Raw genomic sequence first — 71,807 nt, 5'->3', positions numbered from 1 at the left:
CCCATTTCATTTCCCAGTTCACCTTCTTTAACAAAGTATTTTTTCCCCATAAAGGTGTGAAAAGCTGTGTCTATTATTAGATATTACCAGTAAATTACAAGCAAGTGCAAAATCTGGCAACAGACCAGACAGCATCATCTTGTTCCACCTTCCCTTATTCTCGCCCTGTTGTCACCAGCATTTTAGGTCTCTCCAGCTCTTTCCAGAAAGCCCCTCCACAGTAACACCCCAAAAGAGCCCTGCAGCCCCTGGAACCCTTCTCTGACACAGGGCACCCGGGGAGATGAAACATGAAATGCTCAGAACAGACCAAAGGAAGCATTTCTAATGTGAGTAATTATCCTGTGGCGCTTCCTGCCATGCGATACAAGAGAAGCAAATAATGCAGAATAATTCCTCAAAGACCCAGTTACTGAGTTGAATAACAGCATCAGCTGCAGTTTCGCTGCCTAGGTCTCATATTATGAAGGCTCCTAGTCCCTGTGCTTCAAACTAATCCCCTGCTGGGATTAGAAAAGCAAACAATATCTCTGTTTCAGTGACAGTCACAACTTCAGGTAATAAGGAGGGCTCAGGCATGCGCTGGGGAAGGAGATAAAGCATTAGTTTTGCACTCACTTCTCCAATGGACCACTTTAGTTATCCCAGACTATTTTCTGTCGTGGAAGAAGCCTGTCTCTAATGGGGATGCCTCACCTTTCCTTAAAGCCAACTGCAGAAAAATCTAAAGCACCTTAGAAGTGTAAGGAGCTTGCATTTTCCTGAGCAAGCCACCTCCTCTGGCTGCAGGGAGAGGCCCGTTCCCACTTATCATCTGCCGGCGGCTCCTAGGCGTGGCCAGGTGGCTTCACATCACCCCTTTATGGATGCTGAGCTCCTCTGTCCCTGCCCGTGCTCAGAGCAGGACTTTGAGCCCCGCTGATGAGGAGGATGCCATGGCTGTGCCCTGCCCGAGCTCAGAGGAGCCCAGGGGGCACATCCCTCCTCCCGGGGCAGGTGCCGGGGCTGCTGCTCTGGCTGTCATTAAGGAGCAGCTATTCCATGTCCTCTCAGAGTAACCTCGGTGCTGCTACATGAGTAAATGGGGAAGTTACACATTAGGTCGTAACATTTCAGGCCCTATTAGGAACAAAAGTGCCTTTGTGAACGTGCGGGTTACTGAATAACCTCCTCCATCCCCATAAAAAGCTGTGAGTGGGATTGAGCTTTCTTCTTCTTTAAAAAAAAAAAATCTGGTTTATATGCAAGTCAGGATCTTGAGGCTCCTTTTTGTGACTCCACAGCTTGCTTGCCTTGCTCTCAGCCTATCAGCTATCCTCAGAGCAGGGTTTTGGTAGGACTGAGCTCCAGAACCGCTTTTGGGTCCCAAGACAAAGGGGGCTGAGATGGTGCTGTACAGGGCGGGAGTAAAAGTGCCCCTGAAACACCCAAGCCCACCCATCTTTCGGTGTGTTAAACCTGCTCTGTGCTGCCTGGATAATGGGAAAACAAGTCAGGGTTGGTTTGGGGTTTTCTCCAAACAAAAGTAGAACCGCCCTGAAGAGAGAGAAGAGGAGAGGGAAGAAGAAAATAACAACACATGTATACATGCAGTCATGCTGCTGTCTGTCACGAGATATCCCAGCTAACAGCCCTGAGGTCAGAGCTTCTCCCAGCCCACGGTGGTTGGATGGGTTTGATGATGCAGGTGGCAGTGAGGCACTGTGCAGCTGCTGACTGGCCAGCAGCAGGGTGGGAAGGTGTACATAACCTCCCAAGCCATCCCTGCCCTCTGCCATCCCCCAAGCACAGCCCTGATTAGGGACCTGATGTGCCTGTTTATCACAGGAACATTTCTCAATCACTGTGAACCCACAGAGAGGACCCTGAACTGCTGTGGCAGCAGAGTCTGGCCCCTGCCCAGCAGCCCCTCACGGGGCACGTCTGCACCCTGGCAGGCTGCTCCTCCTCCTCCCGCTGCTTTCCCCTCTGCTGTCTCCTCCAGGCCCTCCTGCCCAGCGTTCTTCCTCTCTGTAGTAACCATGGTTTTATGGATTAGCTGTGGCAGAGACTGCGATGTGCTACAAGTGCTGGTGCCCTCCACCCCTCAGCTGACTGCTGCTCATTCTCTGCGGCACTTCCTCACATAGACCCAGCCAGTGCCTTAAAGCTGACTGAGATGGGGAGCCCTGGCACTGGCAGAAGTGACCTAAGCTTGAATTCTGTCTCCCTGAAAGAGTTGGTCAGGGGACCAAAAGGACACAGCTCCTGCTCTTGTGCTGAACTGAACTGTTATCAGGTTCTCCAAACAACTCTTGTTTTCACACAGAGCCAGATGGGTCCTCTCTCCCTTCTGCCAAGCTCCTGGAAACCTCCCCTGCACAGAGCCCTGTGCTTTTTGACCCTTGTTTCCTCTTCTGAGCTGAAGAGAGGGCTTCTCTCACAAGCAGACTTCTCAGGCCTTTCCCTTGAAGGAACACGGACGTTTCTGTAACTCTAATTATGTTACTGGCATTTCCCACTGTCTGCACTGGGACTGTGCTGGGTCATGCTAAGCTGCTCAGGCTGTGAGACTCAGGAAGGACCCACAGGCATATCTGTCATCCAACAGCCACCCAAAATCACAGCAGAGGCAGGAGCAAAGTCAGCCCAAGGGCTCCCATCTCACGATTCCCAAAGCAGCACCCTCACCACTGGATAATGTGCTCGAAAGCACATCTATAAATAAACTTGGGCCTTGTGTAAACCCAATTAGAATACGCTGGCAAGTTATTCAAGGAGGCTGGCAGACACATTCTTTACCTCAGGTGTCAGCCGCAGGAGAGTGTTACAGGGCTTGCATTACAGGGAACACTTTGTGACTTTGAGTTATATTGCACTCAGCCTGTAAGTGAAACAATAACAGCTTGGTCTGTGGAGATAACACCCCAGATCAACTCCCTCCAATAAATTAGTGAAACATTCCACTCCCCAGCCCTGCAGTCTCACACCTCTAAATATCAACACAAACTTCAAGGGTTTGATGGAAAAAATGGTGTTAAGTCTCATGGTGTTTGAGGAATTTCCCAATATGCACTAAATTAACTTTCTGGCTGCACTAACCATAGCAGTTGAAACCAGCCCCATCTGAGACAGATGCAGGGCAAGAGATACAAGCAGCTGTTTTGCACATGAAATCAGATTGAGATTAACACTTAGCCTTGGAGTTCTCACTCTGGGGGTAAAATACAGCTTCAGGGACCCCTCTGTTTAAAAATACCTCTAGTTTCTTCAGTGGACTAGAATGGACAGACTGTGAAAAGTAAAAAATAAAAATCTCCCTTCAAAAGAAAACCATTGGTCTTCTTTGATTCCTGTCTCTTGGCATTTTAAAGATTAGGCCTAAAGCATGGAAATCTACTTCCTCAGATTCAACTGGAGAAAACCACTCACTGCTGCACTCCACTGCTGCAGGAGGACCAAGGCAGCACAAAACATGACAGAAGGATAAGGCTAAAACAAGGATAAAGGTGAAGTTTTGTACAAGGAAGTCTTTTAGTGAGGAAAAGAAATGGGAGAAAGGGAAGGTTTTCATGGCTAGAAGCTGGTGTAGGTTTGTGCACAGGGGACAAACCTACACCCATTTATTGGTATGTTTTCCCATTTATTGGTATTTACATAAATGCAAAATTCTGGAGGAGAGAAGAAACAGTTCAGGTGCTGACCAGAGTGGATAAAATGGATCAGAATTCCCATCAGAATGGATGTGGGTCTCTTTTGCCCCTTCCCTGGTTAAAGGAGAGCCCTGGCCTGGCAGCACTTCCCAGAGGAATCGGCTCATTTAGGCCGCTGGGCAGATAACACCAGTTTGTTTTCTGAAAGGCAAAGCAATCTGTCCATAAGGATTTCTCACGCTTCACGTGCCAGCCCTGGCCAGGGAAATACAACATTAACTACATCAAAAGATATTGTTGAATGAATAAATTATAAAAGCATTCAGGGTACCTATCTGGGGTATTATTTCACACGCTGGTGCCGAGTAGGTTAAAGGAGCATGTTTTGCTGTTATTGCACTTCCAGCTCTGTTTGCAAGGGCTCAGCATTGATGTGAAAGTGAGACTATGGACACAAGCTCTGTGCCAGCACAGCAGGACCAGACACAGAATTTGCCAGGGTCACCTCTCCTCTGAGCATTTCCCTCCCTCCAGAGAAAGACGGTACACGCTGCTCCTGGGCAGGACAAGAGGCAGAAGAGCCCTCCAGACAAAGCTAGACACGAGTCCACTGAAACAAGTCCTCAGACTGCAATTTCACAGCCCCATGCTGCCAGAGAAGCCCTGGCCTCCTCCTCCCTGCGGCCAGCTCAGGATGAACACGTGGCTTAGCCACATCCACGTCCCAGAGGCAGCTCTGGCACAGGCTCGCTGGTACAGGAGCACCCGTGGACCAGGCCACCCCCAAGGATTTGTAAAATTTGTAGACATTATACAGTCAAACCTCAGAACCCCTGTGTGGATGGGCTGAGCGTTATCCATCACGCTTTCTAAGCTGTGGAAAGAGAGGGAGACAGTCCTTAAGTGCTCTACCTAATATCTCACAGAAATCCTACAAGAGAATTAGGATTATCACCCAGACCTTTGGATTACCAGCTTTTTATATGCAATTTATTCTTGATCAAAACCCTACAGTCCACCTCAGGGTTTTGCTCACAGGAAGATTTCTAACCAAGCAGAGTTTACACAGTTGCATTTTTTCTAAAAAGTAAGAAAAAGGAAAAGGAAAAAAAAAAGAAAAAAAAAGAAAGACTAAAGGAGCTAAAACTACCATTTCAACTGGCAATAAAACACAAAGTTTGTGTTTGTGCTAGAACAGTTGTTGAGAAACTTACAAATCAAAGCTTCCTAAATAGTACAGGGAGGAGCACCCAAAAGTCAGAATGAGCCCCTTTGCTGATTGCCAGTTTCATTCATGCAGCAGTAGGGTGAACACGCGAGCCCATAAAGCTACAGGACCACAGCCATTCCCAGCAGTGGGACCAGGGTCTCACTTGAGGTTGCTTAGTGGGTGAATGTTGCCTTTGGCGTGATAAACCTCCCTGGGCCACTGTAAATTATTATAAAACTGTATTAATTTTGGCCTTTTACCCAGAGAAATAAAACCTTTTTTGGGACTAAAGCCTACCCACATGTAGAAAGGCTCCAAAATTCAGTGGTGGTGGGGGAAAAGGCAGCTCAGAGTCAGAGGCAAAAATGGGGATCTGCTGCTGCTGCCTGGCAGCAAATTCAGAGTCCTCATGACAAAAGATTTTCATTTGGCCCCTGCTGTACAAGCACAGCCCCTGTTAGGCCCATCTCCCCAGGCAAGGCAGTAAATTACATGTGCCCACATCTGGCCTCTGGTCCCCTGTCCATATGTCAGCCCCCAGTGTTGGTCACCAGGGCCTGGGCAGCCCCAGCCCTGAATGTCCCCAGCTCCCCCTTGCCAGCTGAGGGTGATTTCAAGGTATATCATCCCAGCTGCCTCCCAGAGGTGTTATTTGCCATCTGGAGCTGGGCAAGCATTCCCAATGAATGTATTATCCATCAAAAAGCACACTTTTCTGCAAACTCAAATTGTTTATATTTGAAGTACATCTTGCTTGGGAAAAAAAAAAATCCATAAAATAAAATTATTGGTGTTTGCAAAGCAAAATACTTCCGTTTTCTTTTGAAAAGGTGCCCTTGTTTTTGAAGTGGGAACAATCTTTATTTATAGAAAGAATTTGAAAGAATGGAAAACTTAAACCAAACAGAATAGTTACGGGGTTACTCAGAATCAGAGGGTCAAATAAAAAAAAAATCAAACTCATTGCAATAATTTCCCTCTTTCCATGCCCAAAAAAGCTCCCACCAACCCAATTCAGCTTCAGCAAGTCCCACTAAAACCAAAACTCAGATTATGAGGCACAGATGGTGGAGCAATAGGAGAGACATAATTGTCCCTGTTCCTTCTCCCTGGAACTTCGTGTCCACAACACATTTGACCCTGAGCTTTTGGGGGCCCAGGATTTCGCTCTGAGCTAATTTGCACAAAGACTGCACGAGGGGGTGACATTCATTCTACAAGCCTTTCTGGCCCATAAATGCTGATGTTGGTCTCCCTCTCCCTGCTTTTCCACCTCCCAAAACCAAAAATGTAAGGACCTGCAGAGGTGCCAGCTGCTGGGCTTCCCTGAGAGCCACAGTGGGTCCTGCCAAAGCCCAGCCTGCTGAACCAGCACCCCGGGCCAGCCTCTCCCAGTGCCCAGGGGTCACTGCCCAGAGGGTGCTCGAGGATGGGCAGTGAAAGCACCATAGCACAGTCTAAGGCTTTCTTCTTCTTTAAATGTGTCTACAAAATGAAATCATTTTGACTCCAGGCTGTTTAAGCTGTCACATCTGAAATGGATTTTGCCACTTCGGTGTCAGAAGGCTGGGTCTGCAAAAAGAGACATAACATGCAAACCTTCATGATAAGGAGCCAAATCATTTGTAAATTGAGCCATAGTGTCTCTGGTGGTGTGACATTAATTTAATTCTCTTGCTGCCATGCTTAGACAGAAACACTCCCTACCTAGCTTGTGATCACAGGAAAAAGGGTAATAACCACATAACAAGGATCCCCAGCAAAAAAAAGCTGGGCTTTCAAAGGGACTGTGCTTCTGAGTATTTACATTTCAATGGATGGAAAATAGTTTCTCAAGTATGCCTTGCCAAAATTCTCTGAAACACCCTTTTCTTTCTGTTTGATTAATCATTTCATGCTTAGAGTCTTTTAAAATACTGCTACTTCTAGAGAGCAGATAAATGTGCATCTCCTCAGATAAATGACAAACCTTAAGGTTCTGCTTCACTCTTTTCCTCTTTTAGCTACTTCAGCTCCTGAATCAGTGAATACACAGCACAGATTTTCTGTCTGTGTAAGGAGAGCTGGTGGATTTGAAAGACTAAAGCAATGTTGCAGGTTTCCCTGCTTCAAGTAGGACTGAGAAATTACAAAAGCCAATCTAATAAAAAGGCATTTCTTTCCAAGTGTTCAACATGATTAAAACCCAGCCAATTAAAGCTGTGATTCAATATAAAACCTGAATGTTTCCAAATGTATAAAACACTTGACACCAGCCTGACATCTGCCCTTTCCCTCCAGCTTTCCATATGGAAAAGAGATCTACTTGCCATCTCTGGGCTGCTCTGTAGCAAAGGAGTTTGGACTAAGGAGCTAAACTAGGTTTGCCAGCAAAGTCTTTGCCTTTAGCAGAGGTCCTAAACACAGATTTGTTTCACCCCTGCACAATTCCTAAGGCTGCTTTATATCACATAAAAATGCTCTACTGGCTCAAACTCCCTTGCCCTGGACAATCATTGGTCTGACAGTGGCAGCAGGAGATGCTGTTCAGAGGAAGCCCACAAGCCTGACCACTCCTGCATTACTTCTAAAAATTCTCCTTTGAATCTGCTGATTTGCCACCTTCATCACCTTGCAAACATCCCATGCTGTATTTCAGCATTCTCATCTCCAATCTGAAGTCACAGCCACAGGAAGCAAGTTTTCCATCCCCATTTTACTACAGCACCTTCTCCAGGTACACCATGGTCTTCATAGGATTAGTTTTACTTCACTGTGGAACTAGTTTTAAAAGATGAGTGGTCAAAGTGCAGTTTGGCCACATGTCCTGCCAAAGGGGACCACAAGGACTGTGCTGGCACATCCTCAGAGCTGAGGGAGGAGCTCAAGGGGACAACTGCAAACACAACTCCATTGCAGCCCAGTATTCTTTTCATAAGGCTGTTTTGTTGTATTTTTCTTCCAGGTAAGCTCTAAAGGACTGCTTCTCACAGAGCAGCTCCATCCTCCTCTCAGGGAAACCTCCTCTGTTCAGCATCTGCACTGCAGGTTAATAAATACCACAGTGTCATTTCCTCTGCTTGCTGGTTTTAGCAAATGTCAAAGGGCAACAACATTGTAGCAGAAACCGAGTGTTGAAAAGGGAAACAGCAGGGACTAATAACATCTGAAATGGTTCTATATCCCTCATCCAAATTCTTCTAGGTTTACTTCATATTCATGGTTATTTTGAAGAAAAGCTCTGATTTAGTATCACTGCCCAATCCCTTGAAGTACTGAATGCCAGCAAGTGGCTGGTGGAAACACTTCCAAAGAGAATTTTAAAAAATCTACTTTTTTGACACCCCAGACTATCTGACAGCCTCCCCCTTGTCTTGAGTTATACAAAAAAATGGAGCACAGAAGTGGATTTGTTTTAAAGTTTCTTAGAAAGAGTCACAGGTCCATCTGGCATTTCCTTTTAAAAACCAAAACAAGTACAAAACCCCTACTAGCAATGACAAAATCCCCCTAAACTAATACTTCAGTAGCATTTTAAAAAGACAGAGTCAAGCTCTTTGTTAACCATAATTCTTAGGTCACCATGAGATTTGTATTGGAAATACCTGAACAATCCTTCCTCCTCTGTCCTGCACCTCAGTGAAAATGTTGTTTAATTATTATTAATTATAATACATAACAGGCTTTAATGTGTCCAAGAAATTCACTGTTTTTACCAGAAACATGAATTTTACCAAATAAGTGCACACTTATGTACTTTTTTGCTACTTTTTTGGCTACTTTTTTGGCAGTGAAAAGGTGATTGAGCAGAGATGTCATCAAAATTATGATGACATAATTTTTCCCTGAGATATTTTAGGATTAATGTATTTGAGTGGAAATCACTGCCCCAAACCAGGCCAATCCTCACACTGCAGGAGCGAGCAGGCACATCCTCAGCACCCAGTTCTCCCCCATAGCTGACCCCACACAAGCCTCCACCCTTTTGTAGGAGGATTCCAGATTTTTGGAAGTGCTGTTACATAGGAACGGCTCTTTTACTCACAGTTTGGAAGCAAAAATGCAAACAGGCAATTTGAGTCACTCAGCTCCACGCCCAAGATGAAGCCCTGGACTGGAGCAACCCCTGTGAAGGACCAAAACCTACCAGCATCAGCTGAAAGCTTTTACTGAGGATTTCAGCAGGAGAGGAGCAGGGGGTGGATGGCAACTGATTTATCATCAGAGAAGGAAGGCTCCACAGTGACCTGCTGGCCCTGAGGCAGAAGGAATCATTGAATGGCTTTGGAAGGGACCTTGAGCAGCATCTTGTTCTCCCCTCTGCCGTGGGCAGGGACACCTCCCACTGTCCCAGCCTGCCCCAAGCCCCATCCAGCCTGGCCTTGGGCACTGCCAGGGATCCAGGGACAGCCCCAGCTGCTCTGGGCAGCCTGTGCCAGGGCCTGCCCACCCAGCCAGGGAAGAATTTTTCATTATATCCAACCTAAACCTACTCTCAGTGGGTGTTTCTCCATTCCCCCTCACCCTGTCACTACATGGCCTTGTGAAAGCCAGGACAGCCCCTGAGTTTGGTCCATCCCAGCTATGGGAAAGCAAAGACGTGGGTGGAACATGAACTTCCTCAAGGAATAATTTTCCACCCATTTGCCATCTCATGACTGCTGTCACAGGCTGTGGATGGCCACATTCTGAGGAGAGCCCAGGGATGGATGCTGCCCTGACCTAAGAGGAGCAAGGCCTCCAGGCAGGTTCCAATTAGCCAAAATTTGTCAGCTGTGGCCAGGGTTTGTCTTCCTTTAAGCACCAAATAGTGTGAAAGCAATAGCCCTTTTCTCCACCTTGCCCTTTGTGGCCTTACCCCCTTCCCCAGGGAGCCTCCTCCAGTTTTGTTTCTCCCCTTCCTGAGCCATGCCAATTATTAAAGTCTCTGAGCAGCCCCATTATCATCCTGGGCAATTCTTAACTCATTAGGCTTTAAAGTTGTTGGACTGCAGAAAAAATACCCAAACCAAGCAAATGCTTGAGCACGATAAAAGGATGTTAATGTTTTACTCCACCGACAATGACTGAGTCTGTCAGACAATTATTACGGATATTTCCATGGGTTTAGTGTTACTTTTTTTCCTGACTTGTGGTCCTTTGCGTGGCATCTAATTAAAAATAGAGGAGTTTAATCTGCAGCCAACCTCAGAGGTTGATTTGAATTCTCCCACTGTGAACTTTCAAACAGGGAAGCATGCCTGTTTGCACCGATGGGATCCAATATCCTGCCTTTGCAATGGACTTTTTACATTTTGGCAGGCTGCACGCCCAGGATTGTGCCAGACTGCAGCATTAATAATTCACTACCTGATCTGATCTTTCAGCAGGAAACACAAGTAAAGATGACGTTAAGTGCTGCTTGGCTTCCCCTCCTCTGCCATTCTCCTGTTGTGTCTTCAGATTGTGCTTAATCTGATGGGAATTTAGTATTAAATTAACACAAAAAGTCACATTTTTGGAGGTCAAAACCTACAGCTGAAGAGAGAAACTGGGTTTCCTGCTGAGTTTACTTTTAACACCAACATTTTAATTTTTGTTTGGATCGCTGTTTCAGAAAGAGATGAAATGTGTTTAGATTAGGATGCAGGAGAGGATGGCAGAAATTTTTGATTCCTAATAAGCAGTGTATTAACACTTTTCTCCTGGTTGCATGAAGAAACAGGTTGTCTGAGGAGACGAGAGGACATTTTCCTTCTCAAGGGGAAGAACTCAATTTTCTAGCAAGATTTGGAAGTTTTTTCTCTGCATTGCAGCAGAAGCAAAACCTCCTGTATGAGTAAACTCCAAAACATGTTTATATGATTGAAAAATGGTGTGAGCCATTTCTTCAGTGCCAGGAAACAGCCAACCACACTCACACTGCACCTGCTCAGCAAAAGGGTTGTGGACTACATGCTCCCAAAAGCTTTCTTGAGTGACAAAGATGCTGTCTCAGAGTCTGCAATACCCAAAGTGACCTAAAAGCTTTAGCAAGCTACAAGTGTTCCCCTTCTCAGAGGGTGTATTTTGCTTTAAACAAAACAAAAGAAAACAAAAGAAAAGAAAAGAAAATAAACCAAACAACCCCCCCTAGAAAACTGAAGAAGATAACATCAATTTTGACAAAACTGTTTCATTCAGAGTGTTTTGTAGAACGTGCAGTTTTTCATGTAGCCCTATGTACCTTCTATTTGATGTCCTAATTATTGCATCTCAAAAGCTATTAGAAGGAAGGGAAAATACTTTGCTTTCTTTTCCAAAACAGACTGTGCTACTATTTAGCATTCATCCACTGTTCTGGTACTGTTATCACATTAACACTTAGAGATCCCAAGCAAGGTCAATGCCTTTGTCTGTCAGCCTTTGTACAGTCAAGAAACAGTCCTTGCCCCAAAGACCTTAAAATATAAATAGATAAGACAGACAAAGGGAGAAAGAAAGGGAACATTTCTATCATTGTCACAGATAGGAAACGGGGAGATAAAATGGTTTGCTGGAGGTCAGTGACACAGAGCTGGGGAAAAAACACTCTCAAGTCTCTGTCAAGTGTCTTTAACCATGAAGCTGTCCAAAAAAAGCCTGTATTTCCTCCAGCATTTCATTTAGGTTCCTGCAGAGATGCCCAGAAAAGGAGGCTGTAAGGAATCAGTGCAGACATTCAGAGAGGCTTAGTTTCCAAGAGGAACTTCTGAAAGGGACATGGCAGAAACAGCAGAAGTTTCACCAAAGCTGAGTCCCAAGGCAAAGACTGAAACTGGCAAGTCTGGACTCCACTACTAAAAACACACAAGTTGAGAAAAGCAGCCCCAGAGCTGCTCCCCAGTGTCCATATTAACAGGAAAAAATGGGAAGTGGTGGTCAAGATGTCACTCTCCAAAAAAGAGCAAGAAAAATTTAGGGCAGGATGAGATGATGCAAGAGTTTAAATTGATCTGCCTTCAGTGTGCCAATGACAGACAAGGAGATGCCTAGTTTAGTTCCACATTCCCAATAAAGACTGATACATTAAAAAGACAGTGGGACCTATTTTGGGCAGAATTGAAAGAAGTGAAGGATTAAGTTTATGGCTACTCTTTACACTGCTATGCAAAGTCAGAGAAGAAAAAACAAAGGGGAAAAAAACTCCACCAGACTTTATCGCATAAGACATTCTGTAGAAGGATTTGCACTTCAGCTGCATTCAGTGACTGGTGTCTGCCTTGTCATGTGAGATTTCCCATCCTTTATTCATTTTTCTCCTGTGCCATGATGTCAGATAAAGAGCTCCCCCCTTTCTCCCTCACAAGCTTTATGTCCCTGTGCATCTGAGGGCAGCTGGCTCTGTGATTAGCTGTGCACAGGGTGGTGGCTCTTATCCCTGTCTGTGACATGCCATGCAGGTAATGTTAGAAGCCTTATGTTGAAATAGAGTTTAAGAGTCTGTTTAGTTAACCTAGGTTAAGTTCTGCAGTTTCTCTCTGCTTTCTCTGCTTTCCTCCAAACATAACCGGTGAAGGGAATTTGCATTTTTGGGGTTTTTTTGAAGGCTTTGTCTTCACAGCATTGTTGGTGTTAGACCACAGCAGGGACATCTGTAGTGACACATAAACTGAGCAGCAGCGCAGGAAAAAACAAGTCACATCTCTTCACCAAAATCTTTCAGTGTAGGGTTTGTGCTCAGCCTTGTTGCAAGACTCTGTGCTGGCACTGGTAGTGGAGATTCATTTTGGCATCAGAGTGCAAGAGAGCGTCCTGGTCCACACAGCTGCAAGAAGAGCTGGTCCCAGCTCGGCTCTGGATTTTTCCCTGGCTACAACAAGAAGAGCTGGGTTTTGTCTCAGCCTGGATGAGTGAAGGGGCAAAGCCACGTCTGCATCAGGCTGTACCTGTTGGACCACGGTTGCTCCATGGATGTAACTCTGCCAGGTGTTCAGCCCCAGTGAGCTTGTGCTTGGCTTCCCAGGGACACTGCAGAGCCACGGGCACTCTCTGCTTTCCAGACCCTTCCCAACAAGCACAGGACCTCACACAACCAAGTCTGAGAAATCAGCAGGTTTAGAGAAATAAGCACAGCACCAAAATGAGAAACTGCCTGCCTCACACTGCACACTATCAGTTTGTCCATTTCAAATGCAGCTCTTGGAATATTTTCTTGTCTTTTTCCCTCCTTCCTCACATCTATTGGTCTCCCCTCCACACTTCCCCCAAACAGTAATGTCTTTGAACCCCTCCTCTAATTTTTCTTCACAAACACATGGAACCTGCTGATCAGGACAGGGAGCAGAGACCCTTCCTAACTGGAATGGTCAGGAAGATAGTTCATCTTGCAAGAGCAGCATCGGTGCCCTGTCCTGCCTGCAGACCCACACCTGTCCTTTGTCACAGCTGGGCTGCCCAGATCTGGAATCTAATCCCAGGAGGACTGGGAGGGAGGTTATGTTATCTGTTTTCTCTTCAGAGAAAGGCAAACAGGATGGGTATTCATCGATCCTGAGAAAGAAACATTAGCCAAGTCAAAACACACGGTGAGCTCTGAAGAAAGAGGATGTCCAGGATGTTATGCCTGGATTCACCTTGGTACCTCCTCTTAAAATAAGAACAGACTTGGACAAGAAACAGAGAGATGTAAGCACAGCATGAAGAAAATCTTCAAGAAGCATTGGCCATGTCTGTTCTATTTCAGTGCAGGCTCCCCACAAGAGAAAGGGAGTTGGGACTTACTGCTGGCAACCATCACCATCAGCCCCAGGAACTTACCACCACCCGTCCTGATGTCCACTCAGCCTGGGTCCACCTTCACCAGTAGTGCCTGGACCAACTCAGCCGTTCACCAGAACACCCTTGCAGGGCCCTCTGCAAAAAGGTTTTCCTCTTATTTACTCTGTGGTAATGCTCCTGGGAAGATGGAGCCGTGACTGCAGGAAGAGCCCACACACCTCCAGGTGCAGCCAGACACGGATCAGAGGTAGCCAAGACAAAGACACCTGGGCAGGAGATAGGAGCAGTGGTGCAGTGACTTGTCCCCACATCACACACGATTTTGTGGCGGGGAGATGTAAGGACTTGGCACAGGTTCCCCAGAGGAGCTGTGGCTGTCCCAGTCCTGGAAGTGTTCTTGGCCAGGCTGGACGGGGCTTGGAGAACACGGGGTAATGGAAGGTGTCCCTGCCATGGCGGGGGTGGAATGAGATGTGCTTTAAGGTCCTTTCTAAGCCAGGCCTTTCTATGGTTCTGTGAAAAGGTGGCTGCCAAGAGACAAGCAAAGAGCTCCAATGAGCACGGTCAAAGGCAAGGCTCTGGATTCAAGGTCATTACAGCCCTCTGGCAGGAGATGTGGCATTTTGAAGTTTCTGTTGTTTCCCAGGTCTAACAGGCACAGATGGTCCCACAAGTAGCTGTGGTCCTTCCCCTTCAGCGAGGTTCTCCTGCCAGAGAACTGTGAAGAACAGAAGTATAATTAAAAAGCATTGGGGAGGACTTCATGGAAATGGGTGATGGCTCTGTTTGAGCTGAAAGTCAAAGTTTTGTTTGATCTCATTTACCAGTAAATTAACCAGTTCAGAGAACTAACTACTGGCATGGACCTCAAAAGTTTATTTCCTTGCCAGTATTCTGGGTTTGTATTACCTTCTGTAACAACAACACTGTAAAATTAGACATGGACTAATGCTGAATTACAGCGATTTCACAAAAGAGAGCAAACAGACCTAATCTGACCATCCAGGTGCTGATTAAAATGAACACCCCTGAGATCAGTGTAATAAGATTTGACACTTGCAGGCTTGCCATGAGACACCTGCATTTGTGTCCCAACTTTCTTCATTAAGCCCAGCACTGCAGACCTCCACCCCCAGTCAGACCCTTCCAGACACTCCAGCAAGTGGGAAGCAGCACACATCCCATGGAGATTTCCCTTGATCCAATCCACCTCCTGTTTCTGCTTAAGATCTTTTAGCAACTGCTTTTAATGCCAAAACACAAGGTTTTTCAGCTGATCGGAGATGTGCACATTTCTCGTGGGAAATGAGAATTTGTTTTAGAGTGCTTTTGCTGGAAGAACACATTCAGCAAGTGGGGGGTCTTCCCATTTCCCACTTTTCCTGAAGAAGCAGTTCATATTTCCTTTGGAAGTTTTCATTCTCCCAGTAAAATACAGTTTGTTTTTAAGCTGGAAGCTGTAGTTGTTTTGGCTGAAGTGGCACGTTGTAACCTCTGGGGTTTTAATGGTGCAATTTTACTGTTTTGAAAAAACATTTGAGAGAAACTTACTTAAATGGGAGCTTTTATCACAAAAGGCCATTAAAAGTTTTGGAAGACTCTTGCCTAAGTAAAAATTGCTCTTAAATAACGCTATAGTCCTGCTCAGATTTAACTTCTCCCTGTTTATTTTATTTTGTTTCTGCAGCATGGTTGCTGGCAGGAAATTGGAGGCAATCCCAACCTCAGATTTATTAACACACCTTTCTTGAACATGCTACTAGAGATTTATGATTGTCAGCTTTGACTTAGCAAACATTTGAATGACAAACCTTTCAAATGAAAGCGTTTTCAAAAATCTCTGTCCAGGATCAGCACCTTGTAAATTTGCCTGTCACAACTAATTCTGTTTGTACTGTTCAAATTTATTCCGATATTCAAGTTTGTACTGAAAATGGAAACTGTATCTAAGCTGTTATTGAGAAATATTATTTTAAAATAATGGTGAAAAATAAAGCAGGTTCATGGGGGCATTTCTAATTTTTAAATTTAAATAAAACAAAGCAAATTTGGAGGTTTACCAAGGATAAAAAATTTACACATGAGATTCTCACCACAGATCACCTCACAGTGATTTTCTGTTTCCAACCAGCTCTAGAAGTCATTCAAACGTAGCAGTAAAAAGAAAAGCTGTTTTAACTGAGCACCCTCGCCCCCTTTTGCATCCCTGAGCATCTGGAGACCATTGATTCCCAGGCAGAGTGAGCAAGCACAGGAGTCTGTGCTACAAGACATACTCTAGAGGTGGGGCAGGGCAGGAGGCAGGAATGGTGCTTTCATCCCAGGATGCTGTGGAAGAGGCTGGAGAGGTTCTGGGATACCCGTGGAACACTGGCCCTCAAGTGCTGCCAGTGCTGTAATCCAGGGGTATTTGAAATTTCAATTATTTATGTGTTCATGCTGTGGGTTAATGCTGACTGACACTAAAACACTGCCTAGATTTAGCTTCATAAAATTTTTATCCCCACTATGAACTGCAAGTCTTTCTCCAATTTCATTTAAAGGAAACAGAGTATTGAAAAGCCTACTGAGGAATTCATGAGCAACTAACTACAACCTCACTTTTCCTCCTAGCCAAATCCTGGGACTTCATTACCATGGCAACATGTCATAATTTTAATTCCCTTCCTGATTGCCACTGCAGAGAATCCAATACGTGTGCTTGCTTTCCTTGCAGCCTGCCATGCACTTTGTAGTGAGTGTAAAGGTGCACGGCATGTGCTTCCCCGGGCTCGTGATCCAGAAAAGGATGCTGTGTCCTTTTTTTGGGTTAAACACCCAGAAAAAAATCGATAAAATTCAGCAAACCTGACTCGGGCAACTCAGGCAATGCCTGTGGTGTTCTGACCTCTGGGCATCTCGAACAGTCAGGTACAGCCCAGGGCAGTGAAGCCCCTGGAAAGAACAAACTTCCTATATGCTGTGGGGTTTTAGGTATTACACAAGAAGGAAGAGCAGCTCCCACCAGAGAGAACTGAAAAAGGGATGAGAGGTCTTCATGAGGACACAGGGTCTCCAGCAATCATCAGTCCCTGGTTTTAGGTTTCACTTATTTTGGAAATCATCACACTCCAAAGCACTTACAGGATTATAATCTCTCTGCTGGATTCTGAAAGGAGGCCTGGAACACCAATAGACTGATTGTTATCTTAATTATTTATCTAGTTCACATAAAATCACTTGTTTGAGGCTAAAAGCTTCATTCGGACTCAGGGCCCAACAGGGAACTTTGGCAGGGGGTCACAGATATTTGGTGCTGCCCCACATGTAGAACATTGGTCAGTGAGCCCTGCAAGAATTCAGACAAGATGAGCCAGGGGTGGACACAGCTGCTCCATCGCTTGGCCTGATCCACTGATGCTCCATCAACCCTCAGAGCTGATTTGCTGCAGCTCCCCATCCCCTGCTCAGTCCCCTTCTCCTGGGCTGAGCTCCAGCGTTTCCCTCTCTGCACCCCAGCAAGGATGGACACAGTGGGTGTCTCTGCAACAGGCATTCCTGTGGGAATTACACTTCCCACTGGCAGGGAATTCTGGGGTTTATTTCCACAAGCCCCCTGGAAATTCCCAGCAGCAGCTCTGCGCACCAGTAATTCACCCAGGATGGAGCAACCAGAAGGACAGAACCATGGGTTTTTCTAGAGCCCATCACACAGAGGAGAAGGTACAAAGGATATTCTGGAGCTTGGACCTGCCCTCCAAACTCACTTGAACTGCATTATACGTGTGTATTTATCATGTGTGTGCACATATCTAATATTTATTATCTATATATGTATTTATAATGCCCAATTTTGTTGAAGACATCTGTAGAGTCACAACTCATTTAAGCAGAGAAAAAGCATGGGAGACTCACCTTTCTTTAAGGGCAGGAATAAAGAAAAGACCAGGTTGAAATAGTGGGATATATGTAGCTACAAGCCAGCCTTTTCCCTCACCTCTAAAAATCCAGCCTTCCTTCTTGCCGAAGGGTTAAAATTTCTGAACAGAAACCACAGTGTTTTCCTTCTTTTTTTCTGAGTTTTTTTATTTAGTTACTCTTTCATTATTGTTTTTCTTAATCTAAAAAGTGATCTAAGTAATTATAATCATAAAATGGATGTGAGCAAAATGGGTACTGCGGGGTTTATAAAACACAAATTTCCCTTTTCTGGGAAATTTGGTCTCTCCCGCACTTAAGCCTTTCAGACTCTGCCCAAACTCCTAAGGTGGCACGAACCCCGCAAGGCCTGTAAGGGCTGAAGAGGAAATCACTCCAATATCCAGCTCTCCTCAGCAGATGCAGGATTGCTAACACAGCACCAAGCACTGCTGGGGGATGCTGCCCTCACTGCGGTGGGGAAGGATCCTCACTGAGCAGAAATGAATAAACGTCTAATAAATGAGTCTGGCAACACTGGACATGCACAGAAAAAGCTTTGGTGGGGGCAAATCATGCAGCTGAGCTGGACTTGCCCAAACCTCACCGATGACCACCAGGCTGAGTATCCAACCCGCCTTAGGTAACACACACCCTGCAGGAATCAGCTCCTCAGCCAGCGAAGGACCACATTTGGTTTAGGCTTTTTAATTTTTTGTAAATTGTTTTCTGAAAATAACCCAAGAAAAACCTTCCTTGATGTTCACTAAGCTGTTACTGGCAAAATATCACTGATGTGAAAACAAGGAATCTTTCTTAAAGGCTGAATGTATCCAAAGGGCTCCAGCCTTTTCTTTTTTGCTATTCCTTTATTCATATTTAAACTGATAACTACTCTCTGTATTTTAATTTATGCAGAAAGGGGGAATTCCACTGTGATTTAGGAATGGAAAACACCAGCTCTCTGCCGGAGAGATCATGTAACCTCCATTAAAGACTAACTTTTATGTCCAAATTACTAGAAAATCCTCAGAGTGTGTCAGGTCTGAGGGCTGTGTCCCCTGGCTCCAGAGAAGCTTCTCACCCCACTGTGCAGTGGCAGGTAAGAAGCTCAAGCCTGGCTTTATGTCAAAATATGGCATTACTTCTTCTACAGTGCGTTTGTCACCTCAGCACTGTGTACAGACTTCGTGGGAGATGGCAGTGGTGGCAAATTAGGTATCCCAGGTCCTCTAGTGTCTGAAATGAGCTGCAGTACATCCCAAATAATTCCCTTATGGGCTATAGACCAAAATCTTCGCTACAGAGCCTTCCAGAGCTGTTATTCTGCCCAGAAAACCAATGAAGATTTTTTGGAGAAGATCTTGCTTCATAGCTGCTTCCTGTCCACAGAGGGTTGGAGCAGCTCTGCTGGGAGGAATGGGATTGTTCACCTGGAGAAGCTTCGGGGTGACCTCAGTGTGGCCTTCCAGCACCTGAAGGGAACCAACAGGAAAGATGGAGAGAGACTGTTTGTAAGGGTCTGGAGCGTCAGGACAAGGGAGAAACGTTTCATGCTGACAGAGAGTAGGATTAGATGGGATATTGGGAAGACATTTTTCCCTGTGAGGGTGGGCAGGCCCTGGCACAGGGTGCCCGGAGCAGCTGTGGCTGCCCCTGAATCCCTGGAAGTGTCCAAGGCCAGGCTGGACACTGGGGCTTGGAGCACCAGTGGGAGGTGTCCCTGCCATGGCAGGGGTGGCACTGGGTGGGCTTTAAGGTACCTTTCAACCCAAACCCTTCTGGGATTCTGTGATTCACTGGTGCTCAGGACATGAAGATACAACCCTGAGCTGTCATGCAGTCTCCCTGCAATCAGAGCAGAAATAGCCAGTGCCAGAGGATGGTGCAGTTCACACTAAAGTAGAGGCCTGAGGTGGAGAAGTTTTCCTCCTCCTAATATACAGAAAACAGTGATTTAGAATGTACATCTACACAAAACTCCCACCTGCAGCAGCAGGCGAGACAAGTCCGACCTTGACCTCATTCTGTTCAAGTTCATCTGCTGGGAAAACCCTGCAGGGTCTCCAGTATGAGTTTGGCTCTGTCCTGGCCGTAGGGGTGAAGATCAGCATAGTCAGATGCAGGAGAAGAACCTCATCACAGGTGACAGCAGGACCCTCTCAGGAAAGTGTGGAGCCCTGTGGAGTTCTAGGAAGAACACAAGACACAGAGAAGTGTCTGAGCTAACGACAGCATGCCTGATCTCCACAGCAGGTTGAGTTATCTTTGCTAAAGGCATCAATGATCTGATGTTCTCAGGTTTTCTTCCCAAATCCGTGCAGAGTATACAGTCATTTAGACCTTGGTGAAACTCTGGGAAGGCAGAGGTAGTACCAACAGCTCTGTGAAACAACGTGCATTTTTTCACTAAGTACAAATTTTTTGATGTGCTGATTTTTTGGCAACATGTGAAGCAGCAAAGTCAGTCAGACCTTTCATTTCTCTAACCAGCTTTAAGGGATTTGTAACATTATACTCAGTTATTGGAGAACAGGAGGAAATTGTTTGTCTGATTACAAACCTGTTATTTATTGTGCATTAAGAGCACAGTCACCTAATGCAGGATATTTTATCCTAGTTTTAGGGAGGTGGGAGTGGAAATCAACAGTCCTGTCCCACCGAATGACATAAACCCACTCTGATCTCAGAAGCCACCTCTCGAATACTAAAGAGCTGGAACATAAAGGCTTTTAAAGAATATAGTTTCCAATTAGGTCATTGGTTTCAAACAGAGGGTGTACTAAATTAGTAACATTTGGTGGCAAATTTCTTTGAAGTTCTCATTAATCTTGGTCTTGGATTTGAACTTTTCTTGGCAATATTCCTTATAGAATTTGGATCCCAGTTATGTCAAAACAACTGATTAGCCCCACAGTTTGAAGGCAGGGGGGATTAGGTAGGGCGGGTGTTAGATTTCATGAAAGGCCTATTTACCTACTCGTTTAGCATGACCAAATGGGAGGGCAGCCAGCAGGGGAGACGTGTTGGAAAGATTCCAGCGCTCCTGTCTAATTAAGGATCTCCACAGCAAAGGGTAGCAATGGATTTGTGAGAACAGCCACTGTTCATATGCAGCTGCCCACTGGGTCTGGGCAAGGGCTGAGGGCTTCCCTTGACCTGTGGTGGCTCTTCTGCATAATTGACTGCCCACTTCCTCAGCTCTTGGGAAATTAGTGGAAAGGAATAAATACTTTGAGGGAACATCTTTAGGTGGTGTCCTTTCTTCTTTGTGAATGGCCTAAAGCAAACTTTCCCCCAAAATCAATTGAACTCTTCCATCTATTCTAACATATTCAACACAAGGCTTCTGAATAGCTCAGAATTACCAAAACCAAGAATTCTTAAGAAACTCAATGGGAAGTTCTCATGTAGCCTCTATCTAAGGCACAGTGAGTTCGCTTCATTACTTAATGAGCCATAACCCAGAGGAGAAAACACACAGTGAGTCACGGCAGTGGTGAAGCTTCAGAACTTCTCAATAGGATCAGCTACAGCGAATCAAACCTGGGCACGCTCGTGTCCACCATGCACATCTCCTTCCTGAGGCACCAATTAGCCAAAAAACAAAGGCAGATACCAGGAGGCCTTTCCTGGGAATCACAACCCAGCAGCAGAGACCTGATAAGGAGAATGCTCAAAATTGCATGAGAAAAAAGTGCTCTGTCTTACTGAAGCATGAAATGAGTGAGACAGGCTGCTGTCATCCCTGGGGACATCTGATCCCAAGCCAAGATCCAGCCCTGGAGGGTGCAAGGCCAGCAGTACCTACAGGTCAGCTGGATGCACCCTGGTGTGGCACAGCTTCAAGCCTCTGGTCACCTCCTGCAGCTGTTGCTTACTTTGGGCTACCAGGATGGGCAGGAACAGCATTTCTGGGTGGTGAAGCTGCATGAGGCACGAGCCAGCCTTCCCAGGGCTTGGGGGTTCCCTGGGAGCAGTGCTGCTCCTGCCTGGGCTGGGAAACTGCCCTGGAGAGGAAGAAGCTCATGAGGAAGCTGCAACTGGTGCAGCAGCAGCAACACTTGGTAGGGAGGAATGAAGACACCAGCATAGTGCTCAGTCACAATAACATGCTATAAAAATGTTAAACTCATCTTTTCCTTGATAGGAAAAAAACCCAACCCTCAGGATTCTGCTTTAATTTGAGGAAATTATTGGTCCAGGTCCTATTTTATGTAAAACTCTTGCTTCCATCTGTAGACAACCTGTCTTAAACATTTCAGTGTGATCAGAAAGTCTTCTCTTACAACAAAGTGTAGTGAATGTCTGGCCACAGCTTTTGTTCTCACCATCCCTGACATCCAGTTTTCAGCACAGATCCAGCCTCACTGCCTTTAGCAGGAACTCAGCATCAATCATGTCTGTACATATGCAGAGGTGTTTGCAGGATAGTGGCCACAACATTAGTACAGAACTCACTTTAATAAGCCTAATTAGGGTCATTCTGCAATAGTGTGAAAAGTAGCACTGATACTTATTGGCTGGGGAGGGAGAAATCACAACTACTTTCCCACAAGTTGGTGACCTCAGGGTAGAACTTCAGAAATCTCTCCCATAAAACTGGAGCCACTGAAAACCAAGTTGGCTGCATTTAGAGGAGCCATGGAAATACTTTTTTTTTTTTTTTTTTTTTTTTTTTTCCAGCAGAACTTTTTGGCTCTGAACCATTTCTTCCACACTTTGGGGCTCAGTAATGTCCCTCAAATAATAATGTCAAAGCATGAAAGAAAATAACCAAGAGGAGGAGAAAAAGTATGTGAGAGCCATTTTTGAAGGACTAAATTCTAAAGAAAGGAATGTTTTTAAGGTGTTCAATAAAAGTTGCACAGGTAAAAAACTAAGTGTCTTGTGGCAATTGTTGTCTTGCCTTCTTCAGAAATATAAGTTGCAGCTGGAGGACAGGTGGCACAAATCCATTTCATTCACCTTCTGGTTTTGGGACCTTGTTTTGCCACCATTAATGAAAGTTTTCTCAACAGAGCAGAGCCATTTCCTCTATTTTTTTTCTCATCCCTCTGGCACAGTGAACCTGCCGCACAATCCCAGAAAAGTCTGAGTTTGAAGGGACCTGCAAGAGCACCTTGTTCCATGTCCCTGCCATGGCTGGGGACGCCTCCCACTAGACCAGGTTGCTCAATGCCCTTTCTAGGCTGTCCCCAAAACAAAGCAAGCAGCCCAAACCCACAAAGTGCTGTGAGCTTTCCAGCACTGCCCTGCCTGGCCCCAGCACATGTCCAAATCTTCAGCAAGTCCAAAGGCCACGATCTGCCCCTGAGCACTCCAAGGAGACACCAGCAGCATCTGAAAGCTGGATGGTACCTCTGTGTCCTTTCTGGGGTAGACCAGAACCTCTCCCCTGACCCACGGGATGTGCCAGTGCTTCCATCAGGTTGAGACAAGGGCAGGCAGCACGTGTGTGCTCTGCAGGAGGGAGAAGGTGGGAGTTTTCCTGGGTAAAGCATTTCCTCTGGTTCATGTTCAACTAAAAATCATTCGGTGGCCAACAGCAGCTTCTCATCTGGCATATCGTGAAACCACTATTTCAGCACAATTTACAGCCTTTTGGGGAAAGGAGAACTCTTATTTAGTAACTTCCCTGCTTGCCCTCAGGAAGGTCAGATCCTTTTGTTCCCTGCCAGAACAGTGAGAGCTATAAACTACAGGAGGGGGAGAGTGTTGGGAGCTTGTACTTAGAGCAGTGCACCTGAATAACCCTGCAAACAGCCCTACAGTGCAGGGAGGTCACACACGGAGGAGTGGAGTATTTTGGGATTGATTCATCAGAGCAGGGAACATCCAGCAGTGCAGGAGGGCAGTTCAGGAGCTGGGTGCTACAGCACAAAGCACAGGGCTTGGATGCACCTTGACGAGATTTAGATAAAATCTGCAGCTTAAAACCAACAGTTCAGTGGGAGTTCCAGGAGGAGCTGATCCCCATTAATTTCCCCTTGGTAGCCTTTCTTTTCTGTTAGGAGATGGAAAATGATACAGCAAAGTTCAGGTTTTCACCTCAAAGCTGCTGGCACCTCTGGAGCAAGGTGTGAGACCAGCTCTGCTCCCAGGCTGTTGTCAGCAGCTGCCTCACCTTGCAGGGCACTGTGAAGCTTGTATGAGCTCATAGCACTGCAGAAAACCCAGGGCTAAGCCAGGAATGAGATAAACTCGACAAGGAGCTTCCCCCTCCAAGAGAATATTCATTAATAAATTTTGAAGCAAAAATAATAAAAAAAAAGTTAGCAACATTATTTGTATGCTGCCTCGTGTCCAGTGTTTCAGAGATATTTAACTGTTGTTATTTTTGACACCTCAGGCAGGTTCGTGTGACACAGACAGCACAGGAAGAGAGAAGCCAGCTGAACACAGTACTAATTGTTACACTGTTTTCCCATGAACCTCATTCAATTTCCAACCAGGAGCTTAGGGAATAAAGGTCAAAAAATCCTCCAGGCCCAGAAAATTTACAAGAAAGAGAAGGAAACAACTTCCATTGTTTCTACACATTTGTTAACATTTCATTTCACAAGAAATCAATACAGCCCAAATATTTCTGCCAAAAACACAAAGGAACAATGGTTCAAGGGCTGCAGAACATGGAGATTTTTTTTTTTATCATTTCACCAAGGTATAAAACAAACACTTTCCCTCTGCCTCCCTGTTTATTCTGAAAAATATTTGTCCAAGAAGAGCAGAAAGTTATCTCCAGGAAGTTTGCTGAGGGAAGATAGTGGATGAACAGAGAATCAAGAAAAGCATTTTGAATAGTGCAGGCAGAGATGTCAAAGCAGCAGTTCTTCCCAACATCATCTTCACCTCAGTTTGCTTGCTCAGCCTGACAATCAACATCTTATTATGCAGCCCCAGCGTTTCTCTGCAATTTAAACAAGGAGTGAGTAATGGTGTGTGATCCTCAAGGTCACTTCTGGAGAGCTGTCTTTAGCCCAGTGGTCATCAGCTACTTAGGACTAAAAATGACAATTTCACTAAAGCAAATTACACCCTGGATGTATAATACACTGCAGCAAATGCACTGGAAATTATCAGATGGAAGATCCAGCTTGGAATATCTTAGCAGTGAAGGAGGTTTCTGGGATCAGGAAGCATTCCAGTGTAGCCCTCAGAGAAAGAGTGGCCCCTTTTCATTTATCTCCAGGTACACAGATTTAGAATTGTAGCATTCTCTTCCTGTTGTATCTGGATACATCAGCCTATTTAGAATGTATTTCCTTGGAGGTTCTTTACCTTGCAAAAAAAAGAATTCATCTCTGCCACACACAGGGGAATATTACATTCTGCACATCAAAAGATCCTTTAACCTGTCCTAAATTTCCATTCTTTCTTTTCCCATGCTCTTATCTGAAGAGAATATTTTTCTTCCTCCATTCAGTAACTGGCTCCTGACTGCTTTAGACACTAATTTCCTGGGGCTTCACAGCAATTCCTGTGATGATTAATGATGTCACCAAGGCCAGGCTTTGACATCACAGAAGAAACAGGGGGGTATTTTTGAAACAAATTGATTTATTTAGATTTAACCAATGTTGGTAAATGACACATCATGTGTACTTATGAAACCATCAGGAAGGAATTTCTCACCTCATAGTGAGACAAACCAAGGTCTGGGAAAAGGAAGAATATTTAGCAATGTATATTCCAGTCAATTCAACAACTTGAAGAGAATGCTTGGAGGAATTGGTGGTCATACTCATAGTGAAAAGAAGGTGATCTAAATCCATGGGCCCACTGGGACACGGCAGCAAGATGGTGACAAGATTGTGGATGGAAGAGGAACATATTTAAATTTAGCTGCCAGTAATTTCCAATGGGCAATGTTTGATGTCTTTCCCCACTTCATGAGGATATCGTAAAGAATGACTTGCAAAATTATCATGTTCTTAATTCCTGTCAAAGTTCATATACTATCAGCTCTGCTTTGCAGATAAATCTAACACATCCTAAGCCAGGGCTGTGTCCCTGACTTGACTGGAGGTGGCAGAACCAGCTCTGGAGCAGGGTGAGCATCATTCAGGTTCCCAGGGAGCCTCACACTGCTGCACAGAAACCCGTTCACAGTGTCTGAGCAGCATTCAGATTCTTGGGGTTTGCATTTATTAACATGCCAATTTCTTGGCTAAGATGAAGCAGGGAGGAAATCTTTCAAACAAGCTTGTAAATGGGATTTTTTTTTCCCTCAGTAGAATGACAGCTTCTGTATGTTAAGTGTATTCCTTCTGGCTACAGTGCACACACAAAGAAATTCTAAGCAGCATAATGCCATGTGTACAGGTTGCTGCCTTAGAAAATACCTTCCCCCAAAACAATGTCCAACATCAAGGACACAACCCAAAACCTGAACAAGCTGTGATTAGCAGATTCCTCAGTCTTGCACAGCCTTGCATTTCACCCAGATCCTCTTAGAGTCCAGCAGAATGGAACAGCTTGTCCTATGTGTCCATCATGAACACATGGACTAGAGAACTTCAAAGACACAAAAGGATTTTGTGCTCCTTTGGAGACAATGGCCAGGACCACAGTGGCTACTGGATAGTGTTTCTTTAGTTATTTCTTTCCATCTGGAAGAAGGTAACAGCCACACAAGGCCAGCCTGGCTTCCAGCAGTAGAAAAGCTCCAAGGTTTACCAGTCATTTCCAAAAAAAGGTATCTGTCATTTTTCAAAAAGATATATCATAACAGTTGGAAACATTATGCTTGGAATGTTGGAAACAGTTGGAAACAGCTGCTCCCTCCAAAAACCTGTGTTGGAGCAAGAACCAACCTCGTGAGAACTTTACCAGTTACACCTAAAAGTACCTCAGGACTGAAAAAAGAGCGATGAAAGGAAGGAGATGGGCCTGAAAGGTGGCTGTGACTGGGACAGGGTAGACCAGGACATCATCACCACCTGGCTGCCAGCAGAGCTGTTCCATGAGAGCCCCATGAGCAGCTGCTCACACCCTCAGGATGCCCCGGTGCCACCTTGGGGCACCGAGCCTTTCACATCACAACATCACACATCATGAGTGCCACAGCAGGGCCACAGCCCCTTCTGCTGACACCACTGTTCACACTGTTTCTTGCCACTGAGTTCCTTTTACAGATGAAGCAGTATCTGTATAGTGAGGTGATGGGAACTTGGCTTTGGCCTCCAAGGAGCAGGGGATGAAGGTGATGCTGAGGCTGCCTGAGCTCGGGTTGCTGGTTGCGGTGCTCTACCTCAGGATCACCTGCCCAGTGAAGCCCTGTACCTTGCCCTGAATGGAGGAGGCAGTCACAGCACCATTGTACATTAAATTTCACCATGCATTCACTAGAAAAATCTTGAAACTTTCATGAAACTCCAAGCATAGAAAAACAATTGTGATGACAATGTGTGATAATACTGCAATGCTTCTCAGGGTGGCTACAAGGCTCAAATTTGGCAGTCTTCAAGTCTACCAAAATGTTTTGATCAGAGACATTGTGTCAGAGCATTCAATGCCACCTTTACATTAATTTTGAGATTAGGCCACTTTACTTATCATGATGTGGCTTCTCCATAGAGAATGGAGGAGCCACCGACACGATACACCAACACTGCTGGAGGCTGAAGAGATGTCAAAGAGGCATCCTGGTTCAGGCAGACCTCAGCAGCAGCCAAGGAGGAATTGTCTGAGCAGTAAACCATGGTGAGAGCCCAGGGCTGTGTCTGCAAGGGAGAGCTGGCTGGTGCTCCAGTGCCCATCCAGCCCTGGCCACTGCCAGCATCCTGCCTGACCCTGCACCAACCTCACAGTTCATTTCCTCTGCACCATGGCCCCGGCCTCCCCTCTCCTGGAGCAGCTCCAGGCCCACAGGGTTGTTTGTTCCCACATGCAGCAAGTAGGAATGTGATGCTTCACAGCAAAACATCTCATTTTCACCTAAGATTTCTCCAGAGCAGGCAGGAGAGGCCTGGATAAGCTGTGCTCCCCATCAGCAGTGGGATGACCATGTCCTCTTAGCTGGGCAGAGGAGCATGGGAACGCCTCAGGGACCCCTGGAGAAGGACAGCAGACACCAGTGCTGCCAGCCACTGTGACAAGAGACACTCAGGATGTGCTGGGGTGACCACACACCTCTGGCCTTACTCTGCCAGGACAAAAGCCACTGGAATCTACTGGCTCATGTTTCCTATTGATAGGCCTTAAAAAGAGGCAACTGAGCAGCAGGAAACACACAGTTCAGGGATGTCACAATGATTTAGACTCTCTTGAAATGTCCCTAAATCTTCATGTGTTGCCCAGTTTTATGGTGTCAACTGCCCCAGCACTTCAGAAGATTCCAGCACCCCAAGGCTGTGAACTGGACCAGTTTGCTGAGAGCTCACAGACATGAGATTAAAATCTAAAACATTAAGATCCTTCTGAGGTTTGAGTTTTCCCCCACTTCCTCTCTCATTGGAATCAGGAAGTGCAAAGAAGCAACTGTGGAAATAAAACTTAGTTTCTTTTCAGAAAGTTACTTGAACTTTCGGAACCTTATGTTCATTCTCATCGAGGGCAAAGATCCAAGATAGTTATTCCTGTACTTAAACCAGGTTCGGTCATCCTTAGTAATTAAGGGCACTAGATCAAAAATTAAATTTATTGTACCAGTAGCACAACCACAATGGATCTTCATAAAATTTAACCACACAGAGAAGTGGGTTGCCTGAGATCTGCCATTCAAGCAGGCTTTATTGCATTTAAATATAGAATCATAAAAAATAAATTAGGAATGTGGATGACCCTTTGTCTACCTAGAGGCCCAGGAAAGATGTTTGCCTCTGATACAGTTTGAAAATTAGCATTTCATAGGACCTGGGATGCTGCCTAACATACAAAATACTTTAAAATTCTGTAAATAATGTAAGTAAATTAACAAGAGATAGTGACTGCAATGAATAAAACATAAGTTAAGTACCTTTCCATTTCCTCTGAAGCCTAGAGGAAAAAAGTGACTAGATTTAGCTCTTTGGGGGAAAAAAAATGCAAGTACTTGTAATGTTTGGTAGGAGAACACACAGATAATTCAGAGGAACACTGAAAAGTCAGTCTGAAGCATCTTCTATATAACTGTGGAAAAGCCAGGGGTTTGTGGCAAGGTCCCTTGGGTTGAGTTTTAGCCTTGTCCAACCCCCATGAAGTGCTTGGGAGAATCATCAGGGATGAGTCTTTCCCCTGTCTTTCTTCCCCTGCTCCCCCCTCACTCAACTGGTTCCTCAGAGGAGGCTGGTCATGGGCACAGCCCAGGGGCTTTGTCCTTCCAGCATGGGCTACTGAGTCCTGTCAGACCCACACTGCTCTTTGCAAAGCAAGTCAGAGCCAAGAGCCAAGGAAGAGCAAGGAAATCCACGTCTAAAGCTGTGAATGTAGTATGAAGTGCATGACCATCACCAGCCCCAAACCTATTCCCACATCAGCACAGAGCTCTCCCTGCTTCCTTTAGCCCATCTGGAAGCCTAGGCACAGCCAAGATGTCCTAGCATGGTTCCGTCAACAAGGTAGCATGTGGCTATGAGGTAGATTTGTCTGGGGACAGAAGTGAGCTTGGACCTCCTTTAGATCAACCATTATTCCCTTGCACACCCTTTAAAACAGAGACAAGTGCCATGAGGATTTGAGAGGACACTGGACAAGAATACAAGTTTCCCATCTGTGGAAAAAGCACATGTCCCAAAGGGGAGCTCTGAGGTCAAAGGCATACAGCTGGTGAGGCATTTGGATGACAAATCCTCTATTTTTCTATTTACAGTTTGGATCTGGCCTCAAAGCCCTAAGCTGACATCCCTGGCTAGGGCAGAGTGGGAATCCTGCAGCAGCATGCCGGCTTGAAGGCAAGAGTCTTATCAGATGGGCTGGAAATATGACAGCAAAAGCCTCTCCCAGGATGTTTTGGCTTGTGATCCCGGACGAACACCTGGAAGCCAAGAGGAGCCTGGAATAGATTAAGTGAGTTGGCCAGACTTTCTCATCTTGTTAACATGCTGCAGGCTTCATTTGTGCTTTGGGCAGGGATTCAGAGTGATTCTTTATTTGATTCAAACCAGATAGTCCATCACAAATCCCAGACTCCTGCTCATATCAGCATCACCCAGACACTGTCCCTGCAGAAAATGGTCTTTGTGACAAGAGCATCTGACAAAGTCAAACAGCAGACACAGGTTGGGGTTTGGTTGGAGACAAAACCTAGCACAATATTTCACTTTGTCTCTCCTTTTCCACCTTTCATCCCCCTTTTTCACTCCACTGCATTCAGTTTCACTGCCTCAGACTACAGGAAGACTCAAACCATGGAAGCTTCCAAACCGTGCCTCAGAAGTTCAGCTGCCAGCTCTACAAGGACAAACACCACCAGTACCTCCTTGGAGAGCTCGACCCAGGGCCACAACACGTGCCATGGCCAGGATGTGGCTGGGACATTATGTCCCACCACCCCAGACAGCAGCTTCTGTTACTTTTCCTTCTGAACAGCAATGTTTTTCTCTCAAATAGACTCCAAGGTCTCACAGAGGTCATGGGCAGGGACACCTTCCACTAGACCAGGTTACTCAAATTTATGTATGAATTGCTAGGCAGTACTTTGAGGAAAATTGCCATTAAATCCAAACCAAAGCTGGCTATTTCAGGCTCAGGGACACTTGGACCCTGGCTGGGCAGCCCAGGGCTAGCCGCTGACATGCACATGGCTGCTCCAAGGGAGGCAGAGCTCAAGGGGGCTGCTCAGCAAAGTGTTCCATACTTTGCTATTCCTGAAGCAGAGTCAGCCCAGTTTACACCTGAAGCTGCTCCTGGAGGAGATCCCGACTTCAGACACATCTGAGAAGTGTCTGATGCTGCAGAAGGGGCTGCAGAAGCTGTGCTGCAAGCCCCAAGAACAAGATGGTGCATAGGACAGAATGAATCAGTCTGAAGAAGAAATTCTCCTTTCTAGGGAAGGAAACAGTTTTGCCTGATGAAAAATTAAAGAACCCCTGGCCTGGTGGTTTCCTCCTGGGGTGAGTTAAAGCAGCAGCCTGAAGAGAGAGGCAAACCTTTCCCCTTACATATTAACTGCAGATACACTGCCCATCACAGACAGTTTCCTCAACAAATTGCCCTCTTTGTTCCCCTAAAATCCAGGGGGATGTTCATCCCTTCCCCTCTCCAGAACAGAAACAACTAAAAAAGGAACAAATCTCAGTTAATTTTCAGTTAATATTTTGCTGAGACTCAATTCTTGGAGCTGCACCACCTCAGACTGAGCCAGCCCAGCATCTCCCTCATGCAGCACAAACGTTTGCCACTGATTTTGGAGGGAAGAGTTTAATGTGCGCTTTTACTGCTGACTGACCAAGGTTATTGCGCAGTTACTGAGAAGAGAAGCAGCTCCTTTGGGATTTCACCATTTCCCCAGGTTCAAGGGGATGGGAGCACTGCCCCCCTACTCCTGGGAGAACTGAGTCATGAGAACAGGGATGACAGAGACCTTGCTCAGCTGTGAGCACTCGTGCTGGCACCCCATGAGCAGCAGTGGCTGTGCTCTCCCAGCCCTCTGTCCCTTCCCAGTGGGAGAGCCAGCTGATCTCTCTGCCATCCCAGCACATGGAGAGGTCAGGGACAGAACTTGGCATGAGGGTCTGACTGTGCCTGCTCCATTTACCACCACTAAGCCCCTGAGTAAACCCAATGGGGCCCCAGCAAACGGGGCAGCAGCCACCTGAAGAACAAGGGGGGGGCTTCATTCAAACACTGCAGCTCTGCTACCAAACAAAAACAAAGGCACAAGCTTTCCATTTTCTTCTCTTCCCCACCTTAAAAAAATAAAACACAACACTGGTCAGCCACCGTTGGATTCCTGTTTTTATGGAGCCCATCCTGCCATGCTATTGCTCCACGAGGACATTACTAATGCCATTTAGAGATCAGGTTAAAAACGAGCCCCAGCCACTCCATAGGCAGGGGCTGCACAGGAGTCATTCCAGAGGTGATCCCAGCAAAACCTGATTCTGCCTGGCCACATGCTGGTGAGGCCAAAGCAGCAATCACTCTGCATCCTGGCTGTAAAATCAAATTAAATAAAAGATCTCATTTCACCAAGGGCCTAATACTAATTTGTGTGACATTTCCATTATACAGTGCTGCCTACAGAAAACATACACAAAGCACTTTGACAATTTAACAGGGAACATTCCAATAGGAAACATTATTAGATTTTCCTATTAAGTTTCTTGGGGCACGTGCTCGCTTAATAGACGTTAATTGCATTAGCAAGGCTGCAAATTCAGTCCTCGTGGAATCCAAGTGACTTTTACAAAATTGACTCAGTCCTGAAATTTCTGTATGGACACAAGGGAAAACAAAAAAACAGATAGGAAATTGGAACAAAGCCACTATGTCACCACTTTTTCAGCAGTGGCTTTAAAACACTTTAATGTACTGGCATGTTTTGCTTTCACATTTCCAGAATGGAATTTTCACAAATTTCCCAGCTTGGCAAAATAATTGGAGACATCTCATGATATTAGAATAATGGATTTTTTTTTTCTTGCCAGTAGAAAGAGTGGTTGAAACAGCAAAAAGGCTGAATATTTCCATTCAGTCTTTTTGTGAAAATATTTCATATTTCCTCAGCATGTGCTTGTGCCCTATTACGTTCAGTGGGGCTTTAATACACACTTTGAGTTAACAAGACATATCCTGATTAGCCTAAATCAAGATCAAATTACAGAGGATTATTGACAAATCATCTCAGACAACATGTAAATGCAAGTGAAACAGTATATAGCTTACACCCACCAGAATTACTCTTTTCGAGATCATTAACTTTGGCTTGAATGTATCAGAGCCAACATTTAGGGCTCTGCTCCCACAGACAGCTCACCTCAGCCTTAGTTTGGGAGTATTCCCAGTTTTTGCTGACTGCTGAGGGAGCCTATGGATGGATTTGAGAGTCCACAGCTATAGACATTTAGTTCTGGCTCTGTCATTGATGTTTTGGAGGTACACAGGAGCAGTAAGGACACAAGGGATTTGCTCTGAAGAGTTTTGGTGCAATGAACTCATTCCACATTTTTCCCTCTCCTGGTTTCCTCCCAAGTTCCTACTTGTGCTGACCCAGGATAGGGGGGCTGGCAGGGAGGGAAGAGGGGAAGGAAGCATCTTCATTAAATACTTCAGTGAACTTGTCTGAGATTGCCAGCAAAGTGTGAAGCTCTGGGGTGTCTGATGTGGAAGTGTTATGCCATGTTTCCCTCACATAATTACAATTTCATCATGTAGTAATAATGGGTTGTGGTTGCTTGTGACCCTTCACTGCTGCAGGATGTTGGTCATTAGGAAGACCTGATTAATCACTGGAGCAGTCATTTGACCATGCAGACCCCTTCCACCAGCTTTTAGAAGGAGAATGAAAGTATTTTTTAAAAAAAATGCCTTTAAAAGATCTCAGGTCACTTTCAGGAGACTCCTAGCCCCTTCCTACCCCCATTGTGCCAGCTAGCAGAGCAGGAGGCTGCTGAACAGCTGTTTCAAAAGGCATCATTTGGGTGCTGTAAACCTCCAGAGACCCTTCCTCACCTTAGACTCCCTCCAGGTGAGGAGACACTGGTGAAGGACAGCAGGGATCACCCCCTCAAGCTCCACAGGGACAGTTTCAGTTGGTGGCTCTGACACCAGGACAGTTTCTGCTCTCTAATCCCTCCAGAGAGCAGGGGTCCAATCCTCAGATGGGATTTGTATCTGCTTAAATGCTTTAAAGAACTGTGGGCTGAGAGCCAGGAGTCCACCTTTGACTCGAGCACTGCCACAGGCTCCCTGCCCGTCCTTGGGCAAATCCCTTTGCATCCTGGTGGTGCAGGGATGGAATTCCTCCTGTCTCAGTGGCAATGCCTTTGGAGACAAGACTGACCATTCCACAGGGAAGCTGTCCTTCCATCCCAATGGGATTCAGAGTGACCAAAGACCTCTTGGAAATTCCTGCAACAGCCACGAGGGCCTCACACTCCCGGCCTCATCTCTTTCCATCCCTGTGAGAAGCTCAGCAGCTTCCCAGGTGACTTTAGGCACTGCTGGATGTCAGTACATTAATAAACAGAGATCTGCTCTGTGACAGGGACACGGCCCTGCACTGTGCCAGAAGTGTTGTCAAGCAGCTATAACTGCCTGTAATTGAGCTCTCAGAAGTATCTGCCCTGAGGTAAGCCAAGGAGAAATTTCACAAATGAAGATAATAGATGTTTATGTCAGATGCACACACGCACAGAGCAAGCTACGATCACTCATTTGATAAATCCACTTTCAGCAGTGCTTGCAACAGCTTTGTCCTCCACAGCTGAACTGGGGTCTCTCTGGCAGCATTTATGCCTCAGCAAGCAGGGCTGCTTCTTGCCCTGCACTGAGCCATGCCTGGAGCAGGTCACAGTAATCCATGTAACAACATCTTTATCCCACAAATATTCATAAATTTCAGCAGACTTCCAGACAGGATTCATTATCTGCAGGCATTCACCAGAACATCTGGAGAAACAGGGCCAGGCACATTGTTAACATCAATCAATTCTTCTCCCTTGAAGTCAACACAGCTATGCCAGCTTGCCCTTGACAAGAATTAGTCAATCTTTTCTAAACTATAAGCTGTTCCTGATTTTACTGTTTATTCCCATGTTACATAATTATTTAAACTTTAAAACAGGAGAGTGAAAGTGGTGAACAGCAAAAATCCATCTATAGTATCCAAGTGCTGCTTCAAAATTAACAATTCAGAATAAGGTATTTTTTGTTGCTGTTTTTTGTTTTGTTTTGAGCTTAGAAGCTCCATAAATGCAGGTCCCACCAGATGCCATAAAGCCCACAGGAACCACTGAAATTACTCGGACAACTTCAGCTGCAGCATGTGAAATGGAGCTGATTTATACCAAACTGAGGATTTGGCCCTCCACATTGGAATTTGATAAAAAGGCTTGAACAACAATACTCTATTGTTCTATGTCCCTGTCTGAGGATCACCTGAGTAGACCACAGCCCATGCTGCAAATAGAGATGCAACATGTAGAATCATGAAACAGTCTGGATTGGAAGGGACGTCAAAGATCACCTAATTCCAAATTCCCTGCCATGGGCAGAGACACCTTCCACCAGACCAGCTTGTGCAGAGCCCCATCCAACCTGGCCTTAGACATTTCCCGGGATGGGGCAGCCTCAGCTTCTCTGGGCACCCTGTGCCAGGGCCTCACCACTTTCATAGGGAAGAATTTCTTCCTCATGCTTAGTGTAAACTTGCCCTCCTTCACTTTGAAGCCACCCCCCCCTTGCCCACATGACTGTGACCCCAGGTTTTGTGTAGGTATCTGCTAAATTCCACACTGCACTTCAGCAGGGATGCCCTCCCTGTGCTTTTTTGGTGCTGATGGGCCCCAGAAGATTTGTGCTTTGGAGCTTCCCCCTGGCAGAGCAGTACTTGGCCTGAACTTTATTCTTTCCATCATTCTTGTGATCAAAGAAAGCCAAGGGCTGTCTGACAGTTCTGCAGTTGATCCTATTTTAGCCCATAACTGAACAGCACTTCAGGTGGATTTGGATACCAGTACAGCCCAGTGGCTTCAGCACATCTCGCTGTGTGCCTGATAGAACTCACCTGCAGGTCTGCTCAGACATCAGCTGGGATATTGGGCTTTCACCTGCCTCCTGCTGCAGACACACATCCAGCTGTCAAGGTCCTCACCCGCCGGGTCCCCACTGCCCCATCTGCCTGCTTCTGCTGGGCCAGAATTAGCACAAGTGTTAGTGCCACTCCATTGTCCAAAAACATGTTTTCTTAGTTTTTAACTACATGGAAGTTTCTGCAAAGCAGGTTTTTGTGGGTGAAGTGTATTTTCCATAGGAAATAATGAAAATCTGGGAAGGAGAAATGAGTCAAAAACTCCTTTGGATTTTAGAGGCATTTTCCTTGTTTGGCTTTTCAATTTTCAAGTTTTGTTTGGGCTTAGGAGGAGAGGGGACATAGGGTAGAGCAGCTCTGCATCTCCTACAGCAGGATGTAAACACGGTCTGTCCTTTGCCCACTGAGATGTGGGATCCTGGACTGAGAGCAGGTTTGCCAGAGCCTCTCCCAGTCCTCAGCAGAGACAGATCATAGAGCAACCAGAGTCCTCCAGCCTTGTGGGCTGCAACCACATAAATTTGATTTACCTGCTCACTTTCCCCTTGTTCCTCCATGAGCTCAGCTTTAGAAATTCAGCCCTAGAGCCTGATCATCCAGGAGGGCACAGGTGAAAAAATATGCTGGTTTGGGCTGGGATAGAGTTAATTTTCTTTATAGTAGCTGTTACAGGGCTGTGATTTGCATTTGTGCTGGAAAGAGCATTGATAACCCAGGGATGTTTCTCCTACTGCTGAGCAGGGCTGGCACAAAGCCAGGGCCTTTTCTGCTGTCCACCCAACTCCATCCCACTGCTTCAGAGGCTGAGGGGGCACAAAGCCTGCTGTAACCACGTAACCCTTGAAAGATGTTGGTGAAGCACCAGGGAAATGCTGAACTGTAGGTGATTCATCCCAATTTTACTCCTGGTGTGAGTTCCATGACCTGTGACCAGTCAGCCATATTCAACTTAAATTGCACATCTGCTGTCAAGGTGGGCATGACCCACTGAGTTTCAGAAATGCCCTTACATATGAGGCACCTCTAAGCAGCCCCAGCCCATGCAGAGGACACAGAAAAGCAATGTTTGTCCCTGTGCAGTGCTCCTTTCCCACTCTCCACACTTCCCTCCAGCCATCTGTTCACTGCCTGCAGCTCCCTCCCAGCTTGCCCTTTGAAGGCAGCGGATCTCTGCCAGCTGAGGCTCTGCCTGCCTGGCACTCCTGGCTGTGCTCCCTGCTGCTTTCCCCAGGGAGGTGCTGGAGCAGCTCCTGCTGTCTGCCTGGCTCACCTGCTAACCAGGTTACCTTGCAGCAGCCTGGGCTGGCTGGACTTGGCACTTCCTCCCGTGGGAGATGCAGAGCTCTTGGTGGCTGAGGGTAGAAGGCTCTGCTTCTGAAGTGCTTGGAAACAATGGGATGTTTCTGGAGGTCAGGCCAATGTATGTAAAGCATCCAACAATTCCTTACCTTTCTAAATCACCTGAGTTACTTTGCTCTGTAGCTGAGACTGGCCCTTTCACACGAAGGGTATTTGCTGGTGTCTTTAGGTTATGCTCAAGGGCTACATTGCTACAGAAACCCCAGCAGAGCACAGACCTCCACATTACAGATTCACCCTGTTCACCCATGAGCAACAGAAAACAAAGGTTCATCTCCCTGCCCTTGGAGCTATCTGGGATCAGAGGTGGGATACTGGATGAGAAAACAGTCCTGCTTGGGAGCATCCTTGGGGCTTGCTCCAGGGACTTGGAAACAAGCTGAACTTGAAAAAAAACAAACCATTGGTGAAAACAAACACACGAACCAAAGCAGTAAAGCAGAAACACGAACACTTCCAATAACCAGGACACACATGCCTGGGACAGAACTGTGCATGATCCAAGTGAAGGAACCAAATTTTAAACCTCAGCAACAGCCTGTATCTATAAGAAGAGCCAAGGATCCTGGGAGAAACTGAAAAGCCAGCAATGCTCAGTGAAAAGCACTTGAAAAAAATTCCCTGAGAAGTGCAGGGAAGGGCCTCTTTTTTGATAGACTAAAAGCCCAAACCAGAGCCTGAATATGCAGTGTGTTTCTAGAAGGATTTTCGAAGGGAGCAAGGATAAGCTGAAGTCCTGCGTAAGACCTGGGTTAAAGTCTACCAGAGTTTCTGGGAAGGGAGGCTGGAGTTATGCCATGAAACCTAAGCTGCACTCCCTGCCCCCTTTCAAGGGTGATGCAGAATTATCTAGGGATTCTCTCCTTATTAAAAAAAAAAATTCTTTGTTTCAATGCCAAAAAGTTATATAAAAATAATTCATGGCCAGATTAATGACAGAGAGTAAGTCATTAGAAATCAAAAATGAGATAATTCTGTTGTAGACATGAGTGATGGTGAGAAATAAATTATATTTGGCTGACATAACTTAATTAGCTGGAATCACGGTGCTTTCTTAAATTTTCTTTGGGGAAGCTTTTAAGGTTTTGACACATCAATTCCCAGCTAAAAAACCTCAATGTCAAGGCAGCCAGCAGCAACCAAAAACTTCTCTGCCAAGCCATTTTTTGGAGCATATTATTTTAAAACTTCATCCCTTTGTTCAGGATTTTGGTGGCTACCAGCACATGGTCTGTAATTTCTGGCAAAACACCAATGTCCAGATTCTTCCTGCGGGCAGCCAGTACTGATATTCTCCCTACCAGTCCCTGGTGGGATGGAGAAAAGATCAAGGCAAGAAAAACGGTGATGCTTTGACTGCTGTGAGCAGCTCAAATAGCCAGGAACCCTTAGCACTGCTGCAGTGCTGCTCATCAAGCATTTAAGAGGACTTAATGAGCATGAATTAAGCCTCACATTTAGAGCTGACTGTATAAATAGTTGCAAATAATATTCCTAGAGGACGATGCTCTCCAGTTCTTAAGCAAATTGTTCCAGTGAGAGTGGCCGATTCTTGCAATCCTATCTGTAAGCCCCTTCCAGGGGGAAAGAGTAAACTGCAGAGGCAGAAGTCAAGACTGAATCGTGGTCTGCTGGAAAATGTGAGAAAGCAGCAGGAGGAAAAGAGAGTAAACAGCTTGGTGAGAAGAGCTCAGAGACAGTGAGACCAGCCAACCTACTGAGTGTTTGGGACCACCTGCTCTCACAGAAAATTAGGCTGTAGGACCCTGCAACAATCACATGTTTTAAAGAAATTAATTTTATTCTGTAAATAAAGGGAGGGGGAATCCTGATCTACAGGAAGGTCTGAGAACTTGCAATGCCATAAGGTACTACCCCAGCTGAGGGTACCAGCACTAACATTTGACACAGAAATTCCTCTCTCTAATAAAAAAGCCATTTAACAAGGTGCTGAACAATTGTCTTGCACAGAAATGTTTGAATGATTTATAACCAATTAGTCACTATTACTACTTTTCTAAATATATGCATTAGAAAAGTTTTAACACCATGATTCTTAACCACAGAGAGAAATTGGAGGATAATAGTTCAGCTTCAAATAAAGCAATTCACAGACAAATGCAGTGGCCAGGTAACATTTTTGAAGGGGAGAAAAAAATAACAAAAACTGCAATGCCCTGGTGGTTGGGGATCTGGGACTGCCAGCAGCACAAACTCCCAGACATTTGAACACCATGCACAAGGAAAATATACATATACAATAAAGATATCTTCCTGAAAACAGCCCTCAAGCTTCAAGGTGCTTTTAAATGAATCATTTTGACCTAAAGCTCAATAAATGTGGTTCTACCTATGAAACCTACCAACTTTTTCAATGTCTTTGTTAGCATGGACTCAACTCTAAGATTTACCAGCACTTCTTGCCCTCACAGATCCTCCCCAGATCTTTCCCTAGTGCTCACAGGCTCTCCAGATTATCCTTTCTCATTTCACCCTTCCTTCTCCTTCCTCAGGGAGGTCTCAACACTCTCTGAGTGCCACACAGAGATGTTCCTGGCAGCAGCCTATACCCTTTCATGTGGATTCCTCCCTGCTCTGTGTATTCTCATCCCTGCAAGGTCATGCTTCTCTGGGATGCTGCCATCAGCCCAAGCATCTCCTCTAGAAATGCCACATTCACTTGCACAACCTGGAGACCTGTTTGGTCTCTATGTTAAAGAAATTGTTTCTCACCTTCCTTGTATCAACCAAGAGAAAAAGTAAATCCACCTTGGCTATCACCACGCTTAGCAGCAACATTACAACAGTCTCACCTACCTCTTCATCAATCCATTTGCCTTCAGGAACTTCCTCCTTCAGCTGAGGTTCCCAGATCTACAAGAAGAGCCTTCAGCCCATCTTCTTCAGAGCAAGCCCTTCTCTGCAGCCAGGCCCGCATGAACCACAGACCTCCTTATCCTTGTCTTCTGGATGCTCTTGCAAAACAGCACCTGAGAATGGTCCCCAAACCAAACTGGGGAATGAATCCACACTATCCACAAGCCCAGGCACAACTGGGAATAGTTTTCAGGGATATACAGAGGACAAGGCAGCTGCTGAACACCACAATGACTCTAGGAATCCCCTTCCCTTTCCTCTGCAGCACCAACCCACCTGTGAAGGAAAAGCACCCACATGCTTTCCAGCCCGGAACTGAGCAGCTCACACAAAATGCAGAAATGAGGGACAGGGGTCCATGAGCTGCTGTAAAATCAGGGTGAACTCAGATCCAGGCTGCCTCCAGGACTGACAGCTGCTGGGGCATTGACACCTGGTTTGGAACAAAATCAAGGGGAGGTGAGAATGAGGTAAGGAGCAGGTCAACTCCATCAAGCTGAAGTCATCCAGCTGTGCTGCTTGAAAGTTACATGGGAATGTTAAAGTAAAATCTACATATTTTAAAAATGAGACACCTATAGCATTTAAGCATTGCCAGAGTTTGGGAATAGCTAATTACAGCCCTGACCAGCTGGAGGTTTCCAGGTTAAATTCTTCCTAAATTGCTAAATTAAATCTTGTACTCTGTTCTGACTCCTTCTCTAGAAGGTCTCTGAAAAATGGACAATCTGAAAGAGTACCATCAATTACTCTACACCAGATGCAAGGCTTGCAAAGAAAAATGAAATTATTTAAATTCATTTTTAGTGGCATTTGGTACATTACATAAATCTAATTCTTCAGATGCTGCATTGTACAGCACTGGCCTGGTACCCTTCTGAATTTAGTGGTAATGAAGTTTTATGCCGAAAAACGCTGCGTGTGTAGGGAGCAACAGCAAGCACTGGCCCCAGAGGCTGGATCAGCATCACTACAGTAAGAGCAAAGCTTTGGAAAAGTAACTTGGCACTGGAGAGGTTCTCCACTGCAGCTGTGAAGGACTGAGTTTGTCCTGGAGCATCCCTGAGCCCATGCAGTGTTTGCAGCAGGCCGAGGGCAGTCCCTCAGACCTCCTCCCCGAGCTGCTGCAGGTGTGCCCAGCTGCAGGTGTGCCCAGCTGCAGGTGTGCCCAGCAGGACAGGTCAGCCCCACACCCCTCGGACACTCCGCGTGCCTCAGGAAAGGCGCTGGCTCGGGAGCAGCTGCAGGGAGCCCTCGCCCGGGATCTGTCCCTCTCTGGCTCACCACAGCCTCTGGGCTTTGCCCCGGGCCAGCGCAGCTGCACGGACAGTCCTGGCATGGACAGCACATCCAACCCTCCCCAATGAACACAGCCGCGCCTGTCGCTTCAGAAAATAGAGTTTTTATTTGTTCATACAAATAGTATGAATTATCAGAATTTAATTTTCCTAGAAACATCTTTCTCTGTGTAAAATTAATTTGTGTTGTACATACCACAAAATACTCATATACTTTTTTTTTAGATTTTCTTTTTTGTGGCTTTTTTTTGTTTGTTTGTTTTTCTTTCTATTTTGTTCTTTTTTTTTTTTTTACAAATTGGCTACTACACTATAGAACCATGTTTCAGACAACACATCACTAATAGCTATACTGCACTTCAGAATACAGGACTGAATGAAACTCAGCCATAAATTAATGTTACAATGTGAAAAAAAAAATCAACCAACCAAACTTCTAATCACACCTCCAAACTTAATTGAAAAAAATAAGGGGGGGTTATTAAAAAAAAATGCACTGATTCCAATATTAGCAACCATATGAACACCACAGAGAAGTCACCTTCATTGTCATATTTGTTAGGTAAGGCTTTTTTACATTGAAAGTCTAGTGCAGACTTCATTATTAAGGATATTGAGACAATTTGCTTATAGTTAGAAGAGTTATTCCTCACTCTCTGTATTTCCACTCTCCAACAAATTTGCTCCACAAGAGTTCTTTGCAGCAGGGCTTGATTATACAAATTAAGCCCACACTCTGCTGTACAGCTGAGGAAGGCGTTGGGATATTAAAGACTTGTTTCCAGGAAAGCGAGGAAGACGTAGGGGATGCAAAACTCTTCGGGTATTGAGCAGCCGGCACCCACTCCGGGGGGAAGCACCTGGAAAGGAGCCCATGCCAACACTCAGGTCCTGGAGGCTCTACCAGTGAAACACTCTGGGAGGTGGCACAGCCACGGCTGGGAGCTCATCCAAGGGCCAAGTGGAGAGGTCAAGCTTCTTTCCATGCATTGCATAAGCTGCTAGAAGGAAGACTGAGGTTCTGAGAACAAAAAATCACTTGTTTTTCCACCAGGAAGTATTTTCTTAGTGCCTGCAGTTGAAGCCAATCCCCGCAAAAGTGCATAGATCCACCCAGCTGCTCAGGCCTGCAGCTGGATTTTGCAGGACAGAGGGAAAGCAGGGGCTATCAGCCTGCAGAGCCTAGCAGGTCCCACATCCCACCTGAACCCTCTGAAGTCAGACTGCATTGGCCCAAAGTGTAATTTCTTCACTAGAAATGGCTCAGGGCAAGAAGGAGAACTTCCCTGTTTGTGGGAAGATGTGTTTGGAGGCAAAGCCCAAGGAGGGATTTGGATCCTGCTCACAGCAGCTTTGTAGGCAGCTCAACCTGATTTTATGCTTAAAATCTCCCTTTCCTTGAGGTCACCCACGTGCACTGCACCCCAAGTGTGAGACCACACACGGTGCTGCGAGTCCCTAAATCCCTCTGGAGGTGTGACACTGCTGAGCAGGCCAAAAGCCCTCAGGTTTAAACAAAGCTCTGAAGGTCAGCTCCCTGGCACCTGCAGCAGACCCAGAGCCCTGCTGCTCCTTGCTCTGTCTGCTGGAGCAGGACTAGATCAAGACTCAGACAGAGCAGCCCAGGCTCTGAGGAACATTTTCATCACCCAACAGCCACAGCAGAGAGATGGAAGGGGCAGGCAAGAGTCAGAAGGCTGCAAAAGTAAAACAAACATTTGGGAAACACCACTGAATGGGCCCCACCACAGCTGGGTACAGCTGCAATGGGCAGCTCCAAGGGGGAGCTATGGGTAACTATGGAGAGGTGCAGGGCATGGATTTCTATACATAATGCATATGAAGTTAGATGTTCTGCCCTTTGATGCTTTTGCTGTTCCCAGTTCCGCTCACGCTGCCTCTGGGAGTGCTCCCACAGCAACATCAGGAGATGCTCGGTGCAGTGCATCATTTCAGGGCTGCAGATGAGGGGTGGGGAGTTCTGCTGCCCAAAGACATCATAGCTCTCTTTCTGTTAAACATTTAATAGAAAATCACTTCTGCTGCCACCTTGCTCTGAAAGTGTTCCAATCAAGCTGGCAGAACCTCTGCCAGCAGTGATAAGGCTTCGGACACACACAGTGCTTATCAGGACCTCCTGAGCTCATAAAACACTGGCAGAGCTCTCAGGACAGCCCACCTAACCTGTCCTGGAGTCCCACAGCAAGTTCTTACACCTGAGGAAAAGGATTTCATTCAGGTTAATGGTTACATGTTTGGAGCCTCCTGTCCTGCCTGGCTACTGCCCCTGTGCTCAGCCAGGGCACCCAGGGAGTGCCAGGAAAACACCAACCCCAGTGTGCCCAGATTCCCCCCTGCCTTCCTACAGATTCACCTTTGTTGGTAAAGCAGCACTTCGCCCTGGCTCTAAGCAAATGATGCTCCTTGGGAGTGACCACAGATAGGGTGCTGGACCAAAAACAGCTGGGAATGAAGAGGGCTAAGGGTGATGTTCCCCAGTCTCACGTACTGGGAGGTGCTGCGGTGGCCGTGGGGCTGGAGATAACAGTGCCTGTGCCAGTGGTTCTGCTGGTGTCTTTGGTGGGTGGAGGGTGCTCCACGTGCTGCAGGCACTGCCATCTCCCAGCAGTGCCTGGTGTGCATGGGTGTTCCTGGAGCAACACTTTCTGCAAGCCACTCTGACCAGCACCACACATGTCGCACACAGACACAGCGTTTTACATTTGTCCTGCAGTAAATATTTTAAATGCATAGAGGGATTGTGGGAAAGAACCTCCTGGACAAAAAGCAGGAAGGAAAACTGTACCGAGGAGAGCTCTGCCCATGCAATAAGCTCTGCAGCTTCTCTGCTGGAAAAAGAGCACATTGCCCTCCTGGCACTCCTGAGCAGGAGCCCTTGGCTTGGGGTTCCCACGCTTACAGCCACTGGGAAAACTTGCTGCTGCTCAGCAGAGGTATGTGGGGTGCAGGAATGCCCAGCCTTCCTCCCACCCACCCCAGAGAAACACCCCCCGGGGCCATGGAACTAACCAGAAAACTGTGGGATGAGGGAGCACACAGCGGAGCAGAGACTGGGACACTGGAATAGGGAAAGCAAGTGTTTATAAAGGCCAGATACCCGTAACAAAAATAAACTTGTGCTTTCCCTCCCTCCCTTCTTTTGATTTTTAAATACAAATTTTGTTTAGGAAAAATGGAAGCACTGTCTGTTACAAACCAAACCAAAGAGAAAGAAGAAGGGCAAAAAAACAAAGAAAGTAGAGACATTGGAATTAAACACCATGGAATGTTAAACAGGTTACAGGCTACCGTTCTAGCCAGTGTGGTTAGGCAGCTTAGTGAATTAATTGCTTAGGAATTAAAAATAAATTATTATAAAATAGATTTCTGTACATTTTACATACATATATATCTCTTTATATAAGCAAACCGTGCTGGGCAAGTAATAACAGGGGACTTTCCCATGCCAGGCTCAGTCCCAGCCGAAGTCCTGCCCTGTCATCTGGTAGAACTTCATGTTGAAGGGCCGGTAGAAGTCCCGCAGTCTCTGCACCACCTCCTGGTCGATGTCAGGGTGGGTCCTGCCTTTTGTCTTCCCCAGGCAGTGGGGTTTGCTGCTGCCCTCCGCCTTCTTCAGGCACGGGAAGCCCTTGGTTTTGTTGAAGTAGAAGTGTTTGTCCGTGATGATCCTCTTGAGGCCCAGAAAGTCCTGGACCCTGCCCAGCTCCCCCGCGGGGTCGCTGATCAGCCTCTCCCCGCTGACAAAGAGGATCTGCCCGATGGGGAAGTGGAGGAGCCAGTTCTCCAGGTGCTTGGCGTAGATGCCAATCTGGATGGCGCTCCACGAGGTGTCGATCAGGCCCGTAGTCCTGTTTTTGAAGGTCAGGCTCTCAAAGGTGGGGATGTCAGGCTTCTTGGAGAGCGTCTGGGTGTAGTCCGAGATGGCTCTGGTCACGGGGTCCCGCACCACCACGATGAGCTTGGTGCCCTTGGACATGGAGGAGATGCGGGCTGGGGCCTCCTTGGTGACAAAGTAGCTGGGGGTCTTCTCCATGGTGATCTGCCCCTCCAGTGTCTTGGGCATCAGGTCCCTGCCAGCAAAACACACAGACATAGGTCAGAAGGACAAGGAAGAGGAACAAAAATATCCATATGCATTTACATATATGTTCACACATAGATACACAAGAATTCTACTCCCTAAAATGCCTTCACCGGCCATTTGGATCATACAGAAAAATCCATTTCCCATTGATTTAGGGATTAGGGAGGGATTATTATTAAAGGCCACTGTATTAGAAATCCGGTGGAGTAATCCCCCAGTTATTCATGAGTGGATTAGCTGAGCTACACTCTGTGCTTGGACCATGGCAGAAAGTACCACACCAGCTCTAGACTGGTCAGGATGGGTCCTGAGCTGCACCAGGTGGCTGTTCTGGCTCATGACAGCACCACTGAGACCTCAGCCCCAATCCAGAGCTCATTTCCCCATGGGAATGAGAAGATGGTACAGCAGAAAAGCAGGAGACCACTAGAGTATGTCTACCTCACTTTCCCTCAACATTCTAAAGGCAAAACTTTTCCCAATTCAGGCAAGAGGGTGCAATTTTTCCCTGGCTTGCCAACAGCAGGACTTCACTCACAAGTGTCCTCTTGCATCCAGTTTCACCCCCTGCTTTACTATTCCCTATCATTTGTTTCCTCACATGAACTAGAAAGGGCATCAAGAGCTGCCCATGGTGTCTTCAGCACATCCCAGTCCAGGAGACAATGAGGACAACCCCACCCCAGCACTGCCCCACGGGTTACAGCAGGTCAGGAGATGGGATACAACTGCAGAGAACACAACCTTAGCACGTGGGCGGGACATCCCTTCACAAAGTACTTTTAAAACTTAAAGCAATTCCACCTTATTCCCTGGCTATTTCTAATTAACCACAGGGGGAAAGAGTAGGGAGCTTGCAGAAATGATGGAAGTGGCATGAAGTAGGAAGAGTAATTTTTTCCTATCATTCACTAGGCAAGCTAAAATATTTTAGACCGTTTAGCAGTTATTTCCCTTTATTGCCCAAACCGACTAATTTGCTCTGGGTTGCGAGACAGTTGAAAAGAAAAGGCAAAGGGAGTCAAGCACGAAATTAAAGTTATAAAACTTGATTAAGTTTTCAGAGCATCCACCCAGCACAGAGAAATAAGCAGCCAGCATGTGATCTGCAAGCCTGAAGCTGTGCTTCACTCAGCCATAGGACACCACACAGAGGCTGTTCCCAACATCCATCTCCTCCCTCACTGCTTTTATGCTTCCACAGCAAAGACCACCAGGGCTCTTGCAATTAAAACAGCCACTGATAATTTGTGCTAAAGCCAATGGTTGCCCTGATTAAGAACTCAAGGGAAGAAAGCTGACCAATCTGTTCTGAGGGCAAATAACAGGGGATCCAGGAATGAGAGGTCTGTTTGCATCAAAAATCATCCCATATCTATGACATTTGGTCAGTAGCTGTTTATGCAACTATTGGTGAGCTCACATTCTACCTGGTATTTTACTTCATCAGCCTCTGGCATTACCTTTGTGCAATGTGTTTGCTGGCAAGAGGCACCCAGTGGCTGCACCTCCATCATCCCTGTGAGCTGTACCTAGAGGCTGCCCACAAAGCCCCTTCTCCGTAGTCCCAAGGTGAGAGACAGCCCCTGTGCCAGATCTGCATGGCACTCTGAGAGAAGTGGTAATGGACAAGCTGGACTATGGAGGAAGAGGATATCAGCTTGTGGAAACCTCCAGTCATGGCCAGAGGTGGTGGCAACCCTGAAGGCTGGGATTTCAAGTCCACACAAGTGGAGTTTCACATGCAGATAAAAATCACGCTGGTCTACCAGATACCTGGGATGTGAGAGCTTCTGGAAGGCAGGAGCTAGTGCGTGTGCCAAAACCAGCAAGCAGAATAAAATTCTGACTAATCCTTCGCCTTTCTGGCCAACTCTGCAACCCCATAATGCTGTCACAGAATAGGGCCAGTCAATAACGCTCAGAGCAACTCTTAAATTTGTCGTGGGCTGATGTAGATTTCAACATTTGCTCATTAAGTGGTGTCTCCTTTTATGGCCACATTAAACCCAAGTTCTACATCCTGCATTGGCCGCCAGCTGCTTTTCAGCTTGATTTAAGAGGTTGTTTTCCATCCATGAAGTCCTTAATGGCCTGGGACCTGCCTAGAGAGGAGAAAGCTTCCCAAAATATTCTCAGGTTGCCCATGTTCCACTGAAGCCCTTCAGCTTTAGGTCAGGTTCATTGGATTGCTGGTTGTATGGGGCCCTGCATTTTGGGACTGATTTCTCCTCCAGGACTACTACAGCCAGTATTTATCAGTCTCATGGGAATGATGCAAGGTTTATTTTCCCCCTCCTTGCACAAGAAAGGCATTGGGCAGGGCTGGGCTGTGAAACAGGAGGAAATTGCTGGGGATGAAGTGCCAAGTCAGTTGATTCAGTTGGGAAACACAGGTTCTTAATTAGCATTTCAGCAAATACAGAGGAGCTCACCATATGTGGAAGAAAGCAGGGAGTAACTCTTTACCTAAGAGGCATCCATTGGCCTGGTGTCAGCCCCTTTGCAGAGCAGTTCATCTTCTGGACCCACACTGCAGTTGTGGCTGAAAGTATTCAGTTCTGGGCAAGCCTAAACCTCCCAGACTGTTATTTTTGGAGAGGGCCTGAATTCTTGGCAATTTAAGAACATTTTGCTGGTGACCCATCACAGCAAGCGAGGCAGAACAAGGCACATTGACACACCTACTGCCCTCAGGCTGGCCAACACAGGCTGCTGCTCACAGAAGGTGAGCAGAGGTAGAACCATAACCTTCAACCCATGTACAAGGCCTGGATCCACCAAAAACAGCCCTCCCTTCATTGTACCACATAGGTGCCAGGCATAGTCCATAACTAAGACCCTCAAGGTTGTCTCAGACTCTGCTTTGTTTGTTAGGTGGCTGCATGAAACAAAGACAGCTGCAAGTGAAGCCAAATACTGTGGCCCATAGAGATGGTTTGAACCTCTGACAACACCACATCCAGGAAAGCAAAGTTTTACTGCATGGGCATGTCAGTTGTGAGGAGCTTTGCCATGGTTTCCATAATCTCCAGAGGCACCATCCATCGTGCTGGCAGTCAGAGACAGCAGAGCCTCAAGGGACAGAAGGAACTGGTACATTGGCTGGTCTGAACTCATAGTGGTGGAAAAATCAGCAAGAACAATTTATTCCCATTCAAGCCGCAGCTGGAGAAGGGCAACTTGGCCCAGCAGAGCACTGCACCTCCAACACAACACACTGGATATATATTTTGGTGGAAAGAGGACCAGATCCAGACCTGAACATATCTGCTCCTGGGGCTCCAAGACAGCAAGGGCCATGCTAAACTACAGCTGCTGCTTTGGGAGAGGAAAGAGGAGCTGTGATGGTGAGAAGCCACAGTTTCCTGGCAGGATGCAGCCCCTTGGGAGAAAGGAGTGGGGTCCAGCCGAAACCTGCTTTCAGCTCAGGTGGATACAGATCACCCCAGGCAGCTTGTGACCGCTGTGGAGCCTCTGTCTCTATGGAGGATTCTCAGGCACCTTGGAGACATGGGCAGCTCCTGCCAGCACTGCTGACACAAGGTGAGAAAGGCCTCAGAGGTGCAGCTACCACTGCTGTCCATATGGGAGAGGAAAGGGAGATGACAGAGGGAACCAGGCTGTGGGAAATAGGGAGTTCAGCTGCGCCCCAGGGCTGGATAGAGACACCACTGAGGGCCACAGTGGAAATTGTAGTAGAAAATATAGTATGAAAACCTTGGCAAGCCATCCCTCCTGCCTTGTTATCCTCCTGCCTTCTGGCAACCTGGAGTTCAAAGACCTCTGGAGACAGCATCTGCATCCAAATAATCCTATTTCATAGCGACTATGAACTGTTTAATCCTTTCAAACCCACAAATACTTCTGGCCTTGAGAACATCCCACAGCAGAGAGTCCCAGCACCAAAACACTGCCTCTACCTGTCATTTGAACTCCATCCCTGCTTCCCTGCTTGGGAAGGGATGAGGCACCTGCTTATTGAGCATGGAAGAAGGAAATGAGGATGAGGACCACCAGCAGACTTCCAGCATCCTTTACTCCCCACCCAGCCCAGCCAGAAAGCACTGGTGGGGCTCAGCACTGCTGACTAGGGCAGAGCTGCCAGCAACTGGGTCCCAGCAAGGGGAGGAAGTTGCTTTGTGAGCACAGCTATGAATTGTGCACAGGCAAAGAGCAAGCCCCTAACCCTGAGCTATTAACATGTCAAGAGGGACAGAGGAAAAGCTTTCCCTTTAATGAACATTTCCTTGGTGAAGAAATGCACCCTTCGTAGGTGAAGTGATAGGCTTAGTTTAAAGATGGATTGGCCTACTTTACCTATTAACCACTTAAACTAATGTAATAAAGGCTCTCTTCATTCAAACAGCCCTAATCCCCAGCCCCACGCAGCTCTGAAGCCTGGAATAAGAAGGGATACTAAGATGAACTCAGCCAGGCTGTTGCTTGGAAAGGCACTGGGCAGGGGATTCTGTGGGGTTTTTTAAAGTGCAAACTTCTCCAATGTGAAAATCAGACCCAGAGTGAGATAAATTTACAAAGTGGGGATGACAGGTGGCCACATGGTAAGCCAATCCTGAAGCCTAATGCCCTTTGTGGCAGCTTTTGTCTGCACAGAGGGGCTCCAGGCTAATCTGCTGCTACTTCTCAAGGAGGAACAGGCCAGGGGGGTGAGGGGACCCCCACAACCTGTTGCTGCATTATTTGCCACAGGTAGGACAGAGCAGTGCAGGGCAGAGCACAGCTGTGGTGTCTGGTTTTATCCCTGGGGACATCTGTTGGTCCCCCCATGCACCTCCTGCCACGGCCAACGCCTGCTGGGATAAACCCCTGGAGCCCAGGCAGGGCTAAGCCCGGGGTGCAGCCACAACCGTCTGCCCTGGCGGGGTCACCGCCAGGCTGCCCGGCCAAGGCCCGGCACACTCAGGTGTCCTGCTGCCCAACAGAAGCCCCAGAGCTGAGCAGAGGAGCTTTCCTTTCTGAGGAAGGTTTAATGCTGGGTATATTCCTATCCAGCACCTGGAGCCACCCAGCACCACTCTGGGAGATGTTCCCCCTGCTCCAACAAATTCAAGTAATGAGTCCCACAGGTAAGTCTTAAACCCAGGTTGTCCTGTGATGCAGCTGCAGCAATGGCACCTTCCAGTCCCAAACCTCTCTGCTCCACACCACTGCACTTCCTCAATCCTCTGTGCTTCCTCAGTTTCCCTCGGGAAAGGTGATAAAACTCTCCTGGAGGAGATGGAGTGCAGTCACAGCAGTCCCCACAGCAGCTCTGCCAGCAAATACATCAAGAACCACTTTAGCGCAGAATTTCTAGACCTTCCCCCCACAGCTGTTCCCTAGAAGCAAGGAAAACATGGGAAATTGGAGGAAAAGCAAGTCAAAACGTGGACATCAGCCACATTCATGCCAGATTCACGTCTGTAACCCATAACCATTTGCTTTGCAGCCCAGCACTGCACACACAGAGCATCTGACCTATCTCTGACCAGTTTCTGCCCCATTCCTCACTGATGTTTCAAGAAGACAAAAAGTGATTCCTTTTCAGAAAACCAAATTTTGACAATCTGATTTTTTTTCTGGGGAAAGTGCCCCCCAAAATCCTCCCAAGAAACTGCATAAATTAGATTGAAAAGATATTGCAAGAAGGTGAATAGAAATACGAAAGGTAAACAACAAAGTTCTTCTCCCATCCTAGGGGAAAACAGATGTTTTAGCCTTCAGAGTAATGACAGAGGGTTTGAAAACCCAAGATGACACCGAGCTAAAGTACAGCCAGTAACAGAACAACACAGAACATGGTACAACTTAATGCACAAGATGAATTTAAGATTTCTGCTGCATTTTTAATTTACAGGTTGGAAAGAAAACAGGCCCAGTAGTGGCCTGTTCAGGCTCGGAACAGCTCTGAGGAACCAAGTGCAGAAGATGAGGGAGATTAAAGCTGCATCCCCTCAGAAGTTGATGCTTTCCAGTATGCTGCATCTCCCTCTGCCTTGTCTCCATCCCGGGGCAGTTTGGCACCCTGTTCCCATCCCAGCATGGTCCTGTTCAGCTTTGCTCCAGTCAGGATCCCACCAAAGCCAAAGGGCTCATTTCACACTGCAGTCTATCTGTCCATCTGTCACCTCAAGCCAAACATTTTTAAGGAGGGCTTTACTGAAGCAGCCACTTCTCACTCTAATTCCTGCTGCTTCTCTGCCTTTTCTCTCCTCTCCATCTCAATAAATAAATTTAGGCCGAGCAAGCTAATTCTAATATCTTGAAAAAGAGCTGTAGACACCCAGGGAAGGGTGGGGTGGTACCTCCACTGGTGGTAGCTTTGCCTCACAGCTCATCCCCTCTGCCAAGATGATACCCAGTTGTTCCCAATTTCCAGGGCAGCATGTTGCCATCAGAAAGCAGGAAAAATGTACAGTGCTGGTAAAAGCAGCCAGGGGCTGGATTAAAACCACACAGCTGTAGCCCCATACTTGGCACCTGACCATGAGCAAGAGCTCAAATGCTCATCAATCAAAACCCCAAAGCATCACCAGCTCAGCTCCTGAGGCCACCACACCAGTCCCCTCCTGGCCCCTTTCCCTGAATGGTTGATCACAAAACCATTGAATCCCAGTAATATTCCTTAAAAGCAAGAACCTGAGCAGCGTTTTAATTGCATCACAAACCCTGCCACCAGCACACAGGTCAACTGGCTTAAAAATTACCTTCTTGGCTTTGACTCTGCTTTCTGGTGACAGCAATGGGAAAGAGGAATGAGGGAGATGGAGGAAGAGGAAGAAATAGAGAGAGAAGAAGCAATAACAAATTCCTCTTTGGGGGTGTGAATGCTTCCTGCTTTATTATTTGATACATCATCTTACCAAAAATTTTCCTTGGCTTCAGCTGCTGTTGCACCATAGACCTGTACAGTAGCAGGCAGTCTTTCCTTTTTTTATGACCAGTAGTAAGAGCAACATGTGTGCCTTTGTCTCAAGCAGGAGTCTGTTGTTTGGGTTGGCAAATTATACAACAATAAAAGGGAATGGCGGGGAACCAGCCTCGGCCTTTTTGAAATGGATGTAACCCTATCCAGCTCCGTCAAACACTCGCCACGATGATTACACAAACCAGATGATGGGAATTAATGAACTTTGGGGGTGAGGAAGGAGTAGGTGAAGGACGAGGGAAAGGAGGAAAAAATATGTCGGCTTGAAATTAATGTTTTTCTCACCCTCCTTGCTCCCTGTCCCCAAATCTGCTAGGTGCCCTTCACTTGTTGGGGAATTTTGGGGATTAAAGGAGGGAGAGGACGGTAATTTGTGTGAAGAGTACCCATGATGAAGGTGCTCTGGGACTTCAATGGGACCACAGAGCTGGTGGCTGCGGGTGGCATCACCATGTACCCCATAGGAACAGGCTCTGGTCTGGCTGTGGAGTCTGATCTAAGCTCTTTTGATGCTGATAAAAAACTCCATCAAAGGTCTGGGGAGTGGGGAGATGCGGAGCAGTGGCAGATGGCCCTTTCGTCCCCACTCCACGTGGCACAGCCGGGATGCACCAAACGACCCTGGCAAATCAAAGCGAGAAGTGCCCCAAGGAGGGGGCAACACACCACAGCAAATATCAGGGTTTAGGATCTTTTTTGGGTTTAGGGTTTTGTTTTTTTTTTTTAATAAAAGACTTCGTTCACTTCTTCAAAAGGCACTGCCTTCAAATCGGACCTAGGAGCCACCACAGAGGCTTGACCCTCTCTATGCTGGGACGCAGGGAGCTAGCTAGCCCAGCCACAGAACTGAACAGGCAGTTTGCAGCAGCATCCAAGCACCAACCTGGACAAAGCAGGAGGGTTTGTGCCTCTGGGAACAGCAATGGGTGTAACGAGCTCCACCAGCCTCTGCTGCTGCCTCCCACCCTGTGCCAGACAAAACACATCTCTCACCCAAATGCTTCCCCTACTGCATGAGATTAAATGGATTAATTAGAAGCAGTCTCATAACCAAGATATGACATGCTATCCCTTGCAGGGCTGCTGCCTTCTGTATCAAAGTGCCATATATGGTGTACCATATAGCTGCAACCTACAGAGGAGGAATAACTTAGATCAGCAGAAACACTTGGTGGGAGTCTTGTCTGCACAGAACAGACAAGTGTTCTGCCTTCACCAGTAAGCACAATAGAGAAGCCCAGGTTCCACAAAGACTCCTGGGCAGCTGATGGGTGATGTCACCACCGCTCCTGGCACACGCGGGTTCCTTGGCAAAGGATGCAAAGGCATAAAGGTGGTCTTGGAGGTGGCTGATTGGAGCAATCCCCCGTCCTACCTGAGCTTATGTTCCATGCAGGGCAGCCCCTGGGAGGAAGGGTTCAAGGAGCCGAGACCACCCTGGAAACTTGAGAGAAATGCACCCTCCTTACAGACGCTAACATGAATGTGTCCACAGGGTGCAGTCCCCTCCTTGTGGCCCTCTCCTCTCCTCTCCTGTGGCCTGGGGATCTCCAGCCCTAGCCAGAGGAGGGGAAGGGCAGAGCAAGAACGGAGCAAGCAGCACGCTGTCCCCTACCACTTTTCCAGCCTCCATCCAAATTCAGCTCCAGAGACCTTCTTTTGCCTGACGCACTTCGTCCACCTGACAATCCTCAATCGATCTCTCTTCCAGCCCCTTGTCCAGGTGACTGCCCCATTCCTGTAAGTGTTCAAGGCCAGGTTGGATCTGGTCTAATGGGTGGTATCCCTGCAGGGGGATGACATGAGGAGATATTCAAGGTCCCTTCCAACCCAGGACATTCTATGATTCCTCCTGAACCTCCGCAGGCGCAGCCCACCCAAGGCAAGGCTCCTTGCTTTGCCCATTTTCACCAGCCCCTGCCCTCACACCATAGCCCCAGTCCTTGCACCATCTCACCAGTCCATCCTTCCCCCCATCTCCAGCCTAGCTCCAAGTCTGGCAAGCACCATACCTTCCCCCAGGAAATCTCTCTGCCAGGCTGAGGACACCCAGGCTATTTGGTCATTCCTCTAACAGAAATTCCTCCAGCCCTACAGAACAAACTCAGAATGCTGCCACTGCCACTGGGTACGTCAAGCACCAACTGAACACAGGCTGCAGGGATGTGGAGCTTTCTTTGGATTAGGAAGGGCTAAATTTCCAATTATTTTTTTACTTCTTCCCCAAATAACAGCGTGAGATGTTACAACTGCTAGGCAAGAACTTTCCCTCCTCCTTTAGTGGAGCCAGGCAAGATATTCATCAACATCCCCAGTTCATTACACAGGGCCTCCTCTTCTCTTTATGTAAACACGGAAGCCTCTTTCTACTCCCCACCATACTTAAAAGCTCTGAACTTCCACTAAATAATTATCTTCACGGGGGGGGGGGGGGGGGGGTGGTGGGCAGGGAGAGGAGCAGCACTTTACATATCAAAGGGCTGCTTTGGAGGGATTTACAATAATTTAAGATGAAATGGTAAATATTCTATTCACTCCAGTTCATCTCCTGTAATAATTATAATCCTATTAGCAAGGTCTCAAGAAAGTGATTTCATTATCATCTAGCGAGCATCTATGTGGATTTCTTGGAGGGGTGGGATGGGGGAGGCCACAGGCAAATAAAGAAGGAAAAGCAACAAAAGATGCAATTGCCAGCATCTCCCTTCCCCCAGCAGGATTTGGGCTCCATTGTCCCGATGCTTCAATAGTGCTTTGCTCTGAAAATAAGAGCTTTTGAGCGCAGTAAGGGGGTGGGGCTGAAATGAGCATCTTACTCCTTTCGGTCACCGCCGCTCCCCTTTCATGGCCGAGGGTCTCCCCTGGTGCCTCTCGGCGACAAAGAGCGCCCGGTGCTGTTCCGGCAGCCCCGGGCAGGCGGCAGTGCCACAATTAAAAGCTAATTGCTGTTCATGGGTGAGTTCTTCAGAATATTGCCCAGCACCACCGGGCTGTGCTGCCCACCGGTCAAGTCATGTGAGATAACTCTAATCTGTCTCCATTTCCCCCAAAAAGGACAAAAGGACTGGTTTTGTTTAAAAGCAGAGCAGGGAGAGGGAAGTTCTGTGAAACTCATGATTTAAGGGAGGAAAATCCCCTGAACTCAGCAGGAAATATGACTGAGCTAACTGACAAACTGGGACTAAAGCCCCTTTATCAGCAGATCGCAGCACCAACTGTCCACACCAAACTGTGTGCTTTATTCCTGTTCCATGACACCTCTTCATACACCCCGTTGGAGTGTTTAACTGGAATTTATCCCTGCAGGAGTGCCTCAGTTGCACCAGTGTAATCCTCTTCCCTCTCTTCTGGCACCTGGAGGCCACCAGTGTGAGTCCCAGCACTTGCACTAGGAGCAGGCAGCTCAGCTCTGCTCGCTCTGGGAAATCAACAACTACTCCAGAGCTGCACCATTTGCAGGCCTGTAAGAAGCCAAGATTACTGTCACAGTGCACAAGAGTTTATTGAGAAGCTGTAGAAACATTTTTCTCAATAAATTAAATAGACAACAGCCTGAAAGGGAGGAAAGAGGAAAAATTTCAGGCATCCAGAGAGATTTCAGTGCTTACAACTCATTCCTGGTAAAAAATAAATTCTCTGGACTGCCTCTGCCTCTTGTTCTTTTGCAACCAGAATGACCGGTAACTTCTCCTCCCTCAAGAATTTATAGTCTAGAGTTGGCATTATGTGTACTAACCTCCTACTATGTAAAGATTTGATAGATCCACTTACAGATTCATTGCAAGACAAAGTTCTGCTCTAGAAGAGTGCTAGTTCAACACATCCTTGCACCAGAGACATGAATTCTTGAACTTTGCTTTACTTAAGTAGTACCAATCCTGCCCTCATGAGAACCTGAAACCAGCATCTGGACTGGGTAAGCACTTGCAAGCACAGAATGTCCTTGTCCAGAAAAAAAAAACCAGCAAAGAGAGTTATTGGCTTAATTGTGACAAATAAAAAAGACAAAAACCCCCACAGCCCTTGCAAGGCTTTTGCTAGCTCAGAGTAGGCCTTTGCAAAGGAAGCCTGTCTTAGAAGAGACTTAAAAGCAGAAGAAGAAATCATAATGGTGGGATATCCAACACACATCCATGGTACCCAGGTGACAGGAGGGTCTCCTGTCGGAGAGGAACTGGGACTAAGACAGTTCACATGAACACAGAGACTCTGATCTCAGGGGTTTGGCTTTAACTTCATCAGGAGAACAACTGGGCTGTTCCCACAAGTCCCAACCAAAGCCTACACCTTGCTGTCAGCTTTCTTGCCCCGCAGCAGCCACTCAGACATGTCCAAGAGGCACCAATGCCCACTGCTCACACCACAGCCTCTTCCCTCTCACCCCTTCCCTGCCACCAAGGCTCAGGCACAAACCCCCAGTGTGGCAGGAGCACCAGCCAGTCCTGGTGGTAGGTTCAGTCCCAAACAGCTCCCACACCCACCAATTTGCTCTCTTAATTGTAGCAACAGCACTAATCCTCGCAAAGATGTTAAACCACCTGGGGCACTGCTCCTTACAGCTCTTCAAGACATCTCTCTTCTTCCTAGGTCTTGGGAAAATGCTTCCTTGCAGCTAAGAGAGCAATATAATCAGGTTAAGCCCCAGAGATGTGAGGATCTGAGATTTGGAGGAGGCAGAAGTGGGTACTGAGATTCACAGAGTTGGCACTGCAGAAAGAGTACAGCCTGTTGGTGTTCTGCTGCTGTCTCAGGAGCACCAGGTGTTTCAGGAATTAGAGGCCCAAACCAAGGCACCAGAACTCATCCAGGGGTTGAGCTACCCACCACTGCACATGGAACAGAACATCCTCATGGCTCATCCCATCTGTGACACCAGAGCACCCTGGGACACCAGGAGGTATTCCTAATCCAGGTAGCCCACAGCAGGTTATCCCACCAGCCTCATCCCTACAGTACCTCCTCTTCTAGGCCCTGTTCCAGTGACTCGTTTTGCTGTATGTTGGAGGTGGTGAGCCCAATGAGCAGGGTACACCTCGATTTGGACCGAAAGGGCACCTCTGGTGTAATCAGTGCAGGGGAGATGGTCACATCTTGTACCTCCCAGCCATCTGTATGGCATCAACACACTGCCACACTGTTTCTGTAGCCGTGCTGCCATAGGGAGCTTTCCCAGTTTCCCAGAAAAGGAGCTAGTTCAACAGACACAACCTCTGGTTTGGGCCATTCTAGGCTGCGGGTCCATGCCAGCTATATGGATATAGATTTCTATGGCACACACTCATAAATCAACTTTCTGGTTAAATAACCATGTAGTGACCATGTCAGCAGCCTCTCTCCAGCCACCAAAAGCAGCTGAATGTGAATGGCTAACCCTGGTCCACCCCCACTGACACTCGGAAACACCTGACAAATTTCTACCCAGGAGAGCACCACAAGGAGATTAACTTCCCAGGCTTTGCCTCTCCTCTGAGGCATTGCCAAGCCACCACATTTCACCTGCTCCAACTCTGCCAGAAAGCGGGGGAAAAAAACTCAACCCACGTAGCAAAGAGCCAGCCCCAAAAGGAAATACAAGTCAACAACCACTCCAGCAAGATACGGGTACAACCATGTTCCCCTAATGCACTGTTCATAAATCACAGCCCAGCTGAGAGGTCTTTTGTATTTTTCCCAACACAGAAACAAATGCCCTAATCTGTGTGCCTGCCCGGGCAGGTAATGAGTTACACTGATAACGTTGCCCTTTGTAAAACACCTGCGTAAGTGGCCCAGCATTTGCACAGGGAGGACTTTGTTTGGCACCTTGACACACATTTCTCCTAATTAAGCCCAGCCTTCCTGCTCTGGTTCTACAGCCAGGATTAGAGAAGAAAGCCTCCTGATAGACTTTGGAGACCTGAGTGATACCCCAGCTGTCACCCTTCAGATCACAACTCATGCTGCGGGAATATCCCCAGTGATTTGTCTACCCTTGCAGTAAGACATGCCAAAGTCAGGCTTGCACCACTGTGCTGAGTTAGAGCCCCAAACAGGGACTGGTGGCAGCTCTGCTTCTGCTCCTCTTCCTCACCATGGACGTAACAAAGCAGGGAGGCGGAAGCAGGGACACTTCATTCACCCAGCAGCACTTTCCTCTGCGCACTGACATGCCCTGGAATATCTTCATGTCACATCTGAACAAGAGACCACTAGCTCTTCCACAGCATGTGGGAAGGGATCTCACAGGGTGGCCAGGGCCAGATCAGGCTTGAAACAAATCTTAAGACACTTTTACATCTACAGTTTTTCAAAAAAAGTCATGTAGGATCTCCAGGAATTCACTTTCTGCACCTAATGGGCATCCAGCACCACCTGAACAGCAAAGACCTTCAAAACAACAGCACAGAAAACAGTCAGCTTTCCATTTCCATTATGAAGAAAGAAAGTTATGGTTTTTTCTGCCCTTTCTGATCATGTACACATGTTCCACAGGCCAAGTAATGCCAACAAGGTGCTGCCAAATCTCAGCTGCACGACTCCACCTGCCTCTTCAGCAGCACCCAAACCAGCCTTGAAACTGTGCAGCACTGAGGCTTCTCCTCAATGTGATGAAGGGAAGGGGATGCCCCTCTGACCATCACAGGACCTTTCCCCCATGGCCAGTAACAGCTGGGAAGAACAAATCCATCAGAGGAAAACCGGGAGGGTGATCAACCAACCAAGCATGTCCTGTACTCACCAGCTGCTCATTACCCGCAGCATCTCATTGAGTGGGTCAAGAATTCAAAATTGGTTTAGACTTTATTCCCAGCTGAGACACCTAATTAACTTCTGAAAGTCTCTGCTTCCTTCTCAGAAGGGAGAAGTGGCACCAACCACAACCATCAGTAATCTGGGCACTGGCCAGGTCAGTGTGACCCTCATTGGGATGAGCTAATTTTGCCACCCACTGGAACAAAAGGCCTGGCAAATTAATACACCGGTGATCCTCTCAGTACTGATCCCTAAATGCATTTTAACACAAATGGGATTGTCACCTCAACTCATTTGTTAATGGATTTGTGATTTGCTCTCAACAGAGTAGCGCTGGAAATCAAGATCTCTCCATGGCACACAGACCAGGGCAGTGAGACATCTGTCCAGAAGGAGATTTTTTCCACCAACATCTCTAGTCAGGCCAGGATGAACCTCCTGACTCTTCCCTCCCTTTGGCACCTCACATCAAGCATCAGAGAGAAAACACAATTTCCAGGACTAAAACCCAGCATGCCCATTGAGGCAATTGGGCTGCAGGTTTGTGGTGCCACCACATCCCTGCATCCCCAGTGACACTGCAGGACTCAGGGTAAAGCAGAAGGAACCAAACCAGTCTTGGGAAGGAGAGAAATTCCCAGTGAAGGAGGGAGACAGGTGCCAATTAGGGAAACATGAAGGAGCAGGTCTGTCTGCAGACTGCCTTTCTGCCCAGTCATTACCTGGGATCTTGGCGTGGTCATAAACAGTCAATGACACCCAGCCAAGAGCTCTTTAAAGAGCAGGCTCAGCTGGTGGAGATGCTCTGCTGCAAGTACAACAGATGCAAAGCACTACTTCTCATTAAAAAGGTATTCACATAATTAGAGACTGCACATGGCCATACCAATGATTTGATCTAGTCCAGAGCACTCAGGCACTATTTAAGAGGGCCTACTTGCCATTTTGGATGGCTTGGGTTGTCTTTGTGTAACCCTGCCATCTCCTCACACCCCATGCACTGTGATGGCAGGTCCATGGCTATGGTGACAACCAGGAAGGGCCTTAATGAGTAAAACTACACGTGCAAAAGCCCTCCAGCATCCTCCAGCATCCCACCCTGGTTTCATTCAGAGCCAATTTCCTTCCAGAGCCAGCCATGGGGCTGAATTATCCACAAGTCCTTCAAGCCCTTGTACATAAAGAGCACCGTGGGCCAGTCTGCCGAGGCCTTAGAGCACAACCCAAGTGAAAAGACTTTTCCCTGAACACTGAGGACTCTCAATGACAGCTATTATTATTCAGATGAAACCAAGTGTCAGATTAACAAATCAATGGGCGTAAGACTATAAAATGGGTGACTACTGAACTATCCAAACATATGGATGAACCAAAAGTGAATTGTGTTTGACTCACCCACACCTTTGATCTCTACACCCTTGGGTTCTTAAAGAGACAGTGCAGCCCCCTCTGAGCCGGCTGAACCGATCTGGGACTCCATCGTGAGCTCACAAAGTCCTTTCTCTCTGCCTCCATCCCCGGCATGTAGATGCAGCCTGGTGCTTGAAAACTGAGAAAAGTCAGCTCTGCCTTGGAGAGCCAGGGAGCTGGAGATGGACAACCTACACTACCAAAACACAGCCTCTCACGTGTAGCCCATCACCCTGGGCATCTCCTCCACCAGTCCTCACCCCCGATGCTGGCCCTCAGAAAACCAGACATGCATGAGGAGATGTCCTAGGAAGCAGCAGAAGAGGGTCCGGAACAAACATGGGCAGTGATGATGCTCATTCCCCAACTCCTGGAGCCAGGCGTGGGGTCTCTTTGGTTTTCAAGGATTTCCCTGGGCAAAACCAAAGATCAGACTTTGCTGATGGTTCAGGGCATGTATATGGCCCTGCTGTAAAACCTGGGCTGGTCTGGAAGAGCTGGAAGCTGCTCTGCCCTTCTCCAACTGCCTTGACAGCACTTAATCAGTAATGCTTGATTAAGAAATCTGATTTTTAATTTTCCTGAGCATGTTTCTGCAGCTACATTGAAAATAACGCAGATCTTAAATAAATGTTATTCCTAAATTTTTACATTTGGAGTTTGGAGAGAGCTTCGACCAGTTTTAGATCGATATGTGAGAAAAGGAATAATAGAGTATTATCAATTTCAATACCATACAAGCCTCAGCTCCCCAGGAGTCACAAGGCAAGCAATTGTTTGGGTTTAGTTTCAAGCCTCATTACAAACTTAAGTTTTTGTAGCTCTTCCAGGAAACCTAGTCCAGCTTATTCTTCCCCTCCATTCTGCAAATGCCACACAAACATGCCTTCGGGGAGGTTTTGAACCCCACACTGTAGCTTCCCCATGGTCCCCATGATGGGGAACAAGCTGTCCAGCTTAGCTCTTGCAATACTGAGTCTCAAAGCAACAGGAGCTTTGGAAAGCCTGTTGCTGAAGGCAAATGCCAGCAGCTATTCCCAGCTCAGGGCTATGCACCATCAGGCACCACCAGTGAGTAAAGCGATTCACTCTGGGAAGGCAGAGCCTTGGCAGCCTGTCCTTCGGCACCAGGAGTGGGTTTGATGGGGAGCTGGGTGAGGCAGAGCAGGCATTGCTCTGCCCCCATCATTTCTGGGCTCTGACCCAGCGGTGCAGCTGCTCAACCAAACTCGTGAGCCCTGCTGCAACAGACGAGCCCGCGACAACTGTGGGGCTCACCCGCAGAGGAGCCCCGGGAGAGGAAGACTGTGGGGAGGAAAGCGAAGAAGAGGAAACCCACGGGCTCTTAAGCTACTTTAGGACCACACGAGCTTTCTGTTTATATATAGCCTAATTAGTTATTACACTGCATTGAGCAGTTTGACCTTGGAATCATCTCTAGGGGGAGGCAGCAGTGGCAGCGCAGCCAGGGCAGCCGGCCAAGGCTCCGGTGTGTTCCTGGTGGCTCCTCCAGCACGTCCGGCGGTCCGGGCAGCGCCAGCCCGTCATTACTGGAGCAGACAGCAGCTCCCAGTTGAAACCCTAACCGGCTATTCCACTTCTGCTTTGGCAAGGCTGATATCTCCTCTCAAGGCTTCCTTCCCTGCTCAACACCCCGTATTAGCTATTCCCTCTGCTTTTCCAAATGCCATGCAGACAGCCCAAGGCTCATTAGTTACCAGACCAGCTCTAGAGGGAAATTAAAAGGGGAGGAAAAAAAGGTGTTACAAGCTTTGTGTAAAATTGCAGCAAGTTCAGTGCACTGCACTGGGAAAAGGGAAGATGGGCTTTGCTAAGCATGTCCTCGATAAGGGGTAACACCCAGGCTGTCCGGCTTTTTGTAGCTCACTTTGGTTGGTCCAGCCATAGTAAAGTCAGAGCAGGATGCTCAGAGCCACTAGACTTCTACCACTGCTCCAGTGGTTGCAGGTGAGACCTCCATGAACTTGCTTCATTCCAACCCACTTGCAGAAGATGGAAGCCCCTAGCACTCGGGACACTGGCTCTGATCTGGCACAATTCCCTAAACGTGGCACCAGAGGTGTGTGCAGGGGGCTCAGAGCAGAGGCACAGCACCTCAGTGGCAGGCAGCACATCTGTTCCCACACACAGAGACACAGGGCACAATACAGTCACGGGGTCCCTCTGCAATTCACGTTTAGCAACAGCATTCACAGCCCTGTGTACAAACAGCTGAGGACCGTGTACAGCCACTCCGGGACCGAAGGGCTGGGACACACCTCCTGTTTACTCCAACACCTCCTGATTTCCTTCCAAGTCTAATACATCTTTAGAAAAACAAACCGAATGCAAGCCAAAGCTGCAGGCTTTGCCAGTTTTTAAAAAAATATTTCATAGCTCAGTGAAGAAGCAAAGCACTTTATTAGGAAGATGCTAGGGTTTCATCTTCCCCCTAGTGACAGGAGGATCCATGCTCTGAGCCTGCTCAGCCACCGCACCCCCCTGGACCCCATTCCAAATCAAAAATACTACTGGAGCTTAACCGCAGTGCAATTGCCCTTTCACTAAATGAGCACTTTTCCAAAGATTTCCTTCATCTCCCTGCACCATTCACCCACACTTGAAGTTTTAAGTTTTCAAGTTTCAAGACTTGCAAGTTTTAATGCAAGTTTGCGTTTGATAATCAAAAGAGGCTGAAAGCTTGGGGCTTTTAATATAAAGCTTGTCAAGAAGCTTTATTGAAGTTAATAATTGTAATGGATTTTGGTTTCTGTGGGGACTTTTTCTGCACAGTCACATGGATACACACTGAGGGTCTGATCTTGGAGCCCATCCCTAGGCAAAGTTCTGGACTGCGTTAGACACAGTCATGTTTAGGGACCTGGTTCAGTCTCTGTCACCACATGCTGCTGAAGACTCATCTCCTCATCAAAGCCTTCCCACATGAAAAAGTGTATTTTTAAAGGGAATTAGTGTAGCAGAACACAGTCATACTCAGTACTGTTGGACCATGTTTGTGGCAATGCAGGATTTGGCCTGGTGTTCACTTTTAGGAAGGATCTATCAAATGCACACATCCACCTATAATATTGTACACTGGCATATAAAATGAAAGCCTGCACACAATAATTCTCCCTCTCTTCTGGAAGAGCTGCCTGCTGCAGTGACAGGAATGCAAAGTCTGTGCCAGTTCCAGGGAAAGGTTACAACTGCTCACTTTTATTACAAACCAGACACTTTGGTGTATTTGTAGAAATCCTCAGCAGTACCAGCAGAGAAGACTGGCCAAATTACAACTCTGACCTACGGAATTTTATCAGCACAACACTCACAGGAAGACCAGGACAAGGGAGGATGACACTCACCAGCACAGGGATAGCAAAGCCAGGCTCCCTGCATGTGTGAAACTTACAAGCCACATCGAGGGCAGGGTCAGCCACGCTGCTCTGCATCCCAGACAGGCTGCAAATTAAACTCTGGGTCAGACCTGCTGCCAAACAGAGCCATGACTCCCTTGATGCCAGGGCTAGGTCACACCAACCCTCTATAGAGATGTTCTTCCTCCCTCCCTTTTCTGCACAGAGAGAAGAAAACCAAACTGCTGTAGAAGCAGGCTAGTTCCAGGGCGTTTCCAAGGAGGTTAACACAGATGTAAAGCATTTAGCAGAACCTGGAATTATTTTTCTCTAAATAAAGTTTCCCTAGCTGCCACGTGGCAGGGCACTGCCATGGTCACGTATCTTGATGGAAAGATTTTAAAAATGTAAATATTCATATACCAGAAATCAGTGTGATATCTGCTAGCAGCACCTGTACACCTGTTTTTCTCTAACATTCCCACCAACATCATCTGAAGTCCCAAACACCCAAGTTTCTGGTCTTATCTGAATGATTCCTGAGGCCACAGAGCCAGGAAGAAATGTCAGGCAGACAAGCAAGCCAGCTCTCAGAAGTCCCTCCTCACCTCTGGACCTGCCCTGTTCAACGGCACCACATGCTAAATCATCATCACTGAGTTAATTTCCTCCTCCTTCCTGGCTATTCCTAAGAGGAAAACCACCACAGGGAATGCTCAAAGCCAGCGTGGCACCAGGAGAGATTGTCCCCACTGGATCACTTTTATGAATGGACTAAGGTACACCGCACATCCCAGCCAAGCAGACCCTGCTCTCCCTAGGTGGAGACAGAGGAACTGTGCTCCTGACCTCCATTTCTTCCCCTCATCTGACCCATGGCACAATATGATGCCCTTCCCCACTTGTCTCTGCACCCCTTCCTGCCACCTTCAGAGTGGGAACAACTCCCCGAAGGCGAAGTTACACCACCACAAACACCTGTCCTGAATTCACCCCACTTTTCCTCTGAGCCTGCTAATAAATCAATATGTTTTGTCACAGGACCCCTTGTTTCCATTAAGAAAGCTAAGATAAGGTCCATTTACTCTGTTGCCTTCTGGCTGCTGCTGGGCTGAGCACCTTTAAAAAGTACATGGTGTTTCTGGATAGCCAATTAAACACACAGCAAGCTGCTGAAAGACCTGGAATTGCCATGGTTAGGGCAAGCCCCAGTACAGTCATCAGCAGCAAGTCAGGACCCAGCACAGCACTTAGTCATTTCCCACAAACCAAGGAAGAAGCCTCTCCAGCCCATCCTCACACACCACATGGTGACAACAGGTAGTAGCTGATAGCCCCTGACCCACTAATTACACCACTGAGACAACATGCCCCACTGTTTGCTGTTCTTTGAACCCATACGTTACCCATCCCACATGGCCCTGGCCCTGAACCCATTGGTCACCCATGGTCATACCACCAGGAGATATGAATCCTATGCTGAACGATCACTAAATTAGACTTCTTCCTAGTTGGGATGAGTAAATAGCCCCAAACCCAGACTCAAGTGAACAGAGCAGCTCAGCAAGAGAGGCCTGAATACAGGACATGCCTATCATCAGGCAGATTGGAAATACAGCTCCAAAGAACAGCAGTTCGGGTAGAGTTTCTATAGCCACTGCACCCAGGGCTTGCTGGATGCTTTTAAAAACAAAGCCTTGCCTGGAAGTGCCTTGAGATATCCAACTCTTGGTCTGTGTTACAGACACCTGCCATGGCCCACTTGAAAAGAAAAAAGCAATAAATCCCAAACTCAGAGCTGAGCCCGTGGGTTTTCATTCCCATCATTTTCATGCCAAGGAGCACAATGCTCCCGGCAGGCCGCGGGGTCCTGCGCTAACATGATTAGCCAGGCAGATCCACCATCCGCATCCGTCACCCCCAACGCTTGGTCAACTTTGAAAAGTTCAGCAGCTCAACAGGTGAGGCCATGAAACCCGATCACAACAGACAATGTCATCCCCCCCAGCGTCGTGCTGGGAAGAACTCGTCACGTGCGTCATATCGGGCAACACGCTTGAAACAGAGCAGAGCACTGAAACCCCAGCAACACGAATAATCTTTGCCATCTGTTTGAACAACTCAACCCTCCTCAGATCTAAAGGAATGATCCCATGCAAACACAAGGGCCTTGCTGACTGATTATAGCAGCCCAGCCCTTCTTTTTGGGGGCGATTTTCCTTCCACGTTACACAGCAGCTCAGGACACGTCACAGGGAGCCGCTGCCATGGCCAAGGGGGCACTGAACCCCATGCACATTCTGAGGGGACCATTAAAAGTCCCCACTTGCTTAAGCACAACACAATGCAAGGTCAATAGTTGAGTTTTAAATTTTTTTTCACATCAAGAAAAGAAAATACCAAAATTGTTTGGCAAAACCTTCCCAGAGAACAGAACTGTCCTTTAGGAGATGCTTGTTCTGAGCCAGTACAACTCACAGGAACGCAGTGGAGGAACCAGTCTTTGCTCAGACGCAGTCATTTGCACCCAAAGTCCAGTCGGGAGTATCAGGACTGTTCCCAAACTTCGTGGGGCCAGTAAACCATGTGACACTCAGTGGAAACCAACCACAGTTCTGTCTGTGCTGCTGGGTCCATGCATCACTGGGAAGGCAATTAAGCAGTAGGTATTAAACCTTCATTAAAGTGGAGATTATAGACAATGGCCAAACACAGGGGCAAAATCCTGCCTTGCTCAAGATTTGGATCATCAGGGCTTTCACCCCAAACTTTTAACCTTATACTTCCCTTGCTCACAGTCTGGCCGATGGCAAGCATCAGCTTGTACCCTCACATATTCCTTGGGGAAAAAAAAAGGAGGCTCATGGGGAAAAATAAAAAAAAAAAAAAAAAAAGAAAGTTTCTCCCAATTCAGGAATTGCTTTCAAGCAGCACTTTGCACCCTAAAGTCCAAGCAATTTTGGAGTCTAACAAATGCATATTTGAAGCAGTTTATCACACACCATCAGACCATAGGGCCTGATCCTGCTGATCCAAATCACCCAGTCTCAGCAAGGACAATTAATTAAAGCAAACTAGGAGTAGTGGGAAGACAAAGCACCAGCATTTTAAGAATTTTCCATAAGAGAAAAGAAGAAAAAAGGACAAGTGGTCTCCCTGGTGCACTGCTAGAGGCAGAGGAGCTCAGCCTAGTCCTGCTGTCACAGTTACAGCCGGCACAGCCACGGCACAGGGGTTCCTAGCAGAGAGCTACAGACTTGAAATATAAATCAGTGATGTTGAGTAGGGCTGACAACATCCAGCCCAAGGCAGGAGGGACTGTGTATTACAGCCCACTGGGCTGAAAATAATAATAAAAAAAGAAAAAACCCAAACCATGTAACAGTAATGACAATCATTTTTTTCTTACAATAATTATAGGACAACAGGCTTTCAAGTCCATAGGACATTTCAAAATGCATCATTGTTGAATCAAATGAAGAAAATCATAAAAGAAATTCAACAACTGATTTTCTAGGCTTGGAAGAAACACTTCGTTCCTCCCACCAAGCTCTACAGCAAACCCCTGAGGCTGCTCAGCCAGACACATGCACACAGGCTGTGGAGCTGAACTCCCTACTGCCACAAAGAGGGAACTTCTCTACTATCCAAAAATTCAATGCACTTCATAAAATTAGTTTCAAATAGTGGCTGGATCCCATTTCTCCTCTGTCATAATACATATTTTCACTAGAAGCAGTTAACATGCTGTATTCATTACAGGGCTGGGGGGGGGGGGGAGGAGAAAACCTTGCAATATGCATACAGAAGTTATTTCCACCAAATTTTAGTTATCTCACTATCAAAATAAAAGCATTTAATTTTTCCTGTTTCACCCCAGCTTTTCAGGAATGATACTCAGCACCACTTGATAGTGTTCTGCATTCCACACTACGGAAACAAACCAACAGATTTCATTTCACTTGACAAAAAAAATGGAGCAAGGAACAAGTTTGTGTTTCCTCCTTCTAAAGTTATTTTCAATAGCTGAAAACTTCAGGCAGAAATAAGTAGTTAAATAGGATTAATCACAATCACCTCCAAAAATAAGAATTCATCAAGCTAAACAAGTAAATCTCATGCCCTTCCATCTTGAAAATCTGAAAAAGACTTTGGATGGCAGGAACAACTTAAACAAACAAACTCCTAACAAATATAAACAGATTTAGCCAATTAGCTAAAATACATTTCAAATGAGACATGGATCAAAAATTCTATCTTCATCTTTTCAAAGCCAGGCAATTGGATTTGCACTGCACTCTGGGTGCTGAGGACACAGTAACTCCCCCAGTTTCAAAGTTCAGTACATTTCAGCAAAAGCATCTGTAAAATAAAGACCAGGCTTGCCCAGCCCACTGCACGATGCTGACACCACACACCTTTTACAGCATCTTTAATCCAGCTGTACTGAAACACTAACAAGAAAATATAAACACATCTCCTTATTGATACTAAGATAATAAATTAAAACTTCATTAGGTCTGGGAGAAATAAACATGTTCTTGAGGAGTGCCGGGAATCCAAGATTCACGGAAGTCAGCAAGAGTTTGGAGTTACTACTCTATAGGATCTGACTTCTAATGACTAAATTTATAGGAACAAACCTCTGCATCTAATTCTGATTAAGTTAGAAGTAATGCACAATATATAACAACTTGTCTGCTGGTTTTCATCCTCCCCCAAGTATTTTGCATTATTTAGTCCCCTCTAATTGACCCAGGTCCCAGTCCCACAGACAGCCAGACACACTCCCATCTTCGGGGTGAATCACACACAACTGATTTCAAGACTTCCAGCATCTCTTGCTGTTTGAGAGCATCACCATTTAGACCTCAAGATTTGTCAGATCTCAGCTAAAACAGCCCTTTCACAAAGATACTAATGAAAAACTATGGTGCATTTGCAGGGACAGGGCCCACACTGCTTAAAATTCAGCAGCTGATAAGATGAAGCTTTAGGAAGTTAAACACAATACCTGTTCTCCAAATTTAAAAATAATGTGTATCCTTTAAATATTGGCTTTCACCCACTACATCTGGGATAACAGATGAATTCAATCATAAGCATTATTCTCTCCTTCTCCCTTTCCACCTCCAACTTGTAAAAGATTAATCAACCATTTTATGGTCTAATTTAGGTGCCTAATTAAAAACAGAGTTCAACACGTACAACACCATTTTGCTGATAAATCCTGACAGGTTTTCTGTTCTGTTATATGCAAGTTCTCCTTCAAAATGTGAAATTTTTAAACTCAGCTGAATTTACAAAGGCTTCATTTCAGCTGCTGTGGGACAACACGCTACAGCCTCCACCGAGATGACAGAATTTCCTAAAACAAAACGGGTTTCAAAAATTACTTCCTCCTCATCAGATCTTATCGTGCACTCATTTCACTAACTGCTGAGGGATGGCAACATTAAAAAAGAAGAGACATAAACCTAATTGGACTTGCCGGGTGGGAGTTTCAAGACTACAAAGAGGTTACAATTCGTAACCTCACAGCTCCCATTTAGCTTCAAAGTTTCCATCTCGGCTTCTTCAGCATTCCTGTAAACACTCAGTAGAAAGGCATATTCAAAATACTCCTGATAAAGGAACTTTAATCGGAAAAGGGTGAGAAAGGCACCGAAACGGGGCTCGTCCCTCGATCGGTGTCCGATCGCGCTTCTCCTCCGCACCCACTGCCGCCCGCTCCGCCGAGCCCACCCGCACACAGACATCCCGGACCGGGCTGCTCCTCGCAAAATCCCTTACAACCACATCCATCCTTACAGGATACAAACCAGAAATGTATCATTTTCTCCCAGTGCAAAGGGTTCATCCCGTTCCCGATGCGCCCGTTACCCGCTACACCCCACACCGCTCCCGCAGTCCAGCGCCGGGCTTGCGATCGCGACCTCGGGCAATCGATCAGCTCCAGAGACGATTACGGGGAAGGAGAAAGTTAACGGAGACTGAACGCAGGCAGCGAGTGAGGAAGTTTTATCTGGAACGTGGAGCTGCCGCCTGCCAGTCCGAGGCAGCGCTCCCGGAACGGGTCAAACCCCCTCCAAACGTGCACAAAAAAAATCCCAAACCGGTAAATCCTCCTCACCTCGCCTCCCCCACTCAAAAAAAGGGAAAAAGAGAAAACGGTTCAAATCCCACCCCACTGGATTAAAAAAAAAAAAAAAAAAAAAACAAAAACAAAAACAACCACCAAAAAAAAAAAAAAAAAACCTAAACGGGTCAAAAACCCCGCAAACACGCGGTCGCTGAGCGCAGCGTCCGCCAGCCCGTGCAGACCCGGGAGACACACCAGTCATCCCTCAGCAACACCCAGAGCTGGAGGAAAAGTACGCTCCCGCAAAAGACCTGGAAGTACAGCGGAATAACAGTGTTTAAAAATATTAAATTAATATTTAGCCTTCATATCAAAATTAAATACGGTTTGGTTCGCGGAAAACCTGCAGACGCCCCGCCGCCTGGGCAAACGGGGACCACAAGTTGCGCTCTGGGTTTATTATATTTTTAGGGGTTGTTTTTTCGGGGTAAAGCATTTAGCGGAACATTTACTCTTCGCCCCGGGCGCTCCCCAAACTGCTCCGGAGCCCGGGGCGGCCGCATCCCCGCACCGTGGCGGCGAGCGCAGGACGGCTGGGACCGCGCTCAGCCCCGTCCCGCCGCGGGGCCGCTGCCCGCCCCGGCCCGCCCCGTACCTGTACCAGGCGAGTCCCCGCTCGTAGTTGCGGTCGAAGAAGTGGGGCTCGGCACCGACGGCGCGCACGTCGGGGTGCACCCGCAGGAACTCCAGCAGCGCCCGCGTCCCGCCCTTCTTCACGCCGATGATGATGGCCTGCGGCAGCCGCTTGGTACCGGAGCCGTTGAAGAGGCTGGAGATGGGGCTGCCGGCGTCGGGCGCTGCCCGCTGCTCCTCCAGGCTGCTCTCCTCGCCCGGCTCTCCCGGCAGCAGCGGCGGGGCGGCGCGGGACGGCGCGGGTGAACCGCGGATCGTCAGCCCGGCGCAGGAGCCGGCGCACGAGTAGAACATATAGAGCCAGAGGAAGAGCATGATGAAGAGCAGCAGCAGCCTCCGCCTCAGCGGCGGCAGCGCCACGGGGACATCGAGGCAGCGGTTCAAGCGCTGCCCCATGTGCCCGCGGGCGCAGCGGGATGCATGGCTGGAGCCCGCCCGGCTCGGCTCAGCTCTGCCCGGCGCCTCATGGGCACCCGCGGAGCCTCAGCACGGCCGCATCGCCGCCGCCGCCGCCCGGCCCGCTCCGCGCCGCTCCCGCCGTCAGCGCAGGCAGAGCGGCGGGGGCGGGGCGCGGGCCCAGCACGGGCCGCGCTCCCAGCCAATCACAGCCGCGGGTTCTCGCATAATGAGGAGGGGCGGGGCGAGGGGAGCGGAGGGCGCGTTGATTGGCTGGTGGCAGGAGGGGTCGTGGCGAGTCGCCGCGGGCCCGCTCGGCACCGCCGGGCCGCTCCCGTGGCGCTCCGTGCGCCCGGCGCCCACGTCCAGGCTGGGATTTCCCGTGCCTTGTCCCCCCACGGCTGCAGGAGATCGCCAGCTGGGGGTCAGGCACTGGGGGCACCGTGGTGTTGGGGGCATCTCATTTTTTTTTTTTTTCTCCTTATCCCCAAATACGTGGACAGCAAGGTTTCCCGGGAGACTCTATTGTGGTCTTTCAGTATCTAAGTGGAGATTATAAAAAAGGTGGGGACAGACCTTTTAGCACAGTCAAGGGATAATGGATTTAAACTGACAGAGGGCAGGGTTAGATTAGATATTAGAGAGAATTTTTTTTTACAATGAGGGTGATAGAACACTGTCTGAGGCTGCCCAAAAAAGCTGTGGATGGCCCATCCTTGGAAACATTCAAGACAAGGGTGGACAGGGCTTGGAGCAACCTGGTCTAGTGGAAGGTGTCTGTGCCTATGGCAGGGGGCTGGACTATATCACCTTTAATGGTCCCTTCCAACCCAAGCTGTTCTGTGACACTATGATTTGCCTGTATTGTTGATGAGTTGGCTTTTCAATCAGCTGCACCTTCTGTCAAGCTGTATTTTCTGAAATCCCTGCCCGTAAAAATTCCTGGTGAGATTTGCCACAGTCCACATTAATGGGAGTAACACACAGAAACCAAACCCAACACAACGGGTCCTGAAAGGCAAACTAAGAGAATCTGTCTGAGGAGATCCTTCCCACAATACCATTAGCTGTGGGACCCTCCTTTCCAGGACCAGGTGGCTCCAGCGTTCTCTTGGGATGGGGATTTTGCACGTTCCATGGAAGTGCTTTAGCCAGTATTCTCCCAGCAATCACATAACCTACAGCTCCAATGCATTTGGGCAGCTTTTCTATCCTGTTTTTATTAAAAGATGCATAAATGTTTTTACAGAATTTGCTGCTTTCAGAGCACTTTTGCTTTGAAAGTGAGGTTTTGCTGAAACCTCTTTATTTTTTTTTAAATTTTCCCCCAAACTAGAGGATAATCTTTTCACCATGAAGAGCCTTAATTCTGTGTGTCAGAAGCAACAGCATTTCCCTGACTTATTCATGTATCAACTATATATCAATCCCTAAACTGGTACGCAAAAGTGAACTGTT

At 47.1% G+C, this 71,807-nt stretch overlaps 1 protein-coding gene across 1 annotated transcript; it reads right to left on the bottom strand.

Moving 5' to 3' along the window:
- Positions 1–40,915: 40,915 nt before the first annotated feature.
- LOC128797770 (heparan sulfate glucosamine 3-O-sulfotransferase 3B1-like) lies at positions 40,916–70,498 on the bottom strand. Its single transcript, XM_053960633.1, has 2 exons — positions 69,916–70,498; positions 40,916–44,735 (listed from the first exon to the last, which is right to left on the bottom strand). Exons 1-2 carry the CDS (start codon positions 70,347–70,349, stop codon positions 44,117–44,119), a joined length of 1,053 nt encoding a protein of 350 aa, XP_053816608.1. The 5' UTR covers positions 70,350–70,498; the 3' UTR covers positions 40,916–44,116.
- Between the last annotated feature and the right edge of the window lie 1,309 nt (positions 70,499–71,807).

Source organism: Vidua chalybeata, chromosome 19 (genome assembly GCF_026979565.1).
Source record: "Vidua chalybeata isolate OUT-0048 chromosome 19, bVidCha1 merged haplotype, whole genome shotgun sequence".
NCBI classification, from domain to species: Eukaryota; Metazoa; Chordata; class Aves; order Passeriformes; family Viduidae; genus Vidua; species Vidua chalybeata.
This window is presented reverse-complemented; position numbering and strand designations above follow the sequence as displayed.

Bases quoted from the DNA above. Each gene is read 5' to 3' on its own strand.
- LOC128797770 (XM_053960633.1), bottom strand. From the start codon at position 70,349: ATGGGGCAGCGCTTGAACCGCTGCCTCGATGTCCCCGTGGCGCTGCCG. The intron at 44,736-69,915 runs GTACGGGGCGGG...TTTTGCTGGCAG, and splicing joins CGGGGACTCGCCTGGTACAG to GGACCTGATGCCCAAGACAC.